At 39.4% G+C, this 72,089-nt stretch overlaps 1 protein-coding gene across 2 annotated transcripts; it reads right to left on the bottom strand.

Annotated features, from left to right (window-relative positions):
- Positions 1-20,826: 20,826 nt before the first annotated feature.
- On the bottom strand, positions 20,827-27,598 carry LOC147636965 (uncharacterized). 2 transcript variants are annotated; one of them, XM_086800552.1, is made up of 7 exons: positions 27,495-27,598; positions 26,671-27,234; positions 24,581-24,684; positions 23,785-23,925; positions 21,622-23,702; positions 21,252-21,508; positions 20,827-21,124 (listed from the first exon to the last, which is right to left on the bottom strand). In XM_086800552.1, exons 2-7 carry the CDS (start codon positions 27,072-27,074, stop codon positions 21,085-21,087), a joined length of 3,027 nt encoding a protein of 1,008 aa, XP_086656678.1. In that variant the 5' UTR covers positions 27,075-27,234; positions 27,495-27,598; the 3' UTR covers positions 20,827-21,084. The 2 variants fall into 2 exon arrangements, with proteins under 2 accessions (XP_086656678.1, XP_086656679.1); XM_086800553.1 differs by lacking the exon at positions 20,827-21,124 and having other exon boundaries at positions 21,265-21,471.
- Positions 27,599-72,089: the final 44,491 nt, after the last annotated feature.

The raw sequence follows: 72,089 nt of genomic DNA on the forward strand, positions 1-72,089 counted from the left end.
GGGCACCGGCGATCAGAGCCATCAAAGGGCACTGGGGGTCGAAGTGGTCAGAGCACACCGGCGGTCAGAGTGGTCGGAGCAGTAGTAGGGCACTGAGGGTCGAAGTGGTCGAAGCACACCGACGATGATGGCGGTCGGATCGGTCGGAGCAGTCGGAGTAGTCGGAGGGCACTGGCGGCGGTCGGAGTGGTTGGAGGGCACCGGCGGCGACGGCGATCAAACTCATGGAGGGCACCGGCGGTGACGGCGGTTAGAGTCATCGGAGGGCACCGGCGATGACGGCGGTTAGAGTCATCGGAGGGCACCAGCCGGTGACGGCGGTCAGAGTGGTCGGTGGAGTGTGGAGGAACTGGCTTCCCGGCCACACCATTCTTTTTTTATTCACTCCTTAAGGGGGAAAATGGAGAGCCCATATTTATCCTAATGGTAAAGGAGTAGCTAATTTTCTATCCCACAATGTTTTCTCCAGCCAATTTGGTATTCTCTTGGACATCTGTATGGTTGCCTCTTTTTCTCATCCACTACATCATCATCCACAATTACCTCATCAATAGGATGATCTCAGGATGCTGATTTTGTATGAGCTACTTTGCAGAACCTTTTGTTGAGCATTCATTTACTCCACATATGGCATTATATAAAGGTAGGAGTGTAGTATCAAAGATGTCATTGAGCATTTTGTTGTTTTTTGTATAAAAGCATGGACTAAACTGAGTTCTCAATAAGACATTTCTACTCACTAGAATCCCCCTTGTGTTCGGATGGTAAAGTCTATACTCTTTGCTTTTTGAGTTGTATCCCACAAAAATACATTTTACCACCTTATCATCTAGCTTATTACATTATTTCTTGGGCATAAGAGCATAAGCAACATAACAAAAAAAGGCACAAATGAGCCATAGAGAGCTTGCTACCATTCCAAACGTCATAAGGAGTAATTGTATACAAGGCCTTGGTGGAACATCTAGGACATAAGTGGCACACGTAACTGCCTCTAACCAAAAAACATGGGGTGAATCCTAGCCCTTAACCATGCAACATGCCATCTCTATGAGCAATCTCTTCTTTCTCTCAACCACACCATTTTTCTAAGGTGTGTAAGGCACCGTGTATTGGGGCCCCTTTCATCCATAGAAACAAAGTGTCTAAAGCATGTAATAACCTTTGATTTTTCTTTCAATTGGATATAACCAAGTGTGTCTAGATTAATCATCAATAAAAGTCATAAAGTAGGGATATCTCCAAATCGATGGTGTCCTCATAGGACCACATACATCACTATGTATAAGCTATAATTTATGTGGATAACCCTTACTGATCCATCTTTTGGGAATGATACCCATTGCTACATACATGTTTGACAAGGGCCTCAAGATTTGGCACCTTTGACACCATCTCTTACCTTTTAAGGTGCAACAAAATGCCAAAGTTCAAGTGACAAAGCATTCCATAGCTCCACATCACTCATAGCACATGTGACAGTAACTAAACAATCATTATGTTCCAATCTCTCATACATGTCTAACCTATAAATCCCATAGCTTAGAGTACTGGCTACTCACACAATGATGTCTCCCATCATTGTCATTACGATCATGAACTGTACACTCATCAACAAATTTGACCACTAGACTTGCCCTAGCAATAGCAAAGAGTAAGTTATTTTTAATACTTGGAATAAACAAAACTTCTAAGAGTGATTGTCCCACCATTGGACAAGTGAGCACAACTTACCAACTCCTTTCACTAGATATGAGAAGTTTTTTACAGGTGATTATGCCTCCTCAAGGAGAAGACTCAAGGGAGGAAAATAAAAGCATGGTGAGAAGTAATGGCTACTATCAAAATACCAGACATGCGCATATATCACTAACATGCATACATTATGGGAAAACTAATCATAAGTTCAGTGTGCCCAATCATCTTGTGCATAGTTCACTGACTCCTTCTTTTCATCGCTTCGTGTGGATGCATCAACCACCATAGCCATGCCTCACTCTTTCTTCTTCTCCTGCTCTAACCTTTTTCTACATCCATTGATATAATGGCCAAGCTTCTAACAATAATAGTTGCATTTGCCTTTCTTTTTAGTCTTATCACCCCCCTTCCTGGCATGCTTGCCAGAAGACCGGGTTGATTTTATGCCTTTGGCTTGTAGCCACCCTAAAAAAAGGTTTTACCTTTACCTTTTTGACTGGCGACAACAAATGCTTGATCTCCCACACACATATCCTTCGATTTTACCAAGATTTCTCTCTTGCAAAGAGAACTATAAAACCAACTCATCAAATGTAAGGAAATTAGCCAAAGGGTGGATGCAAAACTCTAGTATGAATCCAGTAAAGATATGAAAACTATAGATGCTAATGAGTTGTCCATATATGCCTCATCAATACATGCAAGCTACTTTATGAGATCTTTGATCCTTGTGAGAAACTCATCCACTAAGTCTCCCTCATTCATATGCTCACACTCTAACTGCTTGCATGAGTAGGCCACTCATTCATATGCTCACACTCTAACTGCTTGCATGAGTAGGCCACTCATTCTTAGTTATGCACCAATGGGAGGGTTACCAAAATCAGAGGGGCCGGAGACCAAGCAAGGCTTTTGACCAACCGTCATCAGAATGACTGGGTCGATTATTTCTTGAATGGCAAAAACGTTTCAGCATAATAATTTAATCAAAATTAATTTGACATCTTGAATTTATCTTCTACTCTAGACAAACATGTCAACAACCACACCACATGCGATACTTTAGAATTAGTACACACGTTAAATGCACGCACACACACACACACTGAAACTATAGTCACTAACCATGTAGTCATATATTTGACACATATAGCATGTATCTATAATATATATATATATATATATATATTCAATGTAGTCAAATATAACTTCCATGTATGCATTTACAAAATGTAGTTATTCTTTATATATATATATATATATTCAATGTAGTCAAATATAACTTCCATGTATGCATTTACAAAATGTAATTATTCTTGTATTAAAGTGTGGGATACCTAAAATTTCTTCCAAGAAAATAATGGCATGAACGCTCATAAGTATGTTTTAATAAATGAATTAAAAGCTAGAAAGAACTTATAGACAACAAGTTTTGTTAACCCAAGAATATTCAGCAGCTTGACACATAAACCTCAAAGTTTTATAGTATAAAGTCACATTGCATAAATAAGATTTCTTAACTTTGATGCACAATCAACACCTAAAATAAAGGACCAAGTGAAATGTGTCCCTCCCAATGCCCATCCTTAAAGCTGAGTACTACTATTAGCATTAACTTGTTAAAATCCTTGGCATACATAGGGCACTACCTCAAAAATGTCACACGCCTTGAAAAAATGATCATAAAAAGTAACTTCGGAGGCTCAAATTAGGTGGTGAGTCTGACAATGGAGCTATCATATTTCTACATCCCTATAGTGCTTGAAACAATTCCACCTTGGTCAAAGTAGCCTCATGCATTAGAGAGTGAACATCTGCTTTTAACCCCAAAACTCCTAAAACACAAATAGTGAACATGCTTACGTGGAAGATACTTCCCTTTTCTTGCCTCCACTCTCATTAAATGCTCGTGTATAGTTAGGGAACTCAGACATATGTGTTTCATATGTAACACCTTTGGCTTTGGACCCCTCTGCGCAAACATGGAAAAAATGTGTCTCATTAGGCACAATCATATCTTCTCTCAATACCTGTCCCTTTAACTCCATGTTCTATACCATTATATGCTTAAAGTCCTTGCCTGTGCCACCACACAACATGTCCATTTCTCCTTGTGGATATATCATTGCATTGTGGGGCTTCCCCATAGCCTCGCACCATTGATTCAATGCCTCCTCTAACACAAACCCACTTGATTCAAGCATATTGTACTCCTGTGTGGTCAATGTTGTTCCTAGATCATGTTTAGGCACACCTACAATTGATTCTTCACCTTCCCATAAGTTACTAACATCAGTACCACAAAACTGAGACAAAACCATACAAACTACCATGTTATTCCACCAGTATAGGAATGATGTCCCTTAAATCTTGGAGCACCCCTAGGGGATATCATTACCCCCCTTTGTGATCTTTAATTTGCAAGAAACCCAAAGCATGTGACTTCATTCTTAACACCCACCACTTGACTTATCCCTTTGTTTCAAGGCATGTTTATTTGGCATGTTTTTACTATGATAGTCTCAAACTTAGGCTTGTGATTGTTCATCTCCAAAATCACATGTAGGTTTGTTGATTAGGCTTCTTTTGTGCACACTACGCTTCTTGACTGCACATTGTTGCATTCCATGTTATACCTACCTCTTCCACACACAACTTATGTGAGATTAACAAGTTTTTTTTGCACTTGACTTTGTTGCATCTCTTGATTGAAATCTCTCCTTTATTTTTTCCAAAGATGGCATGGATCCTACATGCTTTCATGTTAGTTAAGTATTGTAATGAGCACTTTGAAGGATAGCTATCAAGGTTGCTTCATACAATGAAATCTATTGAGAAGCTCCCATAGTTTCTCTTATGGATGAGTTCTTGTTCTCCAAAAAAGGCACAAATACACTCTTCCTATCTTGATTTAGACATAAATCCACTCTTCATACAATGAAACATGTTGAGAGACTCCTCCCATAGTTGCTCTTATGGGTGCTTGTTCTCCAAAATAAGCACAAATCCACACTTCCCATCTTGATTTAGCATCCACTTTCCCCAATAGAAGCCACACACATTCCACCAAGCCAGCCAAGTTTCCAAAGCGGGAATTTCATCCCTATAAGCATGGCCACAAGCCCACCAAGAAGTGAGCACATCTTAGTAGTACTCAGATGTAACCTCTAATGTGATGCATTTCTCCACTCCCTATATAAAGATAATCATACTCATCCTTGATACATTTCTTAGTGTGCAAAACCATTCCATAGCCAATTGGTGAACATTAGCCCCAATTTTTTTCCTTGTCTGTAACAAGTTTGTGCAATTTTAGTATTTTCACTATCGACACACCCTCTTCAACTCGGTGTTGATGAAAGCCAGAGTGAACAATGCAATGGCTCTTGTGATAAGTTCTCCAGCAGTACATTCTAGTTTTTCACCACAATATCTACATGCAAGTGTACCACCACTATTAGTCCACAGAGGGACTTTCTTTAATTTTTTGATTTCCATTTTTTCTAGTTAGTTAGACCAGTCATCTTGAAGTAAGGGTAATCCAAATTGCTACATTTAAGATGTCCACCATAGCTAGTTCTCATTATCACACCCAAGAAGTTGTCACGCCCTATTTATTAATTTATTAAGTTCTTCTTGCCTTCTGCTTTGTGATATGGCCCACCTTACTGCTTGTACTCTACAATTCTAAGGTCTAAGGCTTATGCATTAACCAAGCATACACACCAAACTAAAGTTGCACAAATTGAGCAACATGCCTTGTGACTTAAACAATAAAGCCTCACATGTTGACACATGGAAAAAATAACCATTCATCTTATCTATTATGTTTTTTTTCCATCATCTATTTTTTCATAAAAATCACAAAAGCTTTAGGCTCTAATATCCTTATCTTTAAAAAAAGCAACAGGGATCTCACAAAGTTAGCTTTGATGTCTACCAAACTTTGCATGTCATTGTACACAATGATAAATCTGCAGGTTCTTACTTTTACATAAAGTACATCTTATGACTCCCTACACAACTAAACACCACCTTTCAGTTTTGTAGCTCGCTATTACCTCTTTCTTTGAAGATACTTATGCCATAGCTTTTGACAATCACATAACCACACAATGACTACCTTGATAGTCATACTACACCTCTCAAATCTGCCTCTTAACTTTATAGTTAGACAGAGCCTTTTGCTTTTGCCTCTAGCTTCACAGTCACTCTGTACCTTTCATTTCTATTGGACACCAAAGAGCATCTACAATTTGCATCCATGTCTATGAGGTACTAGATTGATCCATGCATTTTCATACAAGTGGGCTACCTTATGAATCACGTGGTAGGGGGTCATGACACCACAACTCCACTTTTTGCTTAGAACTATTCATGCCTTTGGAAGGTATTTATCTCACCAATTTTGTATCATGTGATGATGACTACACCATTGCCATCACACATCAAGCTTTGCATCATGTGATGATGACTACACCATTGCCATCATGCATCAAGCTCAAGGAGGATCTATTGTAACTACTTAAGCTAGAAATAATGACTGCAAGGATGAAAGCTACATACTTTAACATATTCAAATTTCAGGGCCAAGTCTAGAGATGGTGTCCCTAAAATTATTGTGAGATAAATACGTAGGAATCAAAAAAGATGAAGAGAAAATAGGTAGTAATCAAAATTATTGTGATATAAATAGGCAAGAATTAAGAGACGCTATAGTTTAAATTATTAGGTTTCATACTGCACCCTTCTTAGTTTTTTTTTTGTCCACTTGAAAAAAAAAATTATCCAAAAAAGCTAATATATTGTAAATGCACCTCCTAATTTTTAAAAAATACCTTTGAGTAGATTGAAGTGGGAGGGGGTCATGACATCATGACCCCAATTTTTTGTGCTTTTATCTTATGCAAAAGGTGGTCATTTGGTAACAGAGTAGGCTACGTGTCAAGGTGGTGCAATCTACCTTTAACGCTTGGTTACCTTAGTAGGTGGAGATCTTTTCTCTAAACACAAAGTGCTCTTGTGATTCTCCATATAATAAAAGTATTAGCCAAGCATGAAAGTTGACATCCAAGCATCTAGTGTATATGTGGTCTTGTTTTGCATTGTCTCACTACTAGTACTTTGTTTATCAACAATAGCTACTCAGCCATAATATGTCCATACTTTGTATAGAAAATGCTCACATTCATGGTTACAAATATCTTTTTTTAAGGGTTATGTGCTATGGAAATATGTGACAAAATGCCGACCAGGGACCCTTTGTAGAAATGCACTTTTTCCCATACTCTATAATAAGAATTACGGCCATGATTTTAAGGTCGTTATCGCATCGCTGTCCAAGTGTTGAGGGGTAAACCTCCATGTGAGATTTGCACAAAGAGAAACATGCTTAGATATCCATAAATTCTTGATTGATTATATTGCTTGAAGAATAGAAAAATATTACGTTGTACATGTAGGTAAGATATTACGTTGTACATGTAGGTAAGATAAAGATAGTTGTGACCCCAAAAGGCACACATGAATGGATGCGTATGTTCTAACGTTAATAACCCTATGTATAAGAATAGTAATATCCATCATAATGTCCTAGGTAAATAAGCATGTATATGCATCCGCTAACACCTGGCACACTCGATGGGCCAGATGCAAAGCCAAAGTATGAACCCACATTAATGCTCTCGACTAGCCTATCAAGATTCTATGTTGAGGAATATAGTGCATGAATCCTATACATAAGTCTATGAACCCTGAGATCTCTCTGAAGAGGTCCATAAAGAACTATGCATCTTATGTGACATCATCTAGTCAAACATCTAGTTAAATAAGGATCATCACGACAAGGGCAATGTTCATCCTAGTTACAACAAGTAGCCATGATCCAAGTTCCACCTCTACCTTAGCAGTGGTGGTCAGGAAATAAAGTCTCTCAAAATGTCGAGCCAAGGTGACTCGATCAACTTGAGTTGTGAAACAAGCTGAAGAGAGGAGATGCTCAAATGTGAAAGCTATCATGTTGTCTTCTTGAGATAGCCGAGGAACTCTAGATAGATAAGGTAGGCAAGATGTTTCTCCATCTGAAAGAGAAACCAAGTAAAATACTATAAGTTTTGGTTTCAGGTAGTGCATCATACGATAGAAATACATCTAAATGTCATAATCTCACATCTCAACTCTGATACTAGTTTTGTGAGACCCCTACCCCTTTATCTATAGTAGTGGAATCATAGTAAGGGTAGAGTGAAGGCCTCATATCACAAGCCAAAGAGAGGAGATGCTCAAATGTGAAAGCTTTCATGTTGTCTTCTTGAGATAGCCGAGGAAATCTATATAGATAAGGTCTGGCAAGATGTTGCTCCATCTGAAAGAGAAAGCAAGTAAAATACTATAAGTTTCGATTTCAATTAGCGCATCATACGATAGAAATACATCTAAATGTCATAATCTCACATCTTAAACACGCTGATACCACTTGTGAGACCCCTAGCCCTTTATCTATAGTAGTGGAATCACACTAAGGGTAGAGCGACTCAGTTAGGGCCTCATATCACAATGTCCTAACATTTGGCTATCCCATCAGTCCCTCGCAATCTCACTAGAATAATCCTCGTGCATGAACGGTGTGATTTCTTCAAGTGTATTCCCTTCAAAATTCTCACAAGTGAGTCACATCGAGCGGCTCCTCCAAGCTCACAAACAAGATGTCCTGACTCCATGATTATATAGGCAATGCGTCTAAAAGACAGATTTATTTTGTTTTGGAAAATTTCCACTTCTGCCCAATCCACTCGATCACCCGCAATGCATCTAAAAGACACAGATTTCTTTTGTATTGGAAAATATCCACTTCTCCCCGGTCTACTCGGTCACCCACTTTTGAGTGTTTAATCCTTTTTCTACTTTGACCAAATCCAAAGGGTCATCCTAGCCCCATCCAATACCATGGGTCTAGCCTTTTGTCCACCACTAGACCTATGGAGCCGGTGTGAACTCACACACCCATAATTGAAATTCCACTTTACTCACACACACTACTTTAAAAAAAACAAGAGTTCATGCACACACTCCTTTACAAAAAAAAATCAAAAGAAACATCACATTATTCTTTTCAAACCATACATATATCATATGTCCACATCACATAGCAAACATCCAAGTGACACATTAGTGTTACTTCATCAACATGAATCTCTTCACACCATGATCATGATAAACTAAGATGGTACGTACCAATGAGCTCAAGCACTCTGGACCACTGTGAAGATTAGAGGAGCCCTACAATTTCCCACATCATCCTCCTTGACACAAGTGCCAATTAATCCTAAAGAGTCGCTTCTATCGATTGTAATCTAGAAGCACGAATACTTGAGTTATGGCATCCAGAGCCCCACGATATCTAGTATCATCATACATACTCAACCATCATTAGGCACTACCCTAGCCATTTTGCTTCATGTCCTCACACCAATTGTGCCACAAGCACACATGAACACATTCGGCCGCCAAGAGGGTTCAAGGTCTCAGACGACCTCCTTCGTGTGATGATGCACCTATCGGATGACACCCACATCGTAACCTATAAACCTGTGCAGTACCTTCACAAGCTACAACCGACAAACATATATGCAATACATGAATACGATATTTTAAACAAATAAGTAGTATTATAATACACATCATAATCTCATTCCAAAGCAGAAAAAACCATTGCAAGCTCGACACGAGACATCACACCTCTCTAGTCAAAACTCTAAACAAGTCAAGCTTATCTAGCCATACTATATCATGGTGAGCTCTTCTCAAGATTTCTCCCTTCTTGGGGATCTTTCTAATTCTTAACCAATCTTGGGGATCTTTCTAATTCTTAACCAATCTTTGTCTAAGGTCTTCCATGCACAAGGATGGTCATTTCCAACTCTAGAAATTTAGACTTATCGTATATCAAAATTTCCTTAGTTATGCTTGAGGGTCTTAAAGGCTACCTCTCCTCGAGATCCTTATCATACTCCTTAAAGAATGGGTCTTCTTAACTCTGGCACAACAATCTTCACTTGTCTAGGTCCTTATTTTGCAATAAGAGTATCTCAATCTAGCATTTTTCAAGGCATCCTACACTTTTCTTTTCAACAAGTCTCTTAATCTAGCTTTTTTGAAGGCGTCCTCCACTTTGCTTTTGGGATACACCCTTTCCTTGATTAGAGGGATCTCAACGTCAAGGGTTGTCTAGGGCTTTCTCTCTCTAGAAATCTTCTTTATCCTGAGAGAGTCAGACTCAATCTAATCATTTTTTAAGATGACTAGAATAAGACCATATTAGGGAATTTGGAAAAAAATCCTAATTCCTATTTTGTAAAATAAAAAAATGGGGGCACGGTGAACCCTTTTAAGATGTTGTCAAAACCCCCTCATATGACATATCATTGGAAAGCTCTTGAGAAGAGTAGGTTCTAAATCCACATTCTCCAAAAACTTTGGAATTTGTATGCTCAAGATACACCAAAAAGTAGATTGAGAAGCAAATTCCCAAAGTAATGGGATTTTCCCAAACTCCCTAATATGGTCTTGAATGCTTTAGGTAAACCTTTATACTTTTAAAAAAAGAAGTTCTAATTTGAGGCCTGTGATGGGGCCGCCTAAGCGAAGGGGATGCATTTATTACATGACATGATTGGTAGCCTGTGTATTGTAACTTTCCCAATGGTTCCAACTAAGTCCCAACTACACAACTTCCAAGTTCCAAAACTGATGTGCTTGAAAAAAGTTTTTGAATTTAAAGGTGAAAAAATTCCATCTCATAAAAATAACAAGTAATTTTTTAATATTTTGTGAATTTTTTAGGTATTAGTACTAAAACCTCTTGAGAATTACCAATTTTAAAAGTTTTTTAAATTTAAAGGTGAAAAACTTCCATCTCATAAAAATAACAAGTAATTTTTGAATAGTTTATGAATTTTTAAGGTATTAGTACTAAAACCTCTTGAGAATTACCAATTTTTAAAGCTTATGCATATGGCTAATGCATAAGCCTAATGTATAAGCTTTATGCATAAGCCTCATGCATAAACATTATGCATAAGCTACATACATGAGGCTTATGCATATGGCTAATGTATAGGTCTCATGCATGAGGCCTATGGATAATCAAACCAAATAAAGAAAAAAAAGTATTAGTAATCCAATCCTAATAGAAAGCATATACAAAACCCTAATCTTTCTAGAAATCTTAATGAAAGCTTTTACATAACATAGAAAACTTATTGAATCTTTTTTTTCCCTTCTCATTGAAGCTTAACCCTAACCTTAGCTTCTACATAGAAACCCCAATAAAGACCTTTGATGGAGAGCTCTCCCCATCAAAGCTCTTTATTAAGGTTTCTATGTAGAAGCTATAGTTAGGATGAGAAGGGAAAAAGAAGAAAAGAAAAACTTAAAAGAAGAGAAAGAGAAGGGAAATACTCACAAGAAAGCTTTCATGGAAAGCTTGTTTGCAGAGGAGATGAAGGAAAAGAGAAGACATACCTTGCTTGAGCTTGAGGAGAATAGTGTAGGAGAGGAAGAAATGATACATTAGACATAAACCTATAAAAAAACCTAAGGTATCAAGTTTAGGACATTCAAATGATACATTTGCGCGGACAACAAAAGTAGTAGAAGTATTTTTCAAAGACATGCTGCTGAGTGGCATTTTGTTTTTTTACAATGTAGCAGTGGTTTTTGCTATTAGAAATGTTGCACTACTCAGCATTTTTTTTCACTGTTAAGTAGCATTTCTCGCAATGAAAAAATGATGTCAATAATGTTAAAATCCCCAACATTGCCCTTCCAAAAATGCTGCTTCAAAATGATTTTGTTCCCCTGATGTGTTGTAGTGATTGAGTGCAAAATACAAGCTTATAAACCTCAGAAGTATGTATATGAACTTGATGATATCCATATTTTAAATTAATCTTGCTTAATGTACATACACCATAAAGTTTATCTCACAAATCATTAACACGAGGAATAGGATACCTATTTTTAATGTACATACACCATAAAGTTTATCTCACAAATCATTAACACGAGGAATAGGATACCTATTTTTAACAGTCACATTACAATAAAATGAGAGTATAGCAACGAAAATAGCGGTGTTTTTATAGCTACAAGTCTAAGAAATGCTGGGGCTATTTCGTGCTTACAAACGATACTATTTTCACTTCCAACGGGATCACTATTGAGAAATGATTATAGCATTGAAAGCAGCGGTATTTCATTGAGAAATGGAAACATTGCTGACAAGAAATCTAAGGATTTTGAAGAGTACTATCAGATACTACAAGATATTAAGCAGTGAAGGAGGTAATTAGTGAACAAAAAATAAATTATCACACTGAGTACATGAAACAATTCATAGAGGGTTGATCAAAGATAGAGACAAAAAGCTATTTGTGAGGTCACAGCTATGATGCCATGAATCAGGCACAATATTTGGGCATGGGAGACTCTTACAAGATAATTAATGGGCCTCGTAAATCATTGCATTTAAAATCAAAGCCTACAAAATCATAGCGAGGATGATTCAAGATAATTAATGGGCCGCTCACATTTGAGCAAAAGAACCAAGTCCTCAAGGATGACTAGATACTAAGAGGCAGTGCCTATAAGGGCATATTAAAAACCCCTTATCTGTGATGTTTTTAAAGATGACCCCTTTTTAAATACAAATAACTTTTTGCAAAAATCAATAGAGAAACCCCTTATGTAAATGTGTTTTTATAAACTTACCTTATATTTTTGAATTGAAAGACCCCTCGAACCCACATTATATACTTCCAAATTTTTAGGTGAACTTCCTAATACAAAGTGTAGAAACAATTTTAGTGTGCCTGCTTCCTTGGGTGCATTGAAAGTTTTTCTCAACAATGACTCTCTTAAGCTAGCTCATGAACTAGTCAACCTCCTTCTCATCAAGAGATTATGTATTTCAAGAGTTGTTAATCACCTTGTAAGCTTGACAATATATTTGGTGCCATTGTCAGAGACTAATTTGGGGTTTAGCTCCGTCTATCAATGTTAGAGCTCGTCTCTCATCCAAACCCTTGGACAATGAATAAAGAATAAATAATGAAATGATATCCGCTTGTATTCTAGATGAATATTCTAATCTAATGGGAATAAGGGGAAGAGGAAATGGGGAATGAACCTAATCTAAAAATAAATGGAATGAACCTAATCTAAAAGGAAATGGAGAAAAGCATCACAACACACTCACTCTCACACCAACTCACCACACTCTCACTCCATACTCAGCTCTCACTCACAAGCCTAAGCTCAAGCAAATGACAAGTACATGGCAATGAGAAAATGGCAAACTGACACACAAGCTCTCAAAACCACATGCCTCTCATACACATGGGGAGTGCTCAAGAGTGAGCACGCCATGCCCAAAACAACACACCCTAGTTCTCTCATGGAGCAAGAAGAAGACCTCACTCAACCCTTAGAAAACCCTAAAAGGAGATACCTCAACGTCAAAGATGTGAGAGGGGAGGGAAAGAACACAAGATGGAGTCCACAACTTGGTCTAGATGGGAAGTGAGATCTCCCTCACCCATGCTCTCTATAAATAGTAAAATATATGGCCATCCCATATGCACAAGTACCATTCTCTCTATAAATAGTAAAATGTAGGGCCATCCCATATGTACAAGTGCCACATGGTGAGCATAGGTAAGTCCACAAAAAGGTATACATGAAACTCAATGTTACCCAAATATCCTATGGAAAATATAGAACATGAGCACCAAAGTAATATGCAAATACATGTGCATATGCATCATCATGTCGAGAAGCATATAATGCTAACCTATGGTGCATGTGTATGCGCACTATCATGTGGAGAATGCAGAAAGAGGTTAACATCCCCCCACCTCTAATACACATCTGGACTCACGGATGTGGTTAGATGAGATAGAAATGAGTACAAAATGGAGGGGGAAAGGGGTATAACAAAAATAGGCATATAGCCAAAGAGTGCCAAAAAAAGCAAGTAGATTTCAAGAGTTGTAAGACCAAGGAAGAATCCAATGACACTTCTCAAATAGAGATATTTGTAGTGAAGAAGTGTGCTTTGTGTACAACAAGGTAGGAAAAGTGTGCAATGAGGTAGCAAAAGTTACAATCCAAGATGGATTATATATAGTGGTGCTTCAAGGTATATGACCAATCTCAAGGATTGGTATTTTATATAGTCTATGGGAGATGACAGCATGATGGTAGTCGAAATGATGTAAAATACCCTGACAAAGGTACGAGTACCATTTCTCTCATTTCAAAAGAAGGTTCTCAAAAGTCTCTTCCAATGTATTGTGGGTCCTAAAACCACAGTGGATTTGGAAAGGTGGGAAATGGTAAACCACACAGGGTATTGAATAAGTGGAAAGTAGTAAGACGTTTACGCAAAACAAGTGCCCTACACCTTGTATAAATTGAAATTGATGTTTTTGGCACATGCATTAGACTAAGACTAAGGTTCAATCCAGCCACCATAAACTAATGGTTGCCCACATTTTAACTAGTTCCAACCTACCAAAGGTGGAATTTCCAAGTCCCTATAAGGATTTCTTAGAAAAATAAGGTGGAATTTCCAAGTCCCTATAAGGATTTCTTAGAAAAATAAGGTTCCTACTTGATTAAGATGCTTTTGCACCACTAGGAGGTAGCATTGGCAAAGCTAATGGTTATAGGGGTGCCAACAATGCTAGCACTCCAATAATCCTCATCATTCGTCGTTCTGAGCATGGTGGTAGCATCTTCATCCCTTCCATTTCATGATCCATTCAGATGCCTTAGCTCCATCTTTTCCGCCATATTCCATAGACCCTACTTCGTTTGGTTATCATTCATCATTGGCCTTTGCTTAGCCACCCACCTTGAGCCACTTTGTGTGGGGGGAAATGACTCCACTAATGTGGTGTGAGGAGTCACTGTCGACGGCGCGAGGCTATCAGGGAGAGGAGGGAGAGCAAAAAAGCTAGGCAGAATGGAGTGACAATTTGCACCAATTTTGGGGGTTTTTGAGCTGATTTCTAGCCTTCATCCAATGGTCCTCACAAAGAGCTTCAAGGCTATGCGAAAATCCCTAGGACCTTCAAAAACTTCAATGGTGAGCTCAATTTGATCCTCCAAATTTCAACCTTGCAACTCACCTCATTATATACTTTTTAGCTCTAAGAAGCCATACACGATATAAACAAGGGATGATTGAGCTAAGTGTAATGCCAACATCAAATTTCACATGTATAATTATTGTATGTGAAGTGAGTCGACCTTAGGCATATTTGAAATGCCCAACTCCACAAGTTGTTAAATGCTCTTCAAGAAACATAAAAACTTTAACTAAACCAAGGAAAAGAATATGCAAATAGAATAAAAGCACCAAGCCTAATTACTACCAATATGCCAAGACAATGGGGTTCAGTGAATTTCTTTCATGTTTATATGGTGATGGTACTTCTCGTGATCTCATGTTGTAATAGTACTTAGTACACAGTTCTTTGTAATAGTACTTTTTGGTGATCTCATGTTGTAATAGTACTTGGTGCACAACTCTTTGTAAAATCCTCATTTATAAAGGATTTCCATTCAATATTTCCTACTTCTTTTCAATATAGCCATGGGAGGGGTGCTTATTTTGATAAACATGATAAATTTGATGGATCAATGCATCATCCATGGTCCACTAAGATACAAATGGCACTAATTGATCGAGATATATGGGGCATTGTCAATGTCATATCAAGAAAATCAAGTGGCAAAGATCTTAAGGGAGCAACCAAGTGGGAGAATTTAGACTCCAAGGCTCTGTCTTACATCATACATGGTTTAGCTCACACTTAAACACACCAAGTGGCTAACTCAAAGTCATCAAATGATGCTTAGGTTAGACTACATAGAATATTTAGTCAAGTGAATGCATCGTACGTCTTTTTCTTAGAAAAAAAACTTTATAGGATAGACATGGGCAAAAGATGTGTCGATGTAGAGCACGACCCAAGCCCAAGGATCTGTAAGATGTGTCAATGAAGAGGATCCTCCATGCACCAAGGAATTAAGCGAGGGAAAGTCCCCCCACCTCAAGAGTAGACCATGGAAGTGAGGGGTGCTCCTCCACCTCCAAAGTTGATCCCATCCGCTAGGATCCCAAATGTAAATGGGGAACATGAGAGGCTCCCAAAGCTGTACGTCGAGATCCTACATGTGTGAGGTGAGAGGCGATGCTCTAGCAAATGAAGTTAAAAATAAAGGAGCAGTCCAAGTGTCTCAAGAGGTTCAGCCCACACAAGAGGTCTTACTTACATCTATTGGGAAAGGATATCACAATAACACAAACCTTTGACAAAGGTGAGAGGTAGTCACATAAGGTTAAGGATTATGGAAGTAGAGGCCAAAATTGTACCTTATGAGGATGCATGTGTGCAACATTGGTTTTAAAGGTGGATGAACCTAGTGAGATAAAACTTTGAGAAGCCACCATCCGAGCAACTCTTGTTAGCTTGAAAACAATTGCTAAGATTTAGAGTATGTATCTGTGGAAGCCTACAACTAGTTCAACAAGGAGAAATGAATGAAGAGAATGTATGCAAAGGCAGTTTTGGATACATAGTTTACCATAGCTTCTTCTGTGATGTCCTCACACTTGGCAGTCGATAGAACCCTGCTAACCCCTCTATATCAAGAAGGTCCCGCTCCATTGATTGTGTGCTTTGCCGTTGCCTAGGCTCTTGTGATTTCACTCATGCTTGGATGTTATTGAGAAACCCTTCCCTTGTTTTACTTTGAAATTATATTTTTAAATACATAAAATGCTTTATTTATTTAGCAATGTTTCAAAGGATTAGCTTATTTTTTGAGGGTGCTTATTCACTCTTTCACATTAATTAATTTTTTTAGGGTGCTTATTCAAATTTAATAAAACAAACCTTAGAAAAATTATGGTCTGAAAGCTTTGTCATAAACTTACTGAAGATAACATTGAAAAATATTTATAAGTGTACAAAATGAATGTTGGGAATTTTTTTTAAAAAAGATATGAAAATTCAATTAGAAGTCAAGTAAACAACAAGTATGAGTAAAACCGTCATGTTTATTCGAGAACATTAAATTACAACACAGGATTTAACTACAAGGATTCCAGAAAGCCAAATCCAGTACAAGGGAGAAACACAATGCACTACAAGCCAAAAACAAAATCTATAGGAAACAAGCTTCTTCTTCAATGAGACCCACATATTTGCAAACATCTGGTAACAGCGGCACAAACTCATCTCCATCCACAATTGCTTTTTTAAACTTGTATGCTCTTTCCTAGACATACAGATATGATCTAGAAAAGTTCTCTTATGATTGTGTTACTCATCGTCAATGACAATGGGATTGCCACAACTATTGAGCTTTACATCATGGACATTTTCATTACTTTGTCTTCCATCTCAGTATCTTTGCCCCCATCATCTTCTTTATTGTATCAACTGCTTATTAATATTGTCAGTTCAAGTGTTTTTTTTGGCACATGTATTTTAAAGTAGCTAGTACTTATGAAATTGTTGTGTCACACATTTTCATAATTGTGTTGTGCAGCAATGCTTATTATTAGCCCAAATAAAATACTCTTCACATGAGAAATTACAGCATGCATCTTAAAAAATAATGAAATAATTAAGGTCCACAACAACATGTATAAAAGCAGATAGTTTTGAAAAAAGGGTCAGTAATAATAAAAATACGGGCATGGCAAATTAATTATAAACAGTGGATAACTTATTATAGATGGATGCAATGCAGCCAAAAAAGGCCACTCGAAAATGTTTTTGTTGGGAAAATATAGCGAGTCTTTTTTATCTCATCTCTTTCCTTCCCTCTCTTTCTCTCAGAAAAAAAAAATAAAGATGAAAGGTATCAAAATTTTAAAAATTGGGCCACTTCCTTAGTTTTTATCTATTTTAGTTTGATTGACTAGAAATTATAAAGTTTCAACCAGTAGTTATTAAGGTGAGGCACCCATTTTCCAAACAATCGTTTTAGGAGGCACCCATTTTCCAAACAATCGTTTTAGGAGGCAACCTATTACCTCAGCAAAGGAAAATTGAGTGTGATCCATCATTTCACAAACCTTTGATGTATCACCTCACCCACATGTTTTCTACAAACATATTAATAATTAACTCCACGGAAGCCTTTTCACTAATAATCCATATGCCATTTATTTGCCAAAAAATACTTATCCATTTTTTATTATTTCCTCGTGCACATGTAAATGTAAAATATTCAAGTGTAAATTTTTTTTTATAAACTATTGAAAATGCAAAACATTCCTTACAAGGAAGATGTTGCTAGATTTCTTTACACACTTGCAATTATCAAGACGTGAGGAATACTTGTTTGGTAGTGGTTATTACCTATAATCCATGTATATGAGTATTGGATGTGTTATTTAATACTTAGCAAGATGGGTCCCCAATTTCATTTTTGTATTAATTAGTGAGGGGAAGGTTTGCAATCATGTGGAGCCTTAGTAAACAAGCCATTTGAAAACCTTAGGGGAGTTTTTTTTTAATAAAAGGGTTTGAGAGTTTTCCTCCGCCTTCGGTTCGAGAGTTTTCCTGTAGGAACGACAAAGGTGGGTCTCTCTATACCTCAGGTCGCATGAAGGGTAGGAGGCCGCTTGAACCGCTAGAGTTTCTCGTGCTCGCGCGTAGGAAGGACAAGTGTGGGTCTCTCTATCTCTCGGGGTCACGTGTAGGGTAGGAGGTCGCTAGTAGGGGAGAGGGGAGATGCGTGGCTTGGGAGAGGAAGCGCAAAGGCGAGCGTCTATTGTATCGTGAGCAAGATCTCGTGAAGGAGCTCCTTGGTCACTAAGGTGTATCCTAAGGTGTTAATTTATTAATGCCGACTTCGAGTCAACATTAATAAATTAATAACCCAGAACCTGAATTTGATAATTCATGAAGAACTCAAAGTCTATCTCATTATTTGTTCTAAAGAGCTATTAGATATTCATGAAGAACTCAAAATCTATCTCATTATTTGAACTCTATGGTTGATTGCCTGAGATTATCTGAGATACCATTGTACCATGGTGGTAGTTAGTTTCATGGCTGATACCATATTAATACTAATGGGCTAGTGTTATATATGTAGGTGGGTGCTATTGGTATTTACTATGTTAAATACTGAGCTAGTGTTATTGGCATCATGTGTTTGTGCCTATGATATTGGGATTAATTGTTAAGGAGTCCAATTAATTGTTCTAACTAATGGGATCAATGCTTCTAAGTAATAGGTGGTGTTGAGCACTGTGAAAGTATCAATTGAGGTGTCGAGCAAAATGGATGGCAGTTTGACCGTGGTGTGCGAGTGTCAATGTAGAGTATTTATGGCAATGTGTCAATTTTATATTTAATTAGTGTCATATTTCGACTTTGTCTAGGCATTGTATTTGTTATGGAAATTCATATTCTATGGTTAGCACATCTTTGATGGGTAAAAGATCAATTTATTTATTGTAAAGGTAGTGCACAAGAAGGAACTAATATATTTTAGAAGACCCAAATTTGGATGGATCAAGCTATTATTGGTTCCATGAGTCTATTTTTGGCAACAAAAGATGGAAAGAGGAGCCACCATCTAGAGGGGGCAACATTAGACCTAGGGTAGCGTCCTGTGCATTTTCTTCCGAAATTTGTGGAATTGGTTTTTTGTCGCAGGACCAACCTCATTCCAAGAGCAACTTTAAGGTCATTATACTGAGATTCATGCTTTAGTCATTTGTCAAGTACTAAAAAACATTGTTTTATATTGATGGTGTAATAACCATGGTAAAACTTGATAAAAAAGTATGCCTTGTTTAAATGTTAAGAAATGCAATGTGGTGAGACATTTAGATAAAAGCAAAAAGTTTTCCTCTTGGATTGAAAGAGAGAAATTAAAGGAATCTCTATTATATCTTTTTTGTATCATAAGTATGGTGGTTTGTGAAAACCCCATGTTTGGGATGAATTGGGTAAATATAAGGGGATTTTTTGTTTTATTTATTGGTTATGTCCTATATTGATGCATTGTTGGAAAACTATTCTCAAACTTAGGCTAGATTCAGATGTTTTCATCACCAACGCATTGTTGGAAGACTATACTCAAACTTAGGCTGGGTAGAGATGTTTTCGTCGTCATGTCAAATGTAGATTGAAATACTGAGTAGCGAGGGTTGCATCTAAGAAGAATAGTCTCTTTACCCTCCCACCCTCAATGAGGTTGGTTACACAACCATTTTCTTGCCTACCCATAGCATATCCATGCAACTTTTCTTTTGGTAAAGTTGTAACATGAGAGGGGATTCTTTACACAATATAAAATGTCCTCATAAAAAAGTGAAACACTAGGACCCCTCTTATCAAAGTGAGCTTTATTTTGATTGTTTCTATTGGAATACTACCCTACCCTTTTTATGGGCATGGGCGCTAAGGGCCTTTCACCAAGGGTCTATCAAATCAAGTTGAGCTATCAAGGTTCTATGTGGACCTACAAGGCTGAAGGACTGTGACTGCAGATGTACATGAAACATGGGATGGACTAAATTGAGGTAAACAAAAAGCCATAAGAAGGGGATTAAAGAGATCTTCCCTGCTTGTTTCTCACGGATGGGTTTGTCTCTCCTGTCAAACCTTCATCTGTTTGGGCTGGGGAGATGGATGTAGCTTGCGTTTAGCCCTGATTAGAGATACAATATGGTTGGTTTATTTTAGAGGCTTTGTGATGGAAAATCACAAACATATTATCTGTGGGTTGGCTTGCCTGACATTTTTTCATGCACATCAATGACAGGTGAGTCTACTACAGAATGTTGCAGGTGAGAGATTTTGCCGTCTCTTGTAATTTGGTTTTTTAGTTCTGATTTTGACTCTGGTTTGAAGAAAATCCTTAATACCCATCTGCCCCAATGCTTATGCCCACAGTATGCTTTTCCTTTGACGTTGCAGACACGCACATTCACATTCACACATCTGCCCCAATGATTATTTATGCCCACAATGACCACACAATCCAATGCACAGAGAGAGAGAGAGAGAGGGGGGGGGGGGTGGGGGATTTTATTACCTTTGCATTTAAAGCTCTTCTATTTTGTTGGTGCCTACATGCTAATATAGCCAAAAAATTCGCGGCAAAGGTGTCAAAGAGAACACCATGCCCATGAGCACATCTGATGAGCACATGCCCATACGAGACCATCAATTCAATTAGATGATTAGACTTGTACAATGAGATTGTGTACCCACTTATGAAAAAGAATAGAGACAAGGTAGGGCTCCAAGGACCTGGGGGATCCCAAACCAAGATATAAAGAGGCTACAAGTATTGAATCACGAGCTCTGCACTTTCTTGATATCTGCAATGCAGAGGCATGTAAATGCATCAGAGAAAGAATTTGATGCTTTCTGTAGAACCATGCATGCTTTAAAGAGTGCTTTTGCAATGAGGTTTTGAAACACACATAAGATTTAAGGGAATAAGACCTTGAAGGATCAATCCAAAGTAGCTCGTAGATAATCTTCTTCAGTCGGCCAGTCGAGAGATTTTCGATCCCCCACTTGTCATACAAATGATGCCTTTCTTCCATGTCACAGTAAGCTGCAATGTTGGTGTAGATGATGTCTCGCTGGTGCAGCACTAGCTCTTTATCTTTCCTGCCATCCTTGAATTTGGACAATCTCTCCAGATGTTGGATTTCCGAATCTATGTCCACACCAGGTACATCAGTTGCTTGCAGAGCCTGCCGTCAAGCCAAGTGAAATGCACTTACACATTCAATGCAAAACTCTATGATGGATACTTTCTAGAAACTGAGGTTGCTGAGAGTGACTTGAGGAAAAATTCATTTCTTACCGGATGCGCTTGGCAATCCCAATTCATTACTTGAAGGCTCTTGTATTTTAGAGAGCGAGTGAGCAGATCAACACTATGCTTGTCCCAAAGCATGCACAAATGTTGCAGAGAGGCAAGGCCTGTATAGCTTGTAGTGACAACAAAGCTGCCAGATTCTCTCCTACTGAAATGGCACTTGGTTTTCCACTTTACATCCAGCTCATCTGCTACATCTCCACCCTGCTCGAACTTGTCTAGTGAAAAATTCATGCATTGAAAGAATGCCTTGGCATAGACTGTAGAGTTTCTTACATCAGAGGTCTCCAACAAGCAATCAGGATGCAAAAGATCCAAGGATTGACTCAGTGCACGATCATCCTCTTCAGCTGGTTTGTCCACAGATCTTGCTTGTTGCAAGGTCGGCTTATGTTGAATGTTGGAGGCACTTGTGAGTGAGCACAAAAAGAACTCTTTAGATGTACAGAGTGTTTGACATGCCACCAAGGACCGGACATCCATGCCCACATCAACCTTCAAGCCTTTTCTGGATGCTTGATCTTGATCTTCCTCTTTGAATGATGCTGAGCACTGCCACTCACTCAAAGACGACACCAAAGCCTTCTCTACCTTCCTGTTGCAAGGGTTCTGGTTTCTCTGCCTGCCAGTTTTGGACGACAGGACTGGTGAGTGATCTGCCAACAAGGGAATGTCAAAGTGACTTAGCTCCTCTTTGTCGCTTTCGGCCTCACTACAGAAAAAATTGCTGCCAGTAACACAGTTATCTTCTGAGGTGCTAAAAGGAGAACTGTGCATGACGCATGCTTTCCCATGCTGTTCCAAGAAGCTCAAATTCATGGCAACTGCATGTTTCTCATTATTATCCCCCCAATGCTTCCCTTCATCTGTTGTGGAGCTGAATGTGAGCCTCCGAATGATTCCATCCTTTCCACTCTGCTCATCAGTGATGCTCACCTCAGTGTTCTTGGTTGCCTTTGATGACTCAGAAAGTGGGCCTTCATGACATGAAAGAGAATGTGCTGCAGGTACATCTTCATGAGATTTCGCCTCCATATAGGGTGGGAAAAGCTTTGCAAGCTCAGCAATGATCTCCTTTTCCATGAGTGGTGATAGGAGGGCCTCCTTAATCACAAGGGGTGTCCTTTCAACACAGGGGAGGGCTGTACATCTTGGCTCTTTTGCTCTTCTCTCTTTAGACAAATGTGGTGAGCCTGCAGGATGCCGTCTCAACTCTGACTTCATCTTTGGGGTGCATGCTTCGTTGATCTCTTCTGAATGAGGAAATCGAAAACTATGGCATGACTCCACACTGGCATTTTCTGTATCCCATTTCAACAAGCTAACCAGCTCTGTCAGCAGTGCATCCTCTTGGTTTGGGGAAATGTCACCTCTGTAAAGCAGTTCACATGGGGACCCAACAGGCCTGGTGTTGTCTCCTTGTTTTCCTGCACCTCCTGAAGTACACTTTGATCTTGAATAAGGAGTTACTGCACCTCTGTCTTCCTGGGTTTTTCTCAGCTGGATTTGCTGTTTACTTGAAAGCACATAAATTTTCCTTCTCCATCTCCTTTGTATCAGTACTGCAGCAGTTCGCATTCTCATGTACCGATCTTGCACGCATCGCATTCGCCAAAATGCCTGTATGACCACAACAGCTCTTTCTCTTCTGTATGACCATGGCAGCTTCCAATAACCCAAGTTAAGAGAACGACTCAAGGAGACACACTCTAAGGGTGCATTTGATTGAAAGCAGCTGGTTTGTTTGAGCCTTGCGTTTGTCGATCTGCAACTGATGACCTGATCAACCTTTGTGGAGCCATGCTTTATCTCTCTCCTGAAAAGCTTTGTTGGTGATTGCTTCTTTTGAGCCTTTCCACCTGCCGGTGGGGAGCATCGGAACACTTTTGGCATTAGAGTTTGAATGAAAGGAATCTGCTGCTTGAAATATGGTGCAGTGGCACAGCTTGCAGGACTCTTGACATAGCCATGCCTCTCAGCTTTGTAAAAAGGCATTGTGTTGGTGCTGATGGGTGACAGCACAGATGGAGATCTTTCATACATCTTGCTTGGACCCACCTGCTTTGCTGTAATACACCAACAACAGTAGCTAAGCACACACCAACAGCAGTGATTGATATGCAAGATAATGTGAATTTATGACCTCACCATTCTTCTGATTGAGGGAGAAACCACATGACACATTTTCCTTCATCCTTCCTTTTACTGTTGCCTCCTGCTGCTTTAGATGTTGGCTGACTTTACTCCAGTAATACTCTGTTTTCTGTCTCTGGGGGCCTTGGGGCCCACCTGTTGCATACAAAAACTTGTGAACGACAGTATAAACACTAGAAGCACTGAGCATGCACAACCAGATTCCCATCCAACTGGCTTGGGTAACAGTGAGCCAAGCTTTGTCGGACCAGGGTAACAATAATCTGAGGTTAGGTAATGGTAAACATTATAGAACGAGGGCAATACACTTTAATGTGTTAGATGGGCTGCACTCTCAACAGCAGGAAACAACTGCTTGGTATGATTTTTCCTTTTTCTGTTTGGAGAAATAATTTTATGAAGTAGATCTAACTACATAGCGCCTTGCCATCTTTACAACATGCTGAAAAAATTAATATGAAGCCGAATTTCAAGGCTTTCTGGCAACAAGAGGGGTGCCCACCAACAAGAGGGAATGCGTATGCTTTCTAGATATTGCCCAGTTTGTATGATGTTTCCTATGAAGATAGCTGCAAGATTATGAGTTGTTTACATGATGATTGGAGCTTGTGAGAATTCATCATGTATCCAAAAGTCTGTAATTTATTCTGGTTCCAAAATGGGCTTGAAAGAAAGGCGCCTGTTCAGTCAATTTTCAATATCCATATGAAGTTATACAAAACAGGCTAGTCAAGGTAGTCCGCTGTTACAAAGAGCCCAACACACATAGATTTCAAGATCTTTTGCATACCATTATGAATCTTCGCCAGAGTCTCAAAATTGTGCCTCTCCACAGCTTCAGGGCAGTATTTGAGCCAGTAAGCAATCACAGTATTCTCAGCATGGTTTAAGTCCCTGTAATTATCAGAAACCGATAAATCTCTCTCTCTCTCTCTCTCTCTCTCTCTCTCTCTCTCTCACACACACACACACACCCCCATCATCATCATAATATATGCATAGCTGTTAAAACTTGGTGTTGACAAGGTCCCAAAGCTGTTTTCATATTTTAGCCCAAGAACAGCCATTGAGATGCTCGTATCCAAACTTGCCAGCCAACCCTATCTGACAATGATGGAAAGCATTGGTTGAAAAGTTAGATTGCTACACCACATTAAGCTTGGCAGTAGGCAAACAGGTTCTACCTGGATGTCAACAAAGGATCAGGAGTGTCGCCCTGTCAATTGTAGATGTGCTGTTGCCATTGTGGTAATCTTTCAACCAACTCTTTCTTTCCGTGCACAGCCTTGTGCACTAATTAAAACTAGATCTTGCTCATGCCTTGGCATGCAACCAACCCCATGTCATGCATGAAGACATGACAATGGGACCTGTTTTCATTTTCTTTTTTTACCATTTTCAAAAAAAATATGGGGTTTCTTTTTCATTCTGTTGGGATGTTTTGATAACAATGATCGCATGTGGCCTGTTGGGTTGGCTATGACATTAAAAGACTCATCCTCACATCATCATCATCATCATCATCATCATCATCGTCTCTCTCTCTCTCAACTGATGTGTATCATAGTCACTTGTGTACGCTGATTATGCAGAAATTCAAGAATAACAATGGTCTTGGCCAGAAGTCTAATAATGTATTCATAGAAGTGCTGCCAAAATAGGAAAAGTTGTTGATACCAAGTTCACTGATTTTGAATCTTGACGGATGTTGAGCACATGGCATGTGATCTATGGGAAATGCATGTATCTTATCACACATAATGCAGGAGCTAAAATGTGCATAAAACCCAACAACTTTTGTGCTAAAATGTGAAGTGCATGAAGCTATATGGTTCAACAAGATAGCCCATGACAGAGAAAGGCTCAAATTGCACAAATATCTGTCCCTTTTCAAGGTCGAAAAGAAAAACGAATAAGCAAAATATCGAGAGAGATCAATGCATCCATCAGAAACACAACCATATCTGTGTTAAGATCGTGAAATCCATGAAGTAGAGGGAGTCTGTTGAAGCCCAAACATGAGGTTAAAACAAGGCAGCAAAGAGAGAGAGAGAGAGAGAGAGAGAGAACATTTTGCCCCATTTCAGGGCTGTAAGCAATAATTATTCAGAAGAGATCAAGATAGAGGGTAATGCACCCACAAAAGACCCAAGAATTTCTCTCCCCTTCCAGACCTAGTAGAGGAGGTTTAAGGTAGGATAGCTCATTGCACCCCAAATTTTTTATTTCCAGAACTGTAAAATGAAGCTTTAGTGTTGAGTAGAAAAAGCATACTGAATCGCACATGTTTCTGCCACCTTTTCAAGGCCAGAAGCAACAATGAATAAAGAGGAGAGCTCAAATTGGAGAAAATATGATGCGCCCAACAATTTGGTTACTAAATCTGTGGAATCCCCTGCATAAACCACACATAATTGCATACATTTCTGATGCTCTATGATGGGTAGGAACAGAAGATGATAGGGTAAACGTAGATGATTGTTTTCTTCGACAAAACTGTGAAGCTCATGAGCATTTAGGGTTCAGCAAAAACAAAGTCAACGACAAACCCAACAGTTCCTTTACTTAGACTGTTAAGGTCAGCGAGAGAAGCATGTAGAACCGACAACAGACCCATACCATTGCTATCCTAAAACTGTGAATGAAGCATGAAAAATAGACCCCAACAAATGCTATACTAACTAAACATGTGAAAGTCATGAAGCTATGTGTAGGGTTCAGCAGGAGAGTCCACGACAGATCCATACAATTGCTATCCTACAGCATCCCACAATAGACCCCAACAATTGTTGTACCAAACCTTTGAAAGTCATGAAGCTTTAGGGTTCAGACAACAGACCCAACAATTCATAGACGATAACAATTGTGTGGGAGAGGCACCTGCAATGGGACCAGGCCATGGCGGAGGCGATGGCGGGGGTGTGTTTCCAGGCGTCGTGGTGATACTGGCGCGAGATTTGGAGGGGACCGATGCTGGCGCCGAAGTCCCCGTCCGGACAACTCTCCCTGTTGCTCGACTCCACGAAGCGGAGGGAGTTGAGCAGAGGCCGCAGCTCCTGCCTCCACCTCTGCAGAAACCCTCTCTCCAATAACCTCCCCTTGCAGGGCCTCGCTGCGGCACCTGCACCAGCAGCAGCAGCAGCAGAAGTAGACGAGTAAGATGAAGCATGCCCTTCTCGATCTTTCTCTTTCCTTGGCCGTATGGACTCTGTTGTTTGCTGCTTCCCTAGCGTGATGAAACTCGGGAATGCAACGTTTCCAATCCCTGGTAGCTGATACCCCATCTGGCTATGGCGGTCCTTACCCTGAGGCGCTACAGGACGCCCTGATTCAACCAAACCTTAATTGCAGAAGACCCTTATTGTAGAAAATCCTGATTCCTGTAAACCCTGTTAACTCCGTGACAGCTTTCCCCTAATCCAGCAACTCGATTTCGTTCAATATCTGCAAATAGAATCTACTCGTTAAGTTCATCGCACAGCCAAAAGTATTCAATTCAACCGATGTCTGTTCAATTAAATGCAAAAACCTGAATGCAAGAGTTCCAGACCCTAACAATTGCGATGATTCAAACCCTATCACAACCTCGGTATTTCGTAATGCAGTAATTCAAGCGAAACGCCGACCGACTCTGTAAATCCTATTGCTATTAATCGGAACCCAGGCTTAATCGAAAACCCTAATTGTAATGCAGGAATGCAAACCTATATGGTTCCAAATTGGCAAGTCCAGTCTTGATTGGAAATCTTAAACACCAGTTGTAATTGCAAAGGAGACGAAAACGAGAGAGAGAGAGAGAGAGAGAGACAGACAGTCGAATGCCGTTAGACGAGACAAGTCCCATTATAATCCCAATTGAAAGCGCAGACAATCATAGAAAGTGGAGGAGAGAAGCCGCCAAGCTCCCAGCTTTGCTTTTCGAAAAATTTGAAAGACTACTGTGACCGTGACCGTTGATGATATAACTAAAGACCTTGAGCAAACGTCTGTTTTAAATATATAATAAATGAATTTTTAAAAATCTATTTATATCAATAAACTCACTTAACAAAGCTAACCAGACTTTACATCTCAGTTTACATAGGTTCCATACATTTATACAGTTACTAGTGGGATGACCTGTCTCTGATAGGCACTAGTGGCATGACTCGTCCCCCTGACGGGCAAGAAAAAACGCATGTCCTTGGAGGGTGAGCAGAGATAAGCCTTATATATTTGAAGCCCATGATGGACCTCATGGCTTGGCATATAAATATACATCTAGCATTCCAACCCAATAAAATGTTGACAATCTTAACACACTTGAACACGGCTTTAAAACAATCTTCGGGCAACAAGATTCTCTCTCCTTGGAAGCCTATACTCCTTACCTCCATCTGGCAAAATATATTCAAGATAAAAACATTAGCTATTGAAGATATAATTTTCGAAGAAAAAAAGAAGGATAAGGATAAAACCTTACAAAACTCATTTAGTAGATCAATATTTGAGGCGAATGGCGTTTGAACAGGCTTGTAGATAGCAAATCGAAAAATTATGTATTGTCCAGTGCCTATGCACCGGAAATCTAACTTATCAGGCTTTTCATAGTCCACAAACATTACACATACATGAAGTTGATCCGCAATCTTAGATTGTAAATTCCAAGGAGCCCAAAGCTCTCGTTGTAAGTGTCTCGACCATACAAACCTGGCAATAATCTGGGTTCTAAAAAATAAAGATATTCCCTGTTGGAAAAAGAATGTATCGACCATACAAACCTAGCAATAATCTGGGTTCTAAAAAATAAAGATATTCCCTATTGCAAAAAGAATGTATCAATAACAATATAAATTTATCAAATAAAACACAAAAAGCTACATAAAAAGAAAGTTTCTATATATACCGTAAAATATTGGTGCTCTTTAATAGTTCAATAATTAGAGATGTTGTTGCTTGTCCTTCCAAAAATGGAGGGTCAATTGAGCCATGAATATTAAATAGATTTTGGAAAACAATGATACGTATATTATAGCAACCGTTAAAAAAATTTACCTTCAATATCTTGTCCATCACCATAAACAAATGAAAATGATCTCCTTGCCACATCCATCCTAAGCAATATATCCCTAATATCAAATATAACACTCACTACACTAATCATTTACATAAGACATTAAGGTCTCCCTTTATATATATATATGTGTGTGTTCAGTAGCTTGAGCCAAGTAAGGAATAAAATAATGGCAGCACTGTATATAAAAGCAAGCCAGAAGCAAACATAGATTGCACATGTCACATCTTTGTAAACATTCTCCATTCAAATGCTTACTTCATTGATACAGAGATATGTATAAATGTAATCTCTAGCATTTGTAAGCTGTCATTTACATTTACATTCTTATGCATGCCATTTGCAAAACCTCCTTGTAGACAACATTGGTTGTGAAGACTTCATTTGAACCTTCTATGGTGCTTTCGTATTCCACAATATGCTTTACACACATTTTCACTGCATCAGCAGATGGTCTAACACGTGACATAGCAATGTACAATTGTCCATGTGTAAATACTTGTGTGGCTACATAAAGTCCCAATACACTCAATGTTTGTCCTTGGGACTTATTTATTGACATACCAAAAGCTAACCTTACATGAAATTGTCTCCTTCTCATGTCAAAAGGCAATTGAAGCATAGTAGGTATAAATATAATCCTAGGAATAAAGACCCTGTCTCCAATGTTTATACCTGTAATGATTTATGCTTTTATCACCTTTGAGTTAAATTGCTTGCATATCAATCACACACAGAGGCCCAAAAAATAACAAACTTATGATCTCTCTATTTTTGTCACCCAGTCCTAGCTACATTTCACACCAAATACAAAATAAAGTGCAAGAATAACTATTGGTGTATTTCGTGTGTGTGTGTGTGTGTGTGTGCGTGTGTGTGTGAGAAAATGAGATAGAGAGACAGACAATCAAACACACACACACACACAGAGAGAGAGAGAGAGAGAGAGAGAGAGAGAAGAGTCATCCATCAATAATCTTAAAGCTTATTACATTATCTTTATGAACTTCCTTAACGGAATGCACTTCAATATTTTCCTAAAAATGAAGCGCTTTTCCTCTAAGCTCCTACATCTACTCCCACAATGTAAAAGCCATCTAGTAATCCCAATGCCTCTTTGATTAAGAGGAGCTTGAGATTGTCATCTAGCCTATAAGGGTCTAAGACTATATAAATATATCGAGGATTAATATCATCCCACCCATCAAACCTAAGAACTTTCCATTTTGGGCTACGCTGGTATCCAAAAAAGCCCAATTGTGGCATCTCCTTAAAGAAGATCGTATCCAACAATTTATTATTGTCATAGGTTAACTTCAAGATATTTAATGACATGTCTCTACATAAAACATAATCAAACTATACATTAGCAACAATCATGATATTTTTTATATTTATAGACAGAAAGAATGAATGAAAAATACCAAAAGCAATTTAGCACCAATGGTCTCTGAAGAAGAACACAACCATATTTATTTTCAAAGAAGCTTATGCTTTGGGATACATTTAATAACCTCATCAAATACTTGTCGTACTTGATCTCTTTCACAATGGACATTATAGTCGATTTCATAACGATCAATCAAGCCTAGGCTTTTTTTAACTATCATGAGTGCAATATTTTCATCTAATTTTTCTAGTTTCTACCTGTTTTGGCCTAGAGAGAGAAAATATTCTAGAGAGAGGTAACTCAGTTTTTAGATATCTTTGGATGGAAAAATATCCTTTCTTATTAAACTAAATTCCCCCGAAACAGAAGTTTAAAAAGAATTTCCTAAGGTGCATTAGAAATAAATTATAATCTGCTCAAAAGGCCTTAGCCTAAGGGTCCAGATTTTTTGAAAATTTTGGATTACGGTTCTGAGGGACCAATTAGATTAATCCAAATGTAGGGAGGAGATAAATTGAAGAAATAAAGAAAAACCTCCCAAAAATGAGTAAATACTCACATAAGATGAAGAGTGGACCAAGGACCAAGGAAAATAGTTAAAAAACTAATTTTTGACACCTCAAAATGGGGATTCCCCCTCATGAAGGAGGTGCTTTTATTCTCATCATTGCTTTTCATTTTAAATCAATAAAATGAGATATTTCATCTCTCCTCTCTCCTAATTCAAGTCTAGTTCCAAAAAGTAAGCTGAATTGACCCAAAAATGGTCTCAAAAATTGACCAAACTGATCTGGAAAATTCTAGAATCAGTTTGCTTGGTTTGAGGCTCACTTTTTCCTACAAATGGAAGCCTCCCCCTTTGTAAAAGCTTAATAGTGTTTATGCACTGTTACTCTACTCCTCCCTAGAGCCAAAAACATTGAATTCACTTGATAATTCACTTGTTTTTGACTAATTCCTCTACAAAGAATTGCTGGCCACTCTTGATCCAAACAAGAGTAGAACCCTTAATCCCTCAAGCCAAAGGAAAGCTCACAAAACTCCATGTAAGTTATTAATTCTACTTTTTTTAAATTCTAATCTATGGTTTTCTGAATTCTTTGCTTTTTAATGTGATTATGGATTATAAGCCTTGATGAAAAGGCTTCCCCCTTCTCTTCATTAAGAATTTCAGCCTTTCTTTATCCTAAAATGAGTAACAAATAAATTGAGTTAAACTTTTCCTATTGATTACTCTTTAGAAGTGAAAAATTGATTAGATTAGAGTGCTTTATTTCATCTTGGGATAAATTTTAAAGTAAATTTAGAATGTAAAAATTGAGAAATGGTCAGCCATACAAAGGAGGTTACGGCCAAGTTTTCTTAAATTTTGTGGAAATAAGTTTTATCTTTATGTTATTCAAAAAGAATAATCCCCATTGTTTGTGCATTCTAAAAGAAATTCTTTTTATTTTAAAAGTGTTATTCCTATTTTATGCATAAATAGACGTATAAAAAGATTTTCTTTTATTGTAAAAGTGTTATTTTCATTAGATTAAATTTCTATGCATAGAAAGATGCATATTGGATATTTTTTATTATAAAAGTGTTATTTTCATTAGATTCAATTTCTATGCATAGAAAGATGCATATTGGATATTTTTCTATTATAAAAGTGTTATTTTCATTAGATTCAATTTCTATGCATAGAAAGATGCATATTGGATATTTTTCTATTATAAAAGTGTTATTTTCATTAGATTCCATTTCTATGCATAGAAAGATGCATATTGGAAATTTTTATTATAAAAGTGTCATTTTCATCAGATTCAATTTCTATGCATGGAAAGATGCATAATAGAAATATTTTTATTATAAAAGTGTTATTTTCATTAGATTCAATTTCTATGCATGGAAAGATGCATAATAGAAATATTTTTATTATAAAAGTGTCATTTTCATCAGATTCAATTTCTATGCATAGAAAGATACATATTGGAAATCTTTTTATTTTAAAAGTGTTATTCCTATTAAATTGATTTTATGCATAAATAGATGCATAAAGAATTTTTATATCAAAATTAGATTCTCTTTAATTCTATCTTTAATTTCCATGAATATTTGATAAAGAATAAGTAAATACTCTGAGAGAGAAAATTCTATTGTTTCATATTCACTCGGTTTGTAAAGAGAAAATTCAGGAAATCTATTGAAGTCAAAATATTCAAATAAATGATTAATTTATTCCTCATTGAAATTCGTGATTAATTTAGAAATCATTTAAGTGAATATTCAATGAATGAAATTCAGTAAATTAGTAATTGAAATATCACCCCCTTTTCGAGAAAGATAATTCAGGGGAAGAAAAAGAGATGTGAAGTAAATAGAAGTGATGAGATGTCTGATGTGAATCAGATAGATGTGAATGAAGGGATGCATAGATGTGATGTGAATAGAGGTGATGAGATGCGAGGTAAATAGATGTAAAGAGATGTGTGATGAGAATCAGATAGATGTGAATGAAGGGATGAATAGATGTGATGTGAATAGAGGTGATGAGATGTGAGGTAAATAGATGTGAAGAGATGTGTGATGAGAATCAGATAGATATGAATGAAGGGATGAATAGATGTGATGTGAATAGAGGTGATGAGATATGAGGTAAATAGATGTGAAGAGATGCGTGATGTGAATCAGATAGATGTGAATGAAGGGATGCATAGATGTGATGTGAATAGAGGTGATGAGATGTGAGGTAAATAGATGTGATGAGATGTGTGATGTGAATCAGATAGATGTGAATGAAGGGATGCATAGATGTGATGTGAATAGAGGTGATGAGATGTGAGGTAAATAGATGTGATAAGATGTGTGATGTGAATCAAATAGATGTGAATGAAGGCATGGATAGATGTGATGAGAATAGAGGTGATGAGATGTGAGGTGAATAGATGTGATGAGATGTGATGTGAATCGGATAGATGTGCATGAATGGATGGATAGATGTGATGTGAATAGGGGTGAAGAGATGTGAGGTGAATAGATGTGATATGTGATGTCATGTGAATCAGGATGTAAATGAATGATATGGGATGTGAGTGGATATATGTGAAAGCATGGATGTGAATGTATGTAAAAGAATGTGATGTGGATGTGTATGCGAAGGAATGTGATGTGACATGAATATATGTGGATGCGAAGTCATAGATATGAATGTATGAATAGATGTGGGTAGTCGTACAGGTGAACAATTGGATGGATGTGTATGAATGAGATATAGTGTGGACAGAAGTGATGTGATATAATGTGGATAGAATGTATGTAATGGGATGGTTATGAGAATGTATGTGGTGGTACGAATGAACGAATGTGATGGATATGAATGGACAGAAGTGATGTGATATAATGTGGATAGAATGTATGTAATGGGATGGTTATGAGAATGTATGTGGTGGTACGAATGAACGAATGTGATGGATACGAATGAATGAGATGTGATAGGTGTAAATGGATGTGATGTAATTGAATGTGATGGATGAGAATTGATGTGGTGTCATGTGAATTGTGATGTGAATGATTATGATGTGATGAGAAAGGGAATACAGGAATGATGTGGAACAATGTGGAAAGACGCGAGTTCGCTATAGAAACTATATTTATGACCTGTTTTTTTTAATGACTGTTTTATGTCAAGAATGCTGGGAAAGCATTTTGACCGTCTTATGAATGAGGTCGTGGAGACCTAATCTGATAAAGTTGCAACAGCTGACGGGGGCTGAGAGTCAATGGAAGACGTCTTGCGTAGCAAGGTCGGCCGAGGTCTTGACCAGCCTCGGCTCGATTAAAATGGTGAGCTTCCGGTACGATGGATGAGGGACCAAGGAAGTGGCCTATGAGTGAAGCGCTAGGTGACCTGCGAAGGATCCTAGAGGGTGCTGACCATACGGTGCTCGGGCTCTGGGTCTCGTCGAAGATACCCACACGTGCATTGTGGAAGATATTGGAACAAGAAGTAAGAGTTGTTTTCTGAATTCGGGCATGGATCTGGTTGATTGACCTTGCTGGTCTTCAACGAATGAGTCCATGGTTCTTTTATATGGATCTGTTGGTTGATCTTGCTGATCTTCAACGAAGATTCCATTTTGATATGTGAATATTGCCAAGTACTATGAGCTAGGAACCATCGAAAAGACCCCTGTGAGTGGATAGGTGGTGAGCGTTTTGGTTGCCAATGATGCCATAGGTACATTGAGAAACGAATGATTGGAAATTAAAATTCAACCGAAAATTTTTGGAGGATTATGATCAGTGTAAACAAAATTGTGGCATCATCTCTTCCATCAATAAACCATTATTGATAGTAGCAACACTTAATCTATCAGGAAGAGGCAACCCTTCAAAATCATGTAAATGTTTTCCATATTGTTGTCATAAGAGGTCTTGCATATGTAACAAAGCTTGATTCTTAGATATAGAATGACAAACACCAACATTAGCACACTTTCTTTGTAAGCCATGAAAAAACTCATTTGAAAGTTTGGTTGTTTGGGAGATATAGCTCACAAAAAACCAAAATATGAAAAAAAGTTAATGCAGTTGGAATCCTACTTTCTGAAATGCAGCTTCTTGAAGACACATATACCACTCCTCATCAGTCTCCATCATTCCTCTGGCTTCACATGCAGCCTTAAAACAAGGATACAAATGTCCATTCACCATTCCTAAATCCTCAAAAGATTTGCTGCCTTTACACACTACTAGTAACGTGCATAGGTAGTATTGCTCACCTGCACTCGAGCTAACATTATGCATATGTCCAATCATATTTTTTCTTTTTCTTTTAGTCCATGATCGAGAAGTTGTATTCCACACCCACACTACAAGGAAAATCAACATATAGTAGGCTATTTGCATGTACACGTAATTGATTAGCTCTAAGCTATTCAGTGAGAGTAGTTGTTTGGTTTCTCTCACGACTAATTACATCATGCAAATCATCATGGTCATTGAATATAACATGATTTTGCATCGAAAGATGAACATGCAACCTTTCTATATATGGCTTTTCATCATGCAAATCATATTGGTATAAGCGCCAACTTGCCTCTGACGCAAACACATATACCGTGCATCCAAATATTGACTAACCTCATCAATAACCCCTTGTGTATCTTGCAATTTTATAGTACTTTTATAATGTCCTTTGTATTAAGAGACTAAGGCTATGTAGAAGGGGAAGATAAGGGTGTGTGTGTGAAGGGACTTAAGGTCCACTAGCTCACCTATTTAAAGGTGGAGCTAGAAGGCAATTTGTATAGAGCAAGAAGCCTAGTTGTATTTGAGCAACTTAATAAGCAAGATATTTTTCTTGTATTTTGTGAGTCCCTCTCCTCCACATACTTGATCTAGCATGAGCACCACGAATTCTAACATGGTATCTAGAGCTTTGGTTGAATAGGTCACTTTTGTGGTGTAGAATAGGTCAAATTTATCACCTTTTCCTTGTGTGGAGCTGAACCTCCTAGTAGTGGAGGCCCTGTAGCTACTCGTGGAGGCAATATCTTGGGGAGATTTCAACTGGGAAAGTGAAGAAGACAGCTGGGCACTCAAATTCGTATGATCAATCAAAGGAAACGCTGCTTCGCTGTGCTGCGACATTGCCGCCTGGGTGCGCCGATGCCGGTTTTCTACTACGCAGGATGCCGTACAACAATATGCTGTGTGTAGGCGATTGCTAGCTGCATTGCTTTAAAGCTTTTGAAGCCCATAGTCTTAGGAGCATCCAGCTCGAATTTCACTCCGAATGGTACATCCTCGCATGCGCTACAGCAGAAAAACCAGGGCTGCCTCTTTCAAGCCATTGAAGCTCTCCATTAAAGCTTCAAAACCAAGTCTTTTCTTGCTCTAATCCTCTCCACTTTGCTCTAATCACCTAAGTGATCTTGTGAGGGCTTGTTGCTGATCTTATTCTTGATTTTGAAGCGGTGGCCAACCACATGAGGCATTCATGAGCGTCATTCTCATCAAGCTCCATCATCAACATCATCTTCAAGGGACAAAGCCTTTCAAAGTGTGCCTATGAGCACTAATAGTGTTGATTAACACTAATGAGGATTCTAATCTAGCAAAGGAGAGTTATTCCAAAGTGTTTTTAAACACTAAGAGTGTTCTTAAATACTAATGGTGAATCTAATCACCAATACAAGTGTCATTAGATGCTAGAAATATGCTCTTAAGTACTAATCGTGTTTTTAAACACTAATGGTGATCTTAATCACCAAACAAAGTATTGCTTAACACTAATGTGGTCTTAACCATCAAAGGAGGAGGTCTTTAACACTAAGGAGGCTCTTCTTCATCAATATTGGAGGTCGGGCACACACCATAGGTGCCACATTATAAGTCTTCATTGACCCGCTTCTATGCTTACCTTGGCAATCTTCCAAGGAGAAATGGTGCAACCATAAGCCATTGTCTTCATCCCATAAGCCAAAGAGGTTGAAGATTTCTGGTTTTTCATCAACAAACTCAATTTTTGAGTGGTTTAAAGTTGGGCACATGTACACAGTGCTCATCTTTAATGGTTTTGTGTATCACCCTTGAGGCTCTTGTTTGTAAGAGGCATAGGCATGTCATAAGCCATATGCTCTCATTTCCCAAGCCCAAGGCATGTTATTCTACTGCATATTCAACATTTTCATCTTCTAAGATGAGTTGTAAGGTTGAGCATAGCATCACTAAGTGCTCTGCCTTGTTGTTTGTCATGTTTTTAAGCATCTCTTGGCATTGTCTTTGTAAGAGGCATAGGCAATATTATGAGCCATGCTCTCACCTTCTTGAGCCAAGAATGATGTACCTTATTGGTTTGAGCTTTTACCTCAACCACTTACTCACTTTCATTAAGCTTGTACCTTCAAACCCTAATGGGTATCATGTAACCAACATGCACAAAAGCTTTTGTTGTAATTATGGAGTAGACACTGCCCTTGACCAATCCATAAGGCAAGTGGTAAGACCCTCCCTTTCCCTTTCCCATATAAATCTACCTCATAACCATTACTCTAAGAAGGAAGGCCCTCATTGCCCATGGAGGAGGTATGGTAAGAAGCATCAAGCATGTTGAAGGAACATCTATGTGCAAACCACTTAAGCAAGGGTGGCAGCCTTGTTTTGATCATTGTGTGAGAATGGTCAAGGTGGAAAGCATGTGGAAACAATGGCATGTATGTACAAAGCATGTCAACTACAAGAAGTCAAGCAAGCACAAAGAGTGGGGTGCACCATCATTAAGGTGTTCATCTTCATCGACATCAAATAAAGACTTAGATGGCATCATTGTATTAGCTTCTAAGGCTCTAGGAACATAGTTGTAAGTCCTAGATAACCACACCACCATGACATCCTTGTACGCCTAATGTTATAACTATGTCCAATACCACCTATTCCAATTTACTTTCATAGTTGGTATTGAGGGGGGGTATTAAGAGACTAAGGTTATGTAGAAGGGGAAGAGAAGGGTGTGTGTGTGAAGGGACTTAAGGTCCACTAGCTCACCTATTTAAAGGTGGAGCTAGAAGGCAATTTGTATAAAGCAAGAAGCCTAGTTGTATTTGAGCAACTTAATAAGCAAGATATTTTTCTTGTATTTTGTGAGTCCCTCTCCTCCACATACTTGATCTAGCATGAGCACCACGAATTCTAACACTTTGTATACATGCTTATACAAATATTTCATAGCTATAATGGTAGAGCATACTTCTATGTTAATATGGGCTATGTATCTCATCAAGAGAAAAGTATTATATGGAACAACCCATCGACTATCCACCCTATGATCCTTTGTATGAAACTACCATCGTCTCGCTACATGTAAGTTGGATACCCATTGTCATTAATGATAGTACTCTCAAAAAACTTTCGAGGATAATAATGTTTGCAACTCCCATTAACCATGCAAGGAGAGCACATATTTAGTTCCCCACATGATCCATGGACATTACAATGACTTATTATGTTGTGCAACTCAGGAAACATCCCCTTATCCGGAAGTTTAGCACATACCAACTTATCATAGTGAGCAATCTCAATCGACTTTCTAATATCAATAGTATATGTGCATGTCGCAAGTCTCTTTTTTTAAATTCAATAATAGAAACAAATCCCACTACCCTTTCAAATAATGTTTTTTCACCAATAAGTGCATCATATCCTTGTGCTTCTCATAGAAGACCTGTAGTGCAATAAAGTCAGGTTGATATTGGGCAGCCTAACTCGGTAGTAAAGCGTTTCTTATTTCATCCCACTTAGGATTGCAAGAAAAGGTAATAAAGAGCTCAGTTTTACCCAATACTCTCTAATTTTCTCCTTATTCAAAGGAAACAAACATGAAAATGTTAATTGTAACACACACACACACACACACACACACACACACACATGCTACCTTTAAAACCAATTAGGAGAAGAACTTTTCGTGTCTATATAAATATAAATATAAATACGCACACACACACGCGCGCGCACACACACACACACATGCTACCTTTAAAACCAATTAGGAGAAGAACTTTTTGTGTCTATATAAATATAAATATAAATACGCACACACACGCGTGCACACACACACACACACACACACACACACACACACACACAAACAAACAAACACTACATATATATTTATCTTCAAGGCAGGCCTATTGAGAAAGCTATTTTTACTATGTAATGATACTTTATAGTTTGATTTGATATTGCTTAATACAAATTACAAACTACAAACTCTTGCAAATTGAGAAAGCTATTTTTACTATGTAATGATACTTTATAGTTTGATTTGATATTGCTTAATATATATTACATTACAAACTACAAACTCTTGCAAATTTTCTCCACACATACTAAAAGGCAACAAACATGCAAATGTTAATTGTAACACACACACACACACACACACACACACACACACACGTGTTTCCTTTCAAACCAATTAGGAGAAGAACTTTTTGTGTCTACACACACACACACACACACACACACACACTATATATATATATATATATATATATATATATATATATATATATATATATATATATATATATATATATATATTTATCTTCAAGGTAGGCCAAAATGAAAATAAAAAAATCCATTAAGGGTGTGTTCATATATGGGCTTATCTCTTTCAAATGTTTTTATTGCAAATGTATCAAGGACTGCATCGACAAAAAATGATCACCAAAAAAAACCTATCAAGGGAGAGTATTGCTGTAAAATGATCTATGTAAAAATCTTTGTAAAAGCAGCCAATATATGCACACAAGAGTGAGTCTAAAAACAAAGAGCAAAGTCTTGGTAAAAACGTCGCAACCAAATGAGTATGTGAGCACAAGAGAGGATTAACATCAACTCTAAGCATTTCTAAAGCACAAGTGCATGAGATGACCATAGCACATAGCACAGGATCCACACATAATGCATCGAATGCACTCAATGAAGTAAACAAGGAAGGTAGGGAGTGGGTAGCCAAGCAAGACCAAAGTCTAGCATGAAGCCATATGAGAAAAAGGAATTATCCCACATTGATGTGCAAGCAAAAAGTTGTACCTTCTCATATAAAAGAGGACCATTTTCAAGCAATGAACATATCACTTGCACTTATCTCAAGTTTCTCTATGTGTCCAAGTTAATCTGTCATCTTGGAGTCTAATTAACTTTAATTAGCACACACTCATCATCACAAGTTCATGTAGATATCACCCACCTTAGATTAGTCATGTTAATTGTGTTGTCATTAGAGTAGGATTAGCATCTCATTAGGAAGTTGATTGTCATTAGGAGAGCTTGATCCATGTTTTTAACACATGGGTGATGACCTAGTAGTTTGACACTATGAACTCCACATGGGTGATGACTTGGTAGTTTGACATTATGAACTACACATATTCATGGGTGACACTATGAACTCCACATGTTCTTTTCAACTTATAACATTGATATTAAGAACATATCATAAACCCTCAATAGCGCTAGATAGGTTCCAAGTGTAATTAACACTATCACCCATAAAACTAGATCAATTAACACTAGACACCAATTGGGGTCTTCATTTTCCTAAAACATAAGGAGAAAGTACCTGGGGATAGTCACCAAGGGATCTTGGTGGGAGGGAGTTTTGGAGGGAGATTTTCTTGGTTGTCCTCTCTCTATTGAACAATCTCTCTCTAACTATTGCCACTACCATCTTTGCCCACCATCACCTAGCCCACACCACCTTCTCTCTCCTTCTCCCACCCTCTTCCCTCCCCCTCTCTCTTTCACTCTCCCACCCTCCCTCTCTCACTCTCTCTATCCTTGTCTCTCTTTGCTAACACACTCTCTCTCTTCTATTACCATCGTCCATTTCTATCCCTCCGTTTCACTCTCCCACCCTCCCTCTTCCTCTCTCCCTCTCTATCCTTCTCTTACCTCTTATGCCCCTTCCCTCTCTCTCTCTCTCTCTCTCTCTCTCTCTCTCTCTCTCTCTCTCTCTCTCTCTCTCTCTCTCTTTATACTTCTCTTTACTCTCTTTCTCTATCCTCCCCCCCCTCTCTCTATCCTTCTCTTTGCTAACTCTCTCTATCCTTCTCTTACCTCCTGTCCTCCTTCCCTCTTTCTCTCTCTATATCCTCCTCTCTTTCTCTATGCATCTCTTTGCTCTCTCTCTCTCTCTCTCTCTCTCTCTCTCTCTCTCTCTCTCTCTCTCTCTCTCTCTCTGTGGTGGCGGCGAAAGCAGCGTCAGACTCTCGCGTGGGGCAGGGATCCACACTCGGGGCCTCGCCCATGGATGTTCGGCCAAGGGACTAGCCCGGCGGTTCCTCCGAAAAAAACCAAACCTGGACAAACTTCCCTCGCCCGGAAGGCACGGGCGATTCCGCCAGAAAATCATCTAACGGGAGAATTAATCTAACAAGTCAAAGTCTTAACTATTCAAACTGATCTAACCGAACCTGAAGTCACATGGTCAGATCAAAGAAGAGACTTGCACTTGGTCCATAGAATCACTGCTTTTTTCCTCCTTTAACGAGGCACAGCCGTTGATTCCCTCCCACAGAACTAACTAACGTTGGGATTCCTTTATAAAAATTTGGTTATGTTTTGCCCGGTTACCGAGGAAAAGAGTTCCAAGGCCCCCTAGTCGGCGTTTCATGCAAAAATTAAGGTGGGCATACCACGTACACACCCAATATGAAATTGCCATTATAACAGAGTCGGCTGTCTTTAAAAAAATTCCTTCAATGCAAATCATAGTATTACCGATCATAATCCTCCAAAATATTGAGTCCATTGTATTACAAAATATGTTATCTGGACTCTTCGTTGTTGAAGACCAGTTGGCCAACCAACGAGATCCAATATCAAAATTTGATTCACAAAAGTCATTCTTTTTAGTCCATCCGAATCTTCCTCGACGTACGCATGGGTGCCCTAGCAACCGCAAGCTCGTGCATCACCTGGTTAGAACCCTCTAGGATCCTACTTAGGTGTCCTAGCACTTCACTCAGGGACCGCTTCATTGGTCCTTGACGTACGCATGGGTGTCCTAGCAACCGCGAGCCCATGCATCACCTGGTTAGAACCCTCTAGGATCCTACTTAGGTGTCCTAGCACTTCACTCAGGGAACCGCTTCGTTGGTCCTCGCCCATTACATAAAAATATTCATTATTTTAATATACCAAAATTTCTCTTTTTCCATTTAATCACATGGATCTCCATATCATGGGAATTCCTCTTTTTGCATAAAAATGAAATTATAAAAATTTCTCTTTTCTCTAATTAATTATTTACGCATAAATACTAAAAATTAGTTTTCCATGAATGTGATGAAAATCATTCTTTTAGCATAGGATGACTAATCCTAGAATATGGTAGGAAGTCCTCTTTTCACATTATGCATAAAAATGAGTTATGTATTAATTTCTAAAAATTTTGCCATAGCTTTGCTGCTACTATTATTGATAATTTTTAATATTTCTAGAAAGAATAAGACTTTGTAATACAATTATGATAGAATAACTATCTTTAGACTTAAATCCAATTTATGGAATTAAATCATAAGTTTACCATAATTTTATTAGCATAAAAGCATAAAAAAGCTATTTTCTTAACCTCTAGCTTAACTAGCATAGAGTCTGATTTTTGAATTGAGAATTTATCAATGAGAAGCATCCATTTGAATAAAGAATTAGTCATATAAATGACTATTCTTTCGGGAGAGAGAGATATACATAAAAAGCATCCTAATTAAGCATAAAGACTAACTTTTTTGTGATTAATCATTAGAATTCTTATAGAAAGCCTGATTTGCATTAAAAACAATAAATTTGAAACTTCTCAAGCTTGAGAGGGGTTGAGAAGTGAAATCTTTTGAGAATATTAATGAAAACCATGAAATTACTTCTTACCTCTAGATTTGGATTACATCTTTATCTTAGAAGGAAGCCCCCAACCAATCAATTGGTTTAGTATGTTGATGAGAAGAAAGTTCCAAGGATTGTTGAAGAGAGAGAGAAGCTCCAATCTCTCCAAAAGTAGAGGATTTTTAAGGGATAATAGAAAATATGAGTATTTTAATGTAATACTGGCATTGTATAGATCATAGATGAGAATACAAAGGAATGAGGGTCTATTTATAGGTGAGGGAGGCCACTAATCGAGTCCAACTAAGTTCTAGAATTTTTCAGCTTCAGTTTGGCTGAATTTGGACAAGATTTAGACCAGTTTAGCTCCCATTTTGTCCAGTTTAGCTCCCATTTTGTCTAGTTTAGCTCCCATTTTGTCTAGTTTAGCTCTCCCATTTTGTCCAGTTTGATCCAAGAGAGAGGAGAGATAGAAATATCTTAATATTTTTGAATTAAAAACCCTCCCACACATGTGAAGGAGGTGCCTACCTCAAAGGTCTCCCATTCCTTACCAAGGTGTCAAAAATTTATCATTTCTCCAAAATATCTCATTTTTTTAGTAATATCTCTTAATTTTTAACTAATAAACCTTGTACTCAGTCAACTCTTCATCTTATGTGAGCATTTACTCATTTTTGGGTATTTTCTTTTATTCATTGGATTTATCTCATCCCAACACTTGGATTAATTCTATTGGCCCATAGGAACCTTAATTGGACCATAATCCAATTTTTTTTGAAAATCTTGACCCATAGGCTGTCACTTATATCATTTTTAATTGATTCCTAATGCACCTTGGAGAATTTATTTTGAACTTCTGTTTCAGGGAAATATATTTTTGATATTAGGAGAGTTTTTATATCCAAAAATATCTCAATATTGAATTACCTCTCTTTAGAAATTTTCTTCTCTCTAGACAAAAACAAGGAAAAAAAATATTTTTTTTGTATTTAAGAACAGGGAATGATTACATGGGATTGAGGTAAAAGCTTATTCATTATTTAGGTTGAGGAGGAATCTTACATCCTCTCCCACTTGAAAAACGCGAGTTGTTCTCATCTCGCAAAGTGGGGGTAATCTTTCGCCAACTCGTCTAGGTGGCGTCTTCTAGAGGGAAGAACTTCCACTTGACTAAAAATTCTCTGAGGACTCTGCTCCTGAGAATCTTCTCCCGAACGACGTAAAGGATTTCTTCAGGTTGGAGTACCATCTGGCCTTGAGGCAGAGAAATCAATTGTTCATCATCAAGCATGTGACTCGGGCTGGGTATATATTTCTTAAGCAAATTGACGTGGAATACATTATGTACCTTGATATGGGGAGGCAGAAGAAGTTTATAAGCTAGATCACCCACTTTCTTTATAGCAGCATAAGATCCACAGTATCTGGGAGAGAGCTTCTTGTACTTCCCTAAAGATAACGAACTTCTTTTTGGTCGTACTCGAATGAAGACCATATCTGATTCTTCAAACTCTCTCTGATCTCTTTTTATCTGCATACTGCTTTTGCCTATCTTGGGCTGCCTTAATATCTTTACGGATTGATTGCATTTACTGGTCCATGTCATCAAGCATTTGTCTAGACATTTTGACTTTGATCAATGGGTCGGACCAAGTCAATAGTGTAAGGCAATCTTGTCCATACAAAGCTTTGAAAGGGATCATCCCAATACTTCGATGATAAGAAGCATTGTAAGCAAATTCAACCAGATGCAAATGGCTTAACCACTTCTTGGGTTCCCTGCCACAACATGACCAAAGGATATCTTCTATTACTTGGTTTACTCTTTCAGTCTGGCCATCTGTTTCGGGGTGATAGGCTGTGCTGAGATCCAAGAAAGTTCCTACTGCTTTGAAGAATGCAGTCCAGAATTTCGATGTGAATTTGGGATCTCTATCACTTACTATCCTCCTAGGTAAGCCATGCGATCTGAAGATCTCTTTAAGGAAAACTCGGGCAACATCCACTGTAGTGTATGTTTCTTTCATTGGAATCAGATGGGCAACTTTGGTTAGCCTATCAACTTTGGTTAGCCTATCAACTACCACAAAAATGGAGTTATAACCTGATTGCACTAAGGTAATCCAGCGACAAAGTCCATACTGATACATTCCCACTTCATCTGAGGAATGTCTAGAGGGGCTGCAGTTTCCCTGGCATCTTGACTCTCTGACACATTAAGCATTTCGGCATATGATCAAGTACATCCTTTTTGAGTCCTGGCCAGAAGAAGATTTTCTTCATAGACATATAGGATTTTATAAACCCTTGATGTCCAGCTATCAGGCTATCATGGGCTTCTCTCAGAATTCTTCCCTCCCATCATTGGGAATACATAGCCGACTATTATAATACATGCATCCTTCACCAATTTGTATCCAAGAACTCGACTCATTTCCTGAGGAGTCTTGCTTCCTGCATCAGAAGGGTAGCAATAGGTGCAAAGAATTTGTCATGCATGATTTTCTCCCTTGCTTCACTGATCAAAGGATTTGACACCACTGTAATTGCAAGCAAGGAGGCTTATTTGCTGAGCGCATCTGCCACCACATTTTCTTTCCCCGTCCAATACTTAATTTCAAAATCCATCTCCTTTGACGCATGTTGAGATCCCTTTGGGTGAAGATCCACTTCAGACTTTGATGATTTGTCATCAAGGTGAACCTCTGTCCCAAAAGATAATGTCTCCACAACTTCAAAGCATAAACTACTGAGAGCAACTCCAAGTCATGGACGACATAATTTCTCTCATGTGTTTTGAGTTTTCTGGATTCATAGGCCATTGCATGACCTTCCTGCATAAGAGCACCGCCTAAGGCAAACCCACTGGCATCAGTAACTACCTCAAAGGGTTTGGTAAAATCTAGCAATTTAAGGACATGTTGGTTACTAAGGCTGTCTTTATCTTATCAAAGGCACTCTAACACATAACAAACCACTGAAATAGGGTACTCTTCTTGAGAAGGTTAGTTAAAGGGGATGCTATCTGAGTATACCTGGGTATAAAGATCCTATACCAATTGGTTAGTCCTAGGAATCCTCTGACCTCCTTTACCGTCTTGGGTTCCGGCTTCCGGCCAATCTACAACCGCTTGGATCTTTGCGGGGTCCGGAGGAATCCCATCCTTTGATACTATGAATCCAAAGTATTCCACCCAATCATCAGCAGAGAAAGAATACTTGCTCTTTTTTGCAAAAAGTTGGTGTTTCCTTAGGATTTCTAGGACCTTGCGCACATGATCTTCATGATCTGCAGCATTCTTTGAGTATACCAAGATATCATCAACAAAGAAGACAAGAACAAAATCATCCAAGTATTCTCTGAGAATATCTTGCATAAGATGATTAAACGTCATCGGGGCATTAGTCAATCCAAACGGCGGCATGATTGTGAACTCATAATGCCCATTATAGGGAGTATCGAATGCTGTCTTCGGGATGTCCTGTTCCTTGATTCTGATCTGGCAGTACCCGGATTTGAGATCTATCTTTATGAACATTTGGGTCCCACTTAACCGATCCAAAAGTTCATAACTCCTAGGGATAGGATATTTATTTTTAATTGATTATTAATTTAATCCTCTATGGTCAATACAGAGTCTTAACGTTCCATCTTTCTTATTTTGAAAGAGAACGGGCGCACCCCAAGGTGAGACACTGGGTCTGACGAATCCTTGCTCTAACAGTTGCCTTAAGTTCTATGGCTTAAGGGACTGGCATTTTTGTATGCATGCTAAGCTACTAGCTAAGCTCCAGGGGTTAACTCGATCTCATGATCTACTTCGCGAGACAGAGGCATCTCAGTCAGCTCTTCAGGGAATATATCTGCATAATCACTTAACCACTCTAGTTCTTTAGCCTTGCATTTTATTTCTACCGGATTCATCTTAACGACATAAATAGCTTGCCTCTTTCTAAGCCCTTTTAACAATTTAGAAGCCTTGACTAATTGCAGCACTGGTGATTCGAAAATTCCAGTTCCTTGAACTTTATTCTCGTGAAGGTCAAAAAAAGAGATGGTTCCTTTATGACAATGTTGATTCTTTTGGAGCCAATCCATTCCAAGGATTCCATCATAGACTCCCAAGGGTAGGACTCTGAACTGGCACTCTGTTATGTTCCCATCTAGACTAAGTTGAATAAGGTCTGTCTGAAGGTGTGAAAAGAATCTTTCCACTGGCCAATTCCACTTGCATAGGTTTCCCTGATTTTTGATTTAGGACTAATTTACGCAGACATCCTAGGGAAATAAAAGAATGAGTACTGCCTGAATCAATCAAAAGCTTGAATTGCTTACCCTCGTACTCTGCTGGAGTTTGGAGGACTGAAAATTGACGGTTATTCCCCTGATGCTCTATTGCAGCATATATTTATCCTGATTCTTCCTCCACTTCCTCAGCTATAGTGACGGCTCTAGCTACTGCAGTCTGAGGTGGAACTCTCTCTCTTTGGTTTCCCCAGTTCTGGGAGGGATTTCGGAGGACTACTTTGCATGGAGGCTGCAGGCTGAATTGGCACTCTTCTGGGGTTACCGTGATTTTGGTGCGGGTGACCCTCATTGGACTGATACTATGAAGGAGTCTGTCTCTGAATTCTGGGAGCATGGCTTTCTTGGCCCACAAAAGGAGATGGGAAATCCTTGAGTTGGTGCCCAAACCCCTGACATTCGAAGCACCTGTTCTCACTTCAAAGCTCTTCCCTTTGCATTCTTGAAAGAGACGGCGTTCCTGAGAAAGAGCTTTAAGGAAAAGGTCTTTCTTCATTCCTAAAACTTCCCGACTCCAGATTTTGGTTGGGACCTTGGTGTCTCTTTAGAGGCGGAAGGTTGGAAGAACTTCCCGGTGTCTCGAATCTCTTGAAGAATGAGGGAGCTGGCTTTGGCAAGACTTTTATGATGAAGGCTTTAGCGAAGTCCTTTGCCATTTTTACAGCTTCTGCCATGGAAACTGGCTTGGCATTCTTGACCAGAGTGTCTAAAGGTTTGTTCATTCCTCGAATGAACCTGGCCATAAGTTTCTCTTGATCTAGTGGTGGTGAATACTTGAGGAGAAGAGCAAATGCCTGGTGATATTGTTCAATGGTTTTGCTCCCTTGATTTAGCTCTAAGAATTCATTCATCTTGGTTTCTAAAAATCCGAGGGGACAAAATCTCTTCCTTAGATAGGCTTTAAGATCATTCTAGGACTGGGTATTCCTGTCCTCCAGATGGTTGGTGTTACAATGGTTTCTCCATGCCACCTTGGCTGTTTCCACAATTTTCAGCCTAGTGAGAGCCATTTTGCTCCTCTCGTTGTATCCGGGTGACATCAAAATATTCCTCCATTGCTTCAACCCACTTCTCCCCAGCCTTCACCTTTGAAGGGTCCTGGGGCTGAGTTCTATGAAGAGACTTGCGAACGTCGGGGTGGTCAAGCTCTTCTTCATCAGCAGTGAGAGGATCTGGCATTCTGCCAAAAATGATACATTATTAAATTTTTATTTTGATTTCGTCCACGAGATCCTAAGACTTAAGAGATTCGAAAAATAATTTCTTAAACAAGATAAATGATCTTATTGGAGATCTATGACATATGCCCAGTAACAGATTTTGCTTCATCAATTCGTCACTTAATAAAACAATCACTTATACAACAGGGAATTTTTCCACAAAACATTTCTTTATTTATATAAAGGTTGCAATATGTACATAGAGCAGCTCAGCTCTAGAAGCCAAAATCTCCTTGGGAGATGCATAAGACAACGATACTGGGCTATAGACATGCCCTGATTCCTTACTGCCAAGGGAGCTACTATCTTCTCCTTAGGAATAAAGCGACTAAGGAGTTTGTACATATGGTAGGAAAGTCTGAAATTTTGAGGCATTGGGTGATATAAAATTACACCATGTATCACTTTCAGCCTCATCCGAATCATGGTCAAAGAGATATTGTGCCTCAGCATCGTGCGTTGGTCGAGGCGTGGACATACTGCCTTGCAAACCACTTGTGCTGCCATCTCTCCCGCTGGGTCAGGGAAATATAAATCCTCAAAATGGCCCGCGAGTTTGGCTCGGCTCGTTCGAGTTATATCGGAAGAGATGAGATGCTCGAAGGCGAAAGCAGTCATATCTTGTGGCTGGGTGAGGTCGGGAACACCAGATAAGTGTGGAACTTCCATCTATAAAACCAAATTCTTTGATTAAAATTCTTCATTAATGAAGTTTAAGGAATGAAAATACAATACGTTAATGCTCTTTCTGAGTTTTTATTAACAATTCTTAATAAGAATTCATTTGTCCTTATTAGCTTTCAACAATGCTTTGATACCAGCTGTGAGACCCCCGCCCCCTCCGAGGGCGCTGGCGGCGGAAGCAGCGTCAACCTCTCACGCGGGGCAGGGATCGACACTCGGGGCCTTGCCCATGGATGTCCGGACAAGGGACTAGCCCGGCGGTTCCTCCAAAAAAACCGAACCCGAAAAAACTTCCCTCGCTCGGAAGACACAGGTGATTCTGCCAGGAAATCATCTAATAGGAGAATTAATCTAATGAGTCAAAGTCTTAACTATTCAAACTGATCCGACCGAACCTGAAGTCACATGGTCAGATCAAAGAAAAAACTTGCACTTGGTCCATAGAATCATCGCTTTTTTCCTCCTTTAACAACCAGACACAGCCGTTGATTCCCTCCCTTAGAATAAGGGTCTTCCCAGGACTTAATCTAACTAACGTAACTAATCGTAACTTAATTGTATTGCAAGAATCCCCCGATCTAGCCTAATAGGCCCATGGGTTAGCCAACCACCCAGCCAACCACCCAACCACTCTATTGGTGGGACTCCTTTATAAAAATTTGGTTATGTTTTGCCTAGGTACCGAGGAAAAGAATTCCCAGGGCCCCTAGCCAGTGTTTCATGCAAAAATTAAGGTAGGCATGCCACGTACACACCCAATATGAAATTGCCATTATAACAGAGTCGGCTATCTTTAAAACAATCCTTCAATGAAAATCGTAGTATTACTCATCATAATCCTCCAAAATATTGAGTCCATTGTATTACAAAATATGTCATCTGGACTCTCCGTTGAAGACCAGCTGGCCAACCAATGAGATCCAATATCAAAATTTGATTCACAAAAGTCATTCTTTTTAGTCCATCCGAATCTTCCTCGATGCACGCATGGGTGTCCTAGCAACCGCGAGCCCGTGCATCACCTGGTCAGAACCCTCTAGGATCCTACTTAGGTGTCCTAGCACTTCACTCAGGACCCCTTCGTTGGTCCTCGCCCATCGTATCGGAAGCGCACCATTTTAACCGTACTGGGACTGGTCAAGACCTTGGTAGGCTGTGCCACGAGCGACGTCCCTCGTGAAACGACTCCCCGCCAGCTATTGCAATGAGCCTCTTCTTAGTTTAAACACATACCAAATGCTTCCTCCAACATTCTGGCGTAAAACAGTCCTTTAAAAGAAAACATAGGTTCTATGCAAGTAAAATTCCCAAAGATCCAATGAGCCAGTTTGTTGTTAAAATTGCAGACATTCACTCTGCGTTTGAACCAACACCATGGGTAAACTACCAAGACGATATGTACATGGGTAGAAATGGAGTACGCTACGAGGTCACCAAAAATCCTAAACAAGTGGATGCTTTGGGTGTACTTCAACCTAGCGCACAAGCAAAGCAGAAAAAGGAGCTTCCATCGGACCCAAATATGCCAACATCGCGCGGACCTGGTACGCCCATTTCTTTGCTTGAAGAATTGTTTTCCGGCAAGAATTAGGAGGATAGAGAAAGAACGGGAAAAGAAAAAGAGGCAAAGAAAAACCCATGGAACATAGTAAAAGAAATTCCAGTAGTTAAAATCTATCAAGACGACCCAATTAAAGAGCTGTATAGGGATGTGGTAGAAACCTACTACGCAACCACTAAGCACCCGCCGAGCTTAGAGCTTCCAGTCACGCATACAATAACTGTAGAGCATCTAGAAGGTTTCACTAAGCGTGTTCATGATAGATGGGGGAACGACTTTAGAACCCTTGAGAATGGCCAGAGGTTAGGGAAATGACATGGAAAGGAAGGCCTCTTTTCACTGAGGTGTCTACCTTAGACATGGTACGTCCAGATGAATCTACCTTTCGAGGAGAAACACTAGCACCACCATGGGCTAGAACCCCAAGTGTGGCTCGACCAGCACCTTCCATGCGAACAACTGCTAAAGGACCAGTCTTTCCAACGATTGATCCTACGAGGAGATCCGGGGCTATTAGAGAATCTAGGGGAGAAGAAAGACCACGAGCAAGTGGATATGTACCTACTCCAAGAGAACCCCATAGACCAAGTGAACTGACATTTGAAGAGCCTAGAGTTAGAGGCCGAGACTCATATAGGAGACATGACGATGAATATTCTAGAAAAGTGAGACCATTTACGCTGCAAAAGCTTGTCAAGAAGTATGACGGATCCGGTGACCCATATGACCATATAGCAGCTTTTAAGCAAGCTATACATGCGGAGCAAGTCATGGATACGCATACGCAAATCGAAGGATTTGGCTTGACGCTAGAGAGTAAGTCTTTATCATGGTTTCAGACTTTAGAGCCTGAGGCAAAGCGGTCTTTTGATAGGCTGGAAAAGAGCTTTATAGCTGCGTTTTCAAAAATGGGAATTAAGCACAATGCGGTAGCTCAAATTTATGCTTTTAAGCAAAAAGATCAAGAATCTGTGCGAGATTGTGTAAATAGGCTAAAGCAATACATCAATGCCCTGACGATGAGAAGCCAAGCCAAGGGAGATTAATTTCTATCTTCTTGGAAGGCTTACGAAACAAGACGCTTCACGCTCACTTGTACGCAAAGAAGCATGTCATCTTCAATGAGTGTTGCATGGATGCCATGGATTACGATGACAACTTTGACATGACTGGCATGGGAAACCAAGATAGTCATCCGGATGATAAACGTAGCTCTGGGAAGGGCTCTGACTCTAGTGTGCCATTAGTTAATCCAGATCAGATTGCCGAGATAGTATTGAAAAAGATGGGGCAATACTACAGACCTTTCCTACTGACCCCAACCATCATACATGCATGCTGTACCTACAGGCCCCTACGTCTGTGGAGGATGTGGAGGTAGCCATAAAACCAAGCAGTGCCCAACCTTCTCACCATTGGTTGGCAATCAACCAACAAAGAAGTGGTGCCAGCTTTGTAAATGGAACTACACATGACTTCGGACTGCAATCACATTGCAAGGATACAAAGGGAACAAGCAGCCAACTTTGCACCTAGACAGCAAGTTGTGAACCATGAGAGAACCTTAGTTGCTCAAGAGCAAGCACGGCCGGTGCTAGGAGCTCAACCTCCTCCACCTGGCACAGCTTCCTTTAGATATGTGGAATATGAGAATCTTGAATTAGGAATGGAGATGGTTAGCTCTCAACCATACTACATTGAAATGGAGCGTCCTCCTGTCGAACACTACTTTGAGAACCCAACCGTACCAAGCCTAGTTTATGACTTTAATGGAGACCCAAGCTCTTTGATGCTTATAGGATCTTAGCCAACCAAGACTCAAGGTTATCCAGGACCATATCCTACAAAGAGACTATACCCCACGCGACAAACAGGACCATGCTACGAATGTGGTGGACCACATTGGGCGAGAGAATGTCCAAACAAGAAACGACCCCTCTTAGCTAACATAGGCACAACATCTACGTTTCCACCTATAGAGAGGTTTTGCCAAGGGTGTAGCATTGACCATCTACCAAAGGATTGCTTGTTGAAGCCCGCGGATCCGGCAGCACAAAAAGCTAAAGCACCCCTCAACTATGTTGAAGTGATTCCATCACCCATGACATCTGAGGAGGAGAATGAACTAGTGTTGCTAAGAGTAGTGACTAGAGCCCAAGCGCAAAAGAATGTCAAAGAGGTTGTTGAGAAACCCTCTGAGATTAAGGTTCTATCCAAAGATCAAAAAGAGAGAAAGAAATCAACTCGACGTAAACCACGCAGCAAGAGGAGTTAGAAGTCGAAGGAGCAGAAGAGCTCTGATGGAGGAAATTCTATCCCAAAAGAGCTAGAAGGAACGTTGAAAACAAAACAAATAGGAGAAAAACTCAAAATGAGCAAAAGGGAAAAGCATCCGAGTCTGAGGAAAGCTCAGGAGGATCAGTACTTGTGGACAAGGTGTATGAGCCTTTAGATGCAGCGCTTCAAGCGTATAATAGTAGGATCACAGCTCTGACCGAGCTGCCTAAGAAGCTGCAAGAATATCCCAACCCTCGTGAGTGAAGAGACAATCAACTTGGCTATCCATAAGCAGTTGATTAGGGATACTCGGACTCTAATAGACGGCCCACCACCTATGTACGCAAGAGGACCTGCTTCTCTGAAGCCTAACTTAGAGACGATACCAGAAGCCACGCCAAGCATGGAAAAGGGAAGTGAAGTTGTATCTCTACATTTCCCAGAAATGCCTGAAGGAGATGATTTACCTCATACCAATGCAGACGAGTCAAAACCATTGACTACCGCGGATTTTGGAGATGAAATTCCTGAAATAGAGGAAGCAGTAGCAAGGGAGATGTGGGAAGCGGTGCAAAAACAAGTTGAGGATCTAGCATCTTCTGACAAGTCACCACCGTTCTCTATAGTAGAATTCTCGAATCAAAGGGTTCAAGAATTAGATGCTTTATCTCTACCAGGATGATGCTCAGACTGTTGTCTCAGCTCGGAGCAACAAGCTCACATGCAAGACACTGCCCTCATATTTAGGACTATACGAAGCACATAGCCAAATCATGCGAGTACCATCAATGACACGACAACCTCATCAAGAACGAGACATAGGGAGTTTGCAAGCCTTAATGTCGGCACCAGTTACGTGTACCATTCCACTCGCAGAGTTCTTAAAGCTTAGGCCAAGATTGTGGGGAGAAGTGGCTACACAATTAACTGAGCAAGGATTGTGGAACCAAAACATCCAGGTTAAGGAGTTGTTAAAGGCAAAGGCTTCTGAGCTAATGCTTAAGCAAATAATTCCGGTTCCTGTGAACAAAGTTGGCAAGCATTGTGAGGACGATGAAGGAAATACTACGCTTCCTATGGAGATCAACAAGATTGAATCTATAGCTATTCTAGATAGCGGAGCAGGGGTGAGTATAGCAACAAAAACTGTATGGGAAATGTGGGGAAAACCTGCAATTAGAAGTACAAGGATGAGTTTGCAATTGGCAGACGGAAATCTAGAGAGTCCCATAGGATTGCTTGAGAACGTTATAGTCAAGTCATGTGGCATTGAGTACGGACATACCTTTGCTATCATAGACTTTGGCAAGAACACAAATTACAAAGTGATCCTAGGAAGGCCATTCATGCGCCAATTCAAAATGATTCAAGACTGGGGTTACAATTACTTGTACCTTAGACATGAGAATGTAACCACGTGGGTGAATCTAAAAAACCATGCTTATTGAGATGTGACGCACTCTCTTGTGGATGAGTTTGATTCCGCTTCTTCAGAAGCATCGGGAGCAACTCTCCTGTGGATGAGTTTGATTCCGCTTCTTCAGAAGCATCGGGAGAAACTATGTCTGAAGGAAGAGCTGATCTATGGATCTGTGGAGCATCTTGTCGAGACTTGCAACCTGGAAATGTTACCATAGACAGAAGTGTGACGGATGAGGCGTATATCCCTATACCTTTTCCTGAGAACTTAATAGATCCCTTAGAATGGAACCATGTTTTAGCTACCATAGACACTTGTGCATTGCCAAGGCAAACACAGTTCTGTGATCCAGATGGGTATGACATTATTCCCGTAAGAATGCTAAGACCAATCTATGCAGAGGAACCTCAAGAAGCCCCTAGGTATGAAGCAAACAAATCATTATGGCTAGGAGATATGGTATCTGTAGAGGAAGTATCCCCTCTTGAGTACAGCTCAGCTGATGAAGGAGATGAGGATAGATGCTTAGAATCCTCTGATGGGAAGGATTCTGATGACGATGCCATAGTCCCTGCATCAGAGTTAGAGAAGATAAGATTGTTGTTAAAGGGTAGAGAGGTCTTGCTGAGTATTCCTAGTGACAAACCGAAACGTAGGTTTTACAAGAATCACCGGAAGTTTCACAAACAGAAAGTCAAGGAAAAGAGACAACAACAACAAAAAGAAAGAGAAGATGTGGATAAAGAAGACTTTATTCCACCTCCAACCTTTGTAGGTAAGAACAAGTACTTGTACTACTTGGGAGCTGATGATTGCATCAAAGACGAGATGAAATGGAGATACGGCTTTCAATTAGTGCAAAAGCTAAACGAGAAGGAGAGTGACAACCCAAAGAAGAAGAGGAAACAGAAACTGAAGCTAAAATCTAAGGCTTCAGTGCATTCAGTCAAGACTGAACAAAGCACCATGACAAGAGTGGAGCGTAAAGCTCTAGTGCAAGAAAGGAAGAGAATGCTAAAAGCAGCATGGTCTTCCATGAGTGATGACTCAAAGAAAGAAGAGGATACCACAAATATCCCCTCAAACTTCAAGAAATTCACCATACAAGATCGGAAAATAGTCTTACAATAACCTATTCGTGAGGAACCAGGAGTTTCCTATGATGGCCCTAAGGACGCCAAGAAAATAGACCTGGCAGAACCAAGCAAAGAGCCACGTAACGTGTGGATTGCCACAGACTTAACCCAAGCGGAGGAAGAATTGCTAATCTCTACTCTGAGAGAGTATCGAGATATATTTGCTTGGAGTTACAAAGACCTTAAGGGGGTAGATCCAAAGATCTGCCAACATACAATTCCCATGCGAGAGGATGCCAAGCCATCCAAGTAGCACGTATAACGATAATTTTGCCAAAGAAGAGATTGACAAGCTGTTAGCGGCTGAATTTATTTATGAGATTGAACATACAGAATGGGTTTCACCGATTGTGGTAGTACCTAAGAAGAATGGAAAACTACGAGTATGTGTCAATCTAAAGAAAGTAAATGCTGCTACTGTCCGGGACCACTATCCGCTTCCACTCACTGATCATGTATTGGAGAGGGTAGCTGGTAAGAAGGCATACAGTTTTCTTGATGGATTTTCGGGCTACAACTAGGTATCTATTGATCCCAAGGATCAACACAAAACCGCATTTGCTACAGAATGGGGAGTGTTTGCATATAGAGTCATGCCTTTTGGTTTGACTAACGCTCCAGCCACCTTTCAGAGGCTGATGAGCCATGCGTTCAAAGAATACCTGCGATTATTTCTTGAAATATTCATGGATGACTTGTGTGTACATTCCATAAACAGAGAAGAACACATAGAGCATCTCAAAAAAAATCTTTGAGAAATGCAGAGTGTATCGCATATGCCTTAACCCTGATAAATGCAAGTTTATGGTTAGGCAAGGGAAGATTCTAGGCCACATTGTGTCTAGGAATGGTATATCCACGGATGTGGAAAAGATAGCTGTTATTGTTGAGCTACCTAGACCTTACAATGCAAAAGGGGTACAAGTTTTCTTGGGTCATTGCGGCTACTATTGTAGATTTATCTACATGTACGTTGAAATAGCACGGCCATTGTACACACTCCTTGTTGTATTTGAATGGACAGAGGATTGTGAAGAAGCCTTTGAAAAGCTGAAGAAAGCATTAGTGACGGCACCTATTCTCAGGTCGCCGGATTGGGATAATTTATTCCACGTACATATAGATGCTTCAGCTTTTGCAATTGGCTGTATTTTAGCTCAACCAGGCGAGAATAAAATGGACTTTCCAGTCTCATATGCTAGCCGCCAGTTGAATAGTGCTGAAAAGAATTACACCACCACGGAAAGAGAAGGCTTAGCTATGATCTATGCTGTGAAGAAGTTTCGGCATTACCTTTTGGCCAACAAATTCACATTCTTCGTAGATCATCAAGCTTTGCTTTACCTTGTGAACAAGCCATGTGCAACCGGAAGGATTGTATGCTGGTTTGTTATTCTACTTGAATTTGAATTTGAAGTAGCGGTAAAGAAGGGAAAAATGCATCAGCGGGCTGATCATCTTTCCAGGATAACTTCAGGAGAAGCACCCATTGGTATAGATGATGATATTCCTGATGCTATTCTATTCTTGGTTGAGACAGCACCAAGATGGGCAGAACCCATCATTCAAGTTTTAACGATAGGATTTGTTAACTCCATTAGTCCCACCAATGAAAAAATAATGACCTTAGAGCATTGTGCTCCTTATAAGCTTCTTTCTGGACGATTGTATAAATTAGGAAAAGATGGAATACTTCGTTTATGCCCTGACCCTAATCAATACGATGAGATTATCTCATATGTCCACGTGAGCTTAGGAGGCAGACATGTCTCTGGAAAGGATACGGTTAAAAGAGTTTTGTGGGAAGGATATTGGTGGCCAACACTTCATGCTGATACAGAAGAGTACGTACGGAATTGTAAAATTTGTCAACAAAGGAAACCCATTCCTCATGTGACTCTATTTTATATTTCAACAACACCCAATTGGAGTTCGTACATTGTGAAGTATTTGACGCAGTGTCATACGGACGATAAGATGCCTAGGCATAGAAAGAGAACCATAGAGGTAGAAGCAGTGAGTTTTCAGATTATTGAAGGCCAGCTGTACAAAAGGGGCAAAGATGGAAACCTACGGACTTGTGTTTGTGAGAGTGACTACCTTAGCGTATTGACTCATGCACATTCAGGAGTTGGGGGTGGACATTTCTGTGGAGAAACAACTGCCACACTTATACTATGGTCAGGACTATGGTGATACCAACTGTGAGATCCCTTTTCCACTGAGCAACGGATTCGGGGTACTAGCAGCGGAAGTAGCACTTCTCGCGCGAGACAGGGGTCCCACACTCGTCGGGGCCTCGCCCACGAATATCTGGACAAGAGACTAATCCGTCGGTTTCTCCAAAACCAAACCCGAAAAAACTTCCTTTACCCGGAAAGCACGGGCGATTCCACCAGGATAACACTTTACTCTAACGTAGTCAAGACCATTACTGATCAAACTGATCCGACTGCTCTTATAAAGGTACTCGGTCAGATTAAGGAAGAAACTTGCACTTGGATCGTTGGGATCAACGCTTTTCTCCCCATCAAGAGGCACAGCCGTTGATTCCTATCCATAGAACAATTACTATCCGGGATTTACTTCATCTATCGTAATAACAAAAATTGAGTCTCGATTTACGGATCCATCAGTCCAGCCTAACCCCATCTGATCCCATGGGTTAGCCAACCGCCCAACCACTATAGTGATGGGATCCAATTTGGAATTTGGTTAGGTTTTGTCCCGGGTACCAAGGAAAAGAGTTCCAAGGCCCCCTAGCCGGAATTTCATGCAAACATAAAACTAGCCACACCACTTACACACCCAATATGAGATTGCCTTTTTCTTAGCATCAGCTAACTTTAAAACAATCCTTTAATGAACCATAGTACCACTTATCACAATCTTGCCATTTATCCGGTTGATTCATAATTTCCCATCATTCCTTCATCAGAGTATCTGTGGCATCATTGGCAACTAGAACGCTCACCACCTGTCCACTTAGGGGCCTTTTCAATAGTTCCTAGCCCATAATACTCGACAATATAATCACTTATAAAAATCAAGATGGACTCTCGTTGAAGATCAGCAAGATCAACCAACAGATCCATAAAAAGAGCCATGGACTCATCCATAAAAAGAGCCATGGACTCATCCATTGAAGACCAGCAAAGTCAATCAACCAGATCCATGCCCGGTTTCAGAAAACAACTCTTACTTCTTGTTCCAATATCTTCCTCGACGCACGTGTGTGTATCTTCGGCGACCCAGAGCCCGAGCACTGTATGGTCAGCACCCTCTAGGATCCTTCTCGCAGGTGACCTAGCGCTTCACTCATAGGCCGCTTCCTTGGTCCCTCATCCACCATACCGGAAGCTCACCATTTAAATCGAACCGAGGCTGGTCAAGACCTCGATCGACCTTGCTACGCGAGACGTCCTCCATCGACTCTCCGTCAGCAGTTGCAACTTTATCAGTTCGGTCTTCATGACCTTAATCCTCAAGATGGTCAAAATGCTTCCCCAGCATTCTTGACATAAAACAGTCATTTACAAACAGTCACAAAATACAGTTTCTATAACGAACTCTCGTCTTTCCATATTATCCACTCTCGGACCACATTACTTATTCCACATTCCATTCAATGTGTACTCGTTCTCATCCATTCACTCATATAGACTACTCATTATCTCACATACACTTTCATATTCATTATTCTACATACATATCCATGTTCGTACGTCCACATCATACATCCAATTTCACATTCATACATACGCATCTACATGTATACATCCACATCCACATTCATACATCCATACTTCCATTTCCACATCCACATCCACACATCCACATTCACATTCATACATCCACATTCACATGCATACATCCATTTTCACATCCTCATTCATACATCCACATTCACATACATACATCCACATCCGTATCTACATGCATACATCCACATCCACCTCTTCATTCACATTCACATCCATACATCGACATCCACCTCTTCATTCACATTCACATCCATACATCCACATCTACATACATACATCCATTTTCACATCCTCATTCATACATCCATATCCACATACATACATACACATCCGTATCTACATCCATACATCCACATCCACATCCACATTCACATTCATACATATACATATACATTTACATGTATACATCCACATCACATTCATACAACCATATTACATCCATTCTCGTCCTAACACATCCCATGTACATCTTAACACATCCTAACTCATCTTAACACATTCTATCACATCTCATACACATCTTTTCACATCTCATACACCTCTTATCACATCCTATCACTTCCTATACGCATCTTATCACATCTTATCACATCTCATACACCTCTTATCACATCTTATCACATTTCATATCTTTTTTAAGAGAATTCTTATATTTGATATAAGATTTCTCTACACATTTATTTATGCATAAATTTCATTTAAGGAGACTAACACTTTCGAAATAAAAATCAATCTTTTATGCATCTTCTTATGCATAAATTCAATTTGGTAGGAACTACACTTTTAGAATAAAAGAATTTCTCTTATGCATCTAAGTTATGCATAAAATCCATTTATGATGAAAATCACACTATTATTATAAAAAGAATATCTTTTATGCATACCTTTATGCATGAAATCCAAATATAATAAAAGTTACACTTTTATAATAAAATAATCAACTTTTATGCATACCTCTATGCATGAAATCCAAATATGATAAAAGTCACACTTTTATAATAAAATAATCAATTTTTATGCATACCTCTATGCATGAAATCCAAATATGATAAAAGTCACACTTTTATAATAAAATAATCAACTTTTATGCATACCTCTATGCATGAAATCCAAATATGATAAAAGTCACACTTTTATAATAAAATAATCAATTTTTATGCATACCTCTATGCATGAAATCCAAATATGATAAAAGTCACAATTTTATAATAAAATAATCAACTTTTATGCATACCTCTGCATGAAATCCAAATATGATAAAAGTCACACTTTTATAATAAAATAATCAACTTTTATGCATACCTCTATGCATGAAATCCAAATATGATAAAAGTCACACTTTTATAATAAAATAATCAACTTTTATGCATACCTCTATGCATGAAATCCAATATGATAAAAGAAACACTTTTATATTAAAATAATCAACTTTTATGCATACCTCTATGCATGAAATCCAAATATGATAAAAGAAACACTTTTATTTTAAAATAATAATCCTTTTAGGCATACCTCTATGTATGAAATCTAAATATGATAAAAGTAACACTTTTATAATAAAATAGTCAACTTTTATGCATACCTCTATGCATGAAATCCAAATCTGATAAAAGAAACACTTTTATATTAAAATAATCAACTTTTATGCATACCTCTATGCATGAAATCCAAATATGATAAAAGTCACACTTTTATAATAAAATAATCAACTTTTATGCATACCTCTATGCATGAAATCCAAATATGATAAAATAAACACTTTTCTATTAAAATAATAATCCTTTTAGGCATAACTCTATGCATGAAATCCAAATATGATAAAAGTAACACTTTTACAATAAAATAATCATCAATTATGCATAACATAAAAATCAATTTCTCCATGATTACAATAAAATTCTTTCAATTAATCTAGGATGATAATTCCTAGAATATGGTAGGAAGTTCTCTTTTCATGCTTTGAATAAAATTATTTTATGTGTAATTTTTATAAAAATTTTGCCATAGCTCCGCTACTATGACTGATAAATCTCAATTTATTTTGAAGGATAAAGCTTATCATTAAAGAAATGATTAGAATGATCCCTAATTGGATCATTAATCCAATAATGGATTTAATCATCAATATTCATGAAATACATAAACTAAAAGCATAGAAAAAAGCCATTAATTTGGCCTCAAAGCATAGATTAATCTTGGATTAAGAAAAAGCTTTATGAAAAGCTTTATTTGGATTGAGAATGGGTCATGAGTATGACCATTTCTTGAGTGAGAGAGAGAAATTACATAAAACCATTAGAATTAAGCATAAATAAAAATTTATGTAATTCTTAACTATCATTAATCAATTAACTTCAATAGCATTCATCAAATTATGTAACTCTTCACTACCATTCATCAATTAACTTCAATAGCATTCAAAAACCATTCCAATTAAGCTTCTCAAGCTTGAGAGGGGTTGAGAAGAGAGAAGCATTGAGAAATTATAGAAAAGATCAAAATTCACCATTTACCTTACAAATTGCTTGATTCTTTGTTCACGGTAGAGGCCCCCAACCAATCAATTGGTTAAGTATGTTGATGGAGCCACCAATGGGGATTGAAGAAAGAGGGAAGCTCCAATTTCTTCAATTTGGAGAGAATTTTAGAGAATAGTAGAAATTAGCATTATTTCAGCATAACTCTAGTATAGTAAAATTCTTCTATTTTTTTCAAAGGACTCATGTTCTATTTATAGGAGAGGGAAGCTCTAACCAAAGCTAACTGAATTCTAGAATTTTTCAGATTCAGTTTGGTTGAATTTGGACTAGATTTGGACCTAGTTTGGTTACTTTTTGATTCGGTTTGGTTCCATTTTGATTTGGTTTGATTCAAGAGAGAGGAGAGATAAAAATATCACATTATTTTTTAGTTTAAAACTCATTCAAGCATGTGAAATATGCACCTCCTTTAATGGACTCCCCTTCCTTACATATGTGTCAAAATGGAATTATTATACCCAAAATATCACATATTTTTAATATTGCTCATAGTTTTTTACTAATAAACCTTGTACATTTTCAACTCTTTATCTTATGTGAGCATTTACTCATTTTTGGACACCCAAAATATCTTATATTTTTGATATTACTCATAGTTTCTTACTAATAAACCTTGTACATAGTCAACTCTTCATCTTATGTGAGCATTTACTCATTTTTGGGTATCTTCTTTTACAAATTGGATTTATCTCCTCCCTACACATGGATTGATGCTATTGGCCCATAGGAACCTTAATTGGACCATAATCCAAATTTTTTTGAAAATCTAGACCCTTAGGCTAAGGTCCTTTATACCTATTTCCAATAAATTCCAATTGCACATTGGAAAGTTCTTTTTGAATTTCTGTTTCAGGGGAACTTATTTTAATAAGATGAGATAATTTTCTATCCAAAAATATTAAAAATCTGAATATTCTCTCTCTAGAATATTTTATCTCTCTAGGTTAAAACAGTTAGAAACAAGGTCTTTATATTTCTGAAGAGGGATTGATTACAGGGAAATATGTTGGACATTTTGAGAGGCTGGGGAGGAATCTTACAATGGTGGCCTACGCTTTTTCATGATGCAACAGAGTATGTCAAACGATGTGATCAATGTTAAAGAGCCAAACCTCCTACCAAGTATGAGGACATGCCATTGAGACCAATTATGGGGGTTAGAGCTTTTGCCAAATGGGGAATTGATTTTGTGGGGCCGATTAAACCACCAGCACGCCATACACATGCTGAGTATATCATTGTAGCCACAGATTATCTTACGAAGTGGGTAGAAGCAAAAGCAATAGTAAAAAACGATGTGAAGACCACTGCAAAGTTTTTATACGAACATGTGTTTACACGCTACGGTTTACCTATTGAGATTGTGAGTGACCAAGGTGTGCATTTTATCAATGAAGTCATTACCTTTCTTTTGGAAGACTTTATGGTCATCCATAGGAGGTCAGTGCCTTATCACCCGCAAGCAAATGGTCAAGCTGAGAGCACTAACAAGACTCTTTGCACTGCGCTTACAAAGATTGTTGAGGGACATAGAACAGATTGGGAACAGAAACTTCACTCAGTTCTATGGGCTTACCGAATTGCTTACAAAACGTCCATAGGCACGACACCTTTCAATCTAGTTTTTGGATTGGATGCTATCCTTCCGATAGAATTTATTGTACCTACACTTCGAGTTGCAAAACAACTTGAGTGGATGGATCATGAATTCTCTACACGGATCGATGAATTGGAGAGGCTAGATGAAGACAGGCTATTGGCAGTCATTGGCATGTATGCTGAAAAACGATGCCAAAAGCGTTGGCATGATACGCATGTAAAGAAAGGTCGCTTCAGGAGAGGTGATCTAGTGTTGCTTTACACATTGAAGAAACAAAAATGCAAGCTGAAAATGCGAGGACTTGGTCCATTTGTGATCAACGAGCTTAGTGCGAGTGGTGCAGTAAGGTTGGAAACCTTAGATGGAGAGCCAATGACTAACTTCATCAATGGTAGCCGCTTGAAGCGCTATGAAGAACCTCTAACAAATGATATGCTGATACGCATACATGCTAGTCAGACACGTAAAAAAGCTCCAGCTTTGTTACAAAGTCAAGCAAAAGAAGAAGCTAAGGCTAGAGTAGCACTAGCATGAGAGCGCCGCAAGGTAGATCCCTTTCATATTGAAGTAAGGATCCCTACTCAAAGAGCAATCTTTGCAGCGTCTGCACTTATAGATTCGGGAGCCGACTGCAATGTTTTGTCTTATGAAGCGTGGACATCATTAGGCCAACCTTTGCTCACGAATGCATCATTGAACTTCCAGAGTTTCTCTGGTGATGAAACCTCAGCCCTAGGCAAGTGTTGTATTAATATGTCCATTCAGGATCAATCTATACACGTGACTTTTTAGGTTGCTAACAAGAGCCAAGAAGTGGTGGATGTTGTTCTAGGCAGATCATGGATTAAAACCACCAGCAGATGCGGTATAGACTGGAACTCACGACAATACATCTTGTTGGTAAATTCTACTCACCTTACAGGATCAAGTGCTTCGGCACTCCCATCTTTTCAAAAGGTGGAAACCATCCCTACTGTGATAGAGACATCCTCAAAAGATCCAATGATTTGGGTGAATAATGACAATGACAATACTCAAGGATGGCATGTGCCAACATCTCTCTTATATGCACAAGGATACGGAAGGGGGGAAGCATTTAGAATTCAAATCTGGTTACCTAAAGCAGCTCGCAAGCCAAGACCCAATGCTACCAAGGAACATCCAAGGAATACAAAGCTAAAGAGGAGGTTCACCAGAGCCAACAGCTCCACCTCCAACAAGACCACTCAACAACGGTGGATCCCAAAGAAGATTCTGCAAGCCCAAGGTTACTACGAGGGTGCTACTACCTTGTGGCTACCAAAGAAGAATGCAGGGACTACTGCAGCAAAACATAATTATGTTCCTGAATCTACTCAAGAACAAAAGCAGTCAATACCACCTCACTTACAGAAACCAAATCAATACTGGAAACCACGCCTTACCAAGCCTGAAAGAGTAAAGGTGGAAACACAAGCTGACGCGTCAATCGGACATCATCAGAAGGTCTCGAAAAGGAAGAATTACTCCAAACTGACATGGGAAGAAAAAGGCAAGTGGGTACCTTTACTCACTTCTATCTCAGAGGCAACACATCAAAAGGAGGATATTGTAATCGAATCAAGTTCAGAGTCTATTCCTCAAAACACAAGCAATGTCAAAGTTTGTCTTACAAAGCCGACAACTTTCAATCAGGCTCCTACACAAGTAGACTCCCTGACTATCAAGGAAAGAGCATTCTTCCTACAACTCCTACACAAGTAGACTCCCTGACTATCAAGGAAAGAGCATTCTTCCTACAACTCCAACTATTTGGAATGTCGTCGGTATTCTACTCTTTCCCTAATCAAATTAAATTACCAGCCATAAGTCTACAGGCATAGGTGTTAGAGTTGGGGCACTCTGAAGACCCAAGAATATTTTGAAAGCCCAATGGGATGGCAAGAACACAGCTACCATATGGATGCCAAAGCTCAGAAGTGTTCAAACATCTCCATTCACATCTCCTCCTATTTGTCCCAATGCATTTCCTATGCCTATCGCTAAAATCTCACCTCCGACTAAACTTCAATCTCTTGCACGTACTCTGAAAGGGGTACCAAAAAGAGTCCAATAAAAAGGAACCTGTGCCATACGTCAACACCCCAAAAACAATTTGTATAATGTTACATCCAAAAGCAAATTCATTTTTGAAAGAGCTATCATGCTACAATAGCTACTTGTTGGCAATTCATCTATCGAATCTATTAGCTCTATTTCCGTCATGCCTGTACATACTAGCATTCTTCGTTCAACTTGCATTAAAATTTGAACACTCCCTTATGTGTTGTGTAGAATAACCAAATGGAGACTTGGCTGGACACATGCAGTCCATCTTTGGACCTAGATAGCACTCACCCTGACCATCAAGGGGGCTATAGCATTGCACCTTTTCAGATGCACTCCCGATATTTTTATGCCCCAGTGGGTGAGGATTGCTGTGGAAGACAATTTGTGGAGTTATACTACCAGCAACATCATCCGTTTCCACACTGTCGCGATTGTGCTCGTATGGTATTGGGGAATGCTTCCCATATATGTTGGCAGTGTCGCATATACTTCCGTCGCTATGGCACTGGTATGATGCAGCAGATCATGGGGGTCACACCTCAACGACATAATCTCTGGGCAATTATGACGCCACAACATGGACCCAACCAACAAAGACTTCCGGAAGGGGAAAGACCTCAAACATGGCGTGAAGACACCCTTCGTTTGCTAACCCCTCCCATTTTGCAGGTTCTTCTTCCCCATGAATCTACATGTCAGTTTTGGCTCAATGTGAGTGAGTCTTTAGAACGGTTTCAAAACCATAGGTGCCTCTTTAGCCTTCCTACTGTGCCCATACCATATGTTAGTGAAGATGCACTTCTTCCCTTGCCGTCTTCTCCATGGGTAGGATTACGTTCTGGGTTATCTTTACATCCTGAAGCTATTGATGTCCACCCACCTGAGAATGCAGACATACATCCACCCCCAGTGCAGCACTTGTACTCTCTTAATAAGAACTAGAAGCCAGGGCACTTTTTCCCATTGGGTTTTTTCCCTCGGCCAAATCCGGTGTTTAGCACCAATGTTTTTTATTTTTTGTCTTTTTAATTTTCTTTCTATTTAGTTTGTTTTGTCGGAATAAAACAGATACAAGCACCAAACTACATCTTCCGCTTCAGTACCGCAACTGACAGTCATACAATCAAGTGCAAATAATTCTTCACCAACCAGCGCTTTAACAGAAACAGGTGAACTCATGCCAATCTCTAGTGTTTTCTGTATTTTTCTTGTTGCTTGATTGTTTCACTTTACTAAGCATGGCCATATGCATCTCCTTTGGTCTAGAGTAGGGATAGCATTTTAGTAGCTTTAGACTTGATAGTGTAAGTTTGACCGTAATTGTTTTTACCCGTTTAGCAATACAAAGTAATTAGTGTTTTGTGCTAAAGGTAGAGTTCCAGACCTAGGACAAAGAGACTAAATTAATCATAGGACCGTCAGTGGATATCTTGCACTTACTAGGACATTGCTTAGGGACAATCTAATAAACCTTCCATAGCAAAAATTGGCATGACAAAAATAAAAGAAACGTGTATATGTTTGTGGCCTATTGCCTTGTTATTCATGGTAGGCGAGGTGCCTTGAATATGAGTAGCAAATAGTTTGAGCTGAATGACAGATAGGAGACGAAAGGTCATGAATCTTGCTCTACTACTATTGCACAAGCCAGTAGAAGATGAAGATCTTATCATGGAGTTTGGCTCGCTAGAAGGCAAAGAAAAAGAATACAAAATAATAGGGAATGTTGATGAGGACAGAAAAAAGTAGACAAGGTTTGTAATAGAGATGATCAACCTTACACATAAACCCTACTTCATGTCTATAGGAAAACATCAACCTCACACACAAACCCTACTACATGTCTAAGAAAACATTCAGGATGGTGAAAGCTCCAGAGGCTAGCACACAACTTCAAAGAGTAGATGAGTAAGCTCACAAGGCCGGATACCAAAACCAAGATCGGGCCGTATCTCGAGGCCCTATTCAAAGAAACCTCCAGGAAAGAAACATTCACCCATCATCAACTAATGGGCCCCACTGTGCTGGATCCACCATGCGCAAACTAACCCCAATAGTGCCAGGCCCATCTAGTTTTTTGGAAACCATAAAATTGGACTAGATGTAGGGAGTATTTGATTACTGAATAAATGCATGACAAATGTCCCAAAATAAATGTCCAAACTACAAACAATCATAAGGAAAAAAGATGTGGCATGTTCTTAGAGCACAAAGTCACAGAAGAATTGAGGCCTCCTCCCCCTCACCATCGCCTCATCTCCATCCTCCATCTCCCCCCTCCGTTGCTCCGGCCACTCCAGGCACCCGGCAGAGCCGGGGGATGGTCTAGCACAGACCATCCCCCGGTTCTGCCGGGTGCCTGGAGTGGCCGGAGCAACGGGGGGCAAGGGGGGAGATGTTGCCGCCTCCACCTCCACCTCCATCTCCACCTCCACCTCCATCTCCATCCACCTCGCCCTCCACCTCCATCTTTGCCTCCAGCGCCACCGCCTCCTCCGCCTCAGCGCCACTGCCTCCTCCGCCTCCCAGCACTGCCGTGGGCCCTCAAATCGCCACCTCCATGCCTCATCTCCACTGCACATCTCCCCCCTTGCCCCCCGTTGCTCCGGCCACTCCAGGCACCCGACAAACCATCCCCCAGCTAGCATAGACCATCCCTGGTGGCTCTGCCGGGTGCCTGGAGTGGCCGGAGCAACAGGGGGCTAGGGGGGAGATCATGACTGCCTGGACCGCCTCCACCTCCACCTCCACCTCCACCTCCACCTCCATCTCCATCTCCATCTCCACCTCCACCTCCACCTCCATCTCCACCTCCACCTCCATCTCCATCTCCACCTCCACCTCCATCCCATCCACCTCGCCCTCCATCTCCGCCTCCAGCGTCGCCATGGGCCCTCAAATCGCCACCTCCATGCCTCATCTCCACTGCACATCTCCCCCCTTGCCCCTGTTGCGCCGGCCACTCCAGACACCTGGCTCTACCAGGTGCCTGGAGTGGCCGGAGCAACGGGGGCAAGGGGGGAGATCATGATGACCGCCTGGACCGCCTCCACCTCCACCTCCACCTCCACCTCCACCTCCACCTCCACCGCGCCCTCTCCCTCACCATCGCCGTCGCCCGCCCCCGTCTCTAAACGCCCGGCCCATCTTCTCCACCGCCACCACCTCCAACACTGTCGCCGTCGGCTCTCAAAGTTTTAGAAAGAGAACAGCAGAGAACAGTACCTTACCTGTTTGAAGTTCACAGATGCATTCGCCAGCTGAGTTGAGAGTATCCACACCACCTCTTTTCTTTCTCAGTAATCTTGATATTGTAACAAAAGATGTTTCTTTATCCATTTCCTTCAAGATGGTTGGGTCTTTGACTTGGAAGGTATTGTTTCGTGTTTCTTCTCAAACTCCAGGCTTAGCAAGCACTAGTTCATGAGGCTTAGCACTAGTTCTGTTTGTGGTCGAGATGGTTGGGTCTTTGACTTGGAACTAATATAAAAAGATACATATAATACTTAGAACCAATAAATGTATATATTTGTATATTTTTTTATATATTTGTAGATACATATATATTTGTATATTTTTTATAAAAAAAAATTTGTCGTGTGACCATTCTCTGACCATTCTCAATCGTGATTGCTCCACCTTGTTTTATCATTTCAACCGCCTTCATTCTCAATCGTGATTGCTCCACCTTGTTTTATCATTTCAGTCGCCTTCCCTGACAATGATTGATTTGGCCTAGATACCTGATCTTCTATTTTTGTTTTATAAAGTCCACCTGTTCCTTTGTTTTTATATTTTCATTTCACATTTTCGTCTCTCCTGTCCTTTCTTCATCTTTGTATATTGCCTTCCCTATGGAGCACACTGTCACCTTTGAGTGGGAGCTTGATGGCTACAACAAAAAATCTCAAACTTTAATACTTCTCCACCAGACCACCCTTGTCAGTCATGGATATCTACAAGGGTTTCTGCCTTCATCACACGCCCTTTCTGGAGTGAAAGCTACAGTGGCTTGCACTATGTATGAGGAATCAAGGCCTCTACATGGAGATAAGGAGACTATTCAATGGAAGAGGGTGAGGACAACGGAAGTAGACCAATGCTCACATCGTCCAGGTTATGTCATGCAGAGCAGACATCGTCAAAACCGGGGAATAGCAAGAAGAGTAAGTTTTGGAGATAGATCTAGAACAAACAGCGCAGCAAGTCACGCTTCAAGGGGAGGACCAAAAAGTCCAATGACTGGAGGAAACAAAGATGTCAAACATGAAGAACCTAAACAACATTATGGCAGAATGAGTGGAGGACAAATGCATGATGTAAAGGAAGAGGCCGTTGGATGCACAATGTGGGCCATTAGACGAACCCCATTGAACTCAAAAGTCAAATGTTTGGGAGGTATTGATGGAAGACTTAAGTGCAACTCATACATACAGGGAAGCTCTATTGGAGTTGTTGCCCCTAGCTTCTACTCAGAGCGACGCCATCCTGGTCTGGGAGGGCCAAAGGCTCAAATGATGTGGTTTTGTCCTTCAGATGTTTCACACACATGGCATGTAGATCCAAACATAATATATAAGCCATCATACCCAGATATGTGGAAAGTGGATGTTGGGACCAACATAACCAGCCAAGAGGTAGAGAAATTAGTAAAGGCAAGGTTCAAGTTAGATGTTACTCATGATGAAGAACCTTTTGTGTCAGGGGTGGGAGAAACGTCCACACAAGCAGCGGGCAACAAAGAAAGTGACAAGAGGCCACATGATGCTACACAGAATACAAAGAGATCAACCAAGTGGCAGCATTGGATTTCCAAAGAAGCAGAAAAGAGGATTGGTAGTGCCGAGGCCATGACAGTGACAGTCCTTAATGAGAGTGCAATGCAGCCGTCCCCCTACTCTATTTTTCATTTGGCATGTGAGAGTGGAGATACACATCAAGGTACAACCTTGGTGTACATGTCCTGATTTCATGTGCAAAGAGAATCTAGAGGAAAGTCTTACGTTGCATGTAAGCATATCTATTTTGTCTTCTTGCGAGTTTTGGGATTACATAAGAATGAGGATATGGTAATGCATCAACCGACATTATCACCAGAGGATGTGGGCAATATACTCGTCCTCGAAGCAAGGATGTTTGTGCCTATACTTAAGCTTTAATCAAGCCTCTCATGTTTGTGCCTACTTAAGCTTGTAAGGAAATGTGAAGTCAATCTTTTTGTAAGAAAATTTGAACCCAATATTTTTGTCTTGCTTTGGGATGGGGTATACTATCACGTACTCTAAAGTCTTATTGTAGGTAGCTTGCGATGCTATGGTAAAGGAGTTGTACCAACCATATATCTTCTTGTAAGGAAATGTGAACTCAATCTTTTTGTAAGAAAATATGAGCCGGGTATACTTGTTTTTACTTGTGTTGAAATAAATATTGGAAGAAAGGTACATAGTAGGTATGTTTGTGCCTATATTTAAGTTTCTTTGACATAAAATGTGTGTTTATATGTAGGAAGGTAGGTAGGTAGGTATGCTGGTATGTATGTATGCATGCATGCATATGTTTGGGAGTATGCATGCATGTATGTATGTATGTATGTATTGTATAAATGTATGTATATATGTATGTATGTATATATGTATGTATATATGTAGGAAGGTAGGTAGGTAGGTAGGTAGGTAGGTAGGTGTGTTTGAGAATATGCATGTATATATGTATGTATGTATGTGAATGTATTTATTTCTCTTTCATAAATACTTACTATATAAAAGCTCACCAAAATGTATCATTTTTCTTACAAGCTTGCATAAAACTATCTTATCTCCAAAAAGCTCGCCAAATAAAGCTCGCAAAAAAATCAAACCCCTTTTTCAGTAGCATACCAGCTGTTCATCTCATCAAAAACAATATCCCTGCTTACCCTCAACTCACGTGTAGCAGGGTTATAACATCTGTATCCCTTTTGCTCAAGGGAATACCCAATAAACACACATTTTTCAGTTTTTGGATCCAGCTTAGTTCTCAGCTCATCTGGCACATGCACATATGCAAGACTTTTAGATGAGACAAATCAGGTTTTCTGGCTGCTACTAGTAAACCTCTCCTCTGGAGTTACATCATGTATGGATGTAGTTGGAGTCTTGTTCATGATGTAAACTACTGTAAAAACAGCCTCAGCAGCCCAATAGCTATGCGGCATATTCTTCTCTTCCATCAATGCTCGCGCGATCTCAGCAATGTGCCTGTTTTTTTGCTCAGCAACTCCATTTTACTGCGGAGTGTATCTGCATGTAAACTGTCTCGTAAACTGTCTCTGAATACCATTCTTCTCTAAAAATTCAGAGAACTCATTGGGGAGAAGTACTCTCCCCCTCCATCTGACCTTAGGTACTTTACATGTTTCCCTGTTTACTTTTCAACCATAACTTTGAAATTCTAAAAATGAGTGAACACCGCACTCTTCTCCTTCATGAAGTATACCCACACTTTCCTTGTGTGGTCATCAATAAATGTCACATAATACCTGCAGCCTCCCATAGATATGGTCTTCGTAGGACCCCATACATCTGAATGCACAACATCTAGTGCATTTCTGCTCACATTTCTGTCACGTGGAAATACATGCTTTGTTTGCTTTCCAAATCGGCATGCTTCACATATTTTGTGCATACCTTCAACTTTACCCCTGTCACAGTTCCTTTAGTCTGCATAGACTTCATTCTCTGCACATTCACATGTCCAATTCTTTTATGCCAAATGTCTGTGTCTGCAATAATTCCTGAACCATTTGCAAACATCGCAGCACTCACTTCAGGCATGTTTACATTCAATGTAAACATCGCAGCACTCACTTCAGGCATGTTTACATTCAATGTAAACATTCTC

Source organism: Cibotium barometz, chromosome 7, assembly GCF_041138505.1.
Source record: "Cibotium barometz isolate CiBa-2024 chromosome 7, ASM4113850v1, whole genome shotgun sequence".
In the NCBI taxonomy this organism is placed as follows: Eukaryota; Viridiplantae; Streptophyta; class Polypodiopsida; order Cyatheales; family Cibotiaceae; genus Cibotium; species Cibotium barometz.

Excerpts from the sequence above, each read along its gene's own strand:
- LOC147636965 (XM_086800552.1), bottom strand. The coding sequence starts at position 27,074 with ATGGGGTATCAGCTACCAGGGATTGGAAACGTTGCATTCCCGAGTTTC. Across the intron at positions 24,685-26,670 it reads ATGGCCTGGTCCCATTGCAG|GGACTTAAACCATGCTGAGA; the intron begins GTGCCTCTCCCA and ends TGATAATTACAG. Across the intron at positions 21,125-21,251 it reads CTTTGGATTGATCCTTCAAG|ATATCAAGAAAGTGCAGAGC; the intron begins GTCTTATTCCCT and ends TCTGCATTGCAG.